This window comes from Cetorhinus maximus, chromosome 2 (genome assembly GCF_964194155.1).
Source record: "Cetorhinus maximus chromosome 2, sCetMax3.hap1.1, whole genome shotgun sequence".
NCBI lineage: Eukaryota > Metazoa > Chordata > Chondrichthyes > Lamniformes > Cetorhinidae > Cetorhinus > Cetorhinus maximus.
The window spans coordinates 193,634,531-193,695,478 of NC_135880.1; the positions used below are offsets into that span (position 1 = coordinate 193,634,531).

General features: G+C 45.5%; 1 long non-coding RNA gene across 2 annotated transcripts; it reads left to right on the forward strand.

The window, feature by feature from the left end:
- The first annotated feature begins 6,808 nt into the window (after positions 1-6,808).
- Positions 6,809-60,391, forward strand: LOC144690901 (uncharacterized). 2 transcript variants are annotated; one of them, XR_013578990.1, is made up of 3 exons: positions 6,809-6,915; positions 8,787-8,930; positions 60,244-60,391. It is a non-coding gene; the product is annotated as an uncharacterized LOC144690901 (long non-coding RNA). The 2 variants fall into 2 exon arrangements; XR_013578989.1 differs by lacking the exons at positions 8,787-8,930; positions 60,244-60,391 and adding exons at positions 25,193-25,265; positions 27,562-27,649 and having other exon boundaries at positions 6,818-6,915.
- Positions 60,392-60,948: the final 557 nt, after the last annotated feature.

Genomic DNA, 60,948 nt, shown 5'->3' on the forward strand with positions numbered 1-60,948 from the left:
GGCCATTTGGTCTGTATTGAGAGCATCAGGAAATGAAGCCTTTGGAACAATACAGCGGCCTTCAGGAGAGGAGAGGCGAGAGAAAAATAACCAGCACAGCTGGAGCTGATAGAGACAACGTAACCAGCTTTGCTACTCTGGTGCTTCAACAACAAGAACCTGCATTCACATAGCAGCTTGCACAACCTCAGGATATCCCAATGCACTTTACAGTCAATGAAGTACCTTTGAAGTGTAGTCACTTGCAAAATGTGATACACACCCAATGTACACACAGCAAGCTCCCATAAACAGCAACGTGATAATTGTTGTAATATGCCTTTAAGGGATAGCAGCATGCCATCACTAGAAGGGAAGTGTGTCATGTGATCCAGCCTCAGTTTCACTTTTGCCCGTGAGCAGAACACAGCCAAGCTCAGATGTCTTCCAGCTTTCTATCCACGTAAATATGTTCTTATGTGCCTGTTCTAAATAAACGAACCCACAATATGTTTACCTAATCCCTTATGAGTAGCTGGTGCTTTTATATCATTATAAAAGCATAACAATCGTGGTCAGATAATCTGTTTCGCTGATGTTAATTAAGGATATTTTACAGCCTCCTGAGAGGTTTAATTTAACATCTCACCTTGAACGGCTGCTTACCCCACCCCACCCCGACACTGCAGCATGCCACTGATTTTTGTGCTTATGTGCTGGAATGGGATTTGAACCCACACCTTTGACTCTGAGGCAGGATGGCTACTCACTGAGCCACAGCTGATACTGTACAAAAGTCAGTCATTTTTTTCTGCTTGTTCTCATTTCATTTAGTACTTGATTGAAAAATCCAGATGTCTCATTGTGCAGTAGGATCTCACGTTAAAGTAACACAGCTTGCTGCTGTCTGTCTGCGCTGTTGCAGCTGTTAAACTCCATGCTTGCTTTAGATGCGAAAGCTGTCGACTTGGCTGCCTTTTCCCACTACAGGCACTTCAGGCGAGTTCTATACTGAATTATCAGTGTTTGTAATGAAGTGTTACTATCAAGTGTATTTTAGTCACAAAATGAGACGAGCGGCTCCAATACTGTTGGATTGTTCTGAAGGCTCCAAGTGTTGAAAGTGGACACTGCTGTGAGCAAACCGAGAGAAAAACAACTAAGGCATTTTTTAAAAATTGCGTTCTTTAATTTTCTTTGAACATTTTTGTTTATTATTCCTAGGAGTATTGACAATGGGAGAGAAAGGGTGTTTCAATGACAGTCAAGAATCATTGACTCCAATAGCAAAGGGTTGGTTGACTTCCCAATCGGTGTGGGAAGACAGACCATTATGGAGATGAGTGGGTAAAACGGCCAATTGCAGAAATGCAGGGGTGGAAGTTGGAGGTGGAAGGTCATGTGATCACTGGGGTCATGTGATGAAGCCTCATTGAGCCAGAGATGGTGACTCCAGGTGAGGCTGATCTCTGTTTCCCTCCCCTCCCCCAGTACAGAATGTCCAGCTGCAGAGTGAGTGCACTGACCAGGCACAAGCATTCCTCTGGTTCCTGGAACACTTTGCGATCAGGAGGCACCTGGAGCACACCAGCTCCTGCCCAGGTCTCCAGGATACCACAGGGGTCTGGCAAGAGTAGGAAATACCCCCTGAAAGGGATACCCTATAGCTGCCCCATCCTCAACCACCATTTTCATTAAGGAGTATGAGCACTTCTACTAAAGGCTTTGTGTTCTGGTCTTGTTCAATATATAACTGAGAGCAGTAACTAGCTGTAAATTCATGACTTAGGAAAAACATTACAACTTTTATATTGAAATGATACCTGTGAGAATGCTCAAAACTACACACAAACAATCTGGTTAATGAGGAAGCCCAGAGCACCAGAACTGTCAAACTGTCAGTTCATGTCATTCTCCCCATGTCACTTCTCAGATGTGTTAGACAGACTAGGATTCACTGAATGAAAGAACCCATAGCACCTTGCACATCCTCAGGACCATCCAAAATGGCTTCACATTCAACGCATTATGTTTGAAGTATAGTCACTGTCATTATTTAGCAAATGTGGCTGCCAGTTTGCGCAAACTAAGATCCCATTAGCAGCAAACGAGTCAAGAAGCAATTCATCCATTTCTGGCAATGATGTTTGAGGGAGTAAGAATGTCGGCTGGAGACCACAAGGATGTTCTGCTGTACTCGAGTAACGCTGCAGAATCTTTAACTCCGCCTGAGAGGATAGGCAGGGCTTCAGTCAGTCATTACATCTGAAAGTCCAACAGTGCAGCAGTCTTCAGTACTACATCAAAATGCCAGCTGTGATTGCATTTGTGTTGGAGTCTGCACCCATAGTCTTCTGACTCAGAAGTCACTTAGTGCCAAGTTAACTGACCTAACCCAGGGACGTATTCAGGGGTAGTGAGGGGCAGGGGGTGGCTACAGTTGACTCCAGAGATCCTGGTCCAGGTAGATAATGGCTGCAGCTTCTCAGTCCACTGACCACCGACTCCAGAGGGAAAAAACAGTTGGACCAGTACTACTTCTTTCCCAACTTTTACTGGTGTTCCATTTTAAGGTATACAAGACCAGTTCAGACCAGTACTCTTATTTCCCAGTTTTTACTGTTTTTCCCTTCTGGGACTCCTGTTCCTATCTTCCCATGTTCATTTAAAACAGGAAAATACACCCCAGGACTTTACAGAAAAGGAGGAATTTTACCCCGAATTGAAATGAGAGTGAGAGAGAAAGACATTGAACAACAACATGCTGATTGAGGATCATGAACTGTCAAACACCGGGCCCAATGGGAGAGCTGTGAGGAGGTCAAAAATTAAACTCTGCCGTTACCTTCCATGAACCTGCTGCTAATAAGCGTTTTGGATGAATTGGGCTAAGGGGAGTCGTGTTGGAGCACAGCAGATCCTAATGACCAAATGGGACCATATACACTAGGGTTGCCAATCTGATTGGATGTGTTCCAGGGGATTTTGTCATATGACCTTCCACCTCCAATTTTCCCTGTGCCCAAACTCCTGTCATTGGTCAATTGACAAGTCCATTCTTCTGGTGCTCCACCTTCCCAGGTCAGTTGGACAGACTCTTTGTTATCTGATTGGATAATTCTTGACTGTGCAGCCTTTGCCCTTATCGCCCTCATTTTTGTAATTAAAGCATCCAAAATCAACTGGGACAAAAAAAAGTTCTCCTTCCCCAAGGATTTTTTTTCTGGGATTGTTGGCAGCAGTGTCCTGGAGATTACGCTTTGATTCTCAGAGACTCCAGGGCAATACTGGATGGTTGGCAACTCCAATGTAGACTCAAGGCTACACTTCCACGTCTGTACTTGCCTGGACTGAGGACGACCCCCCACTGAGCTGCTCCTTCGTAGGTCGGTGGTTCTGCAGCTCAGCTCAGCTCAGTTCTTGGACCTTCCCTTCAGTCATCAGCAAAACAGCTCACATATGAAGCTGGTTCATGTGTGAATCACGGTTGGTGGAAATAAGAACTTGCATTTATACAGCACCTTCCACATCCTTGGGATGCCCCAAAGCGTTCTACAGCCAATGAATTTCTCTTCAAATGTGGCCAATGTAACTTTGTAGACAAAATATGGCAACTAATCTGTGCACAAACAGCAATAGTAATGAGTTATAGAGTCATTTATGGCACAGGAGGAGGCCATTCAGCCCATCGAGTCTGTGCTGGCTCTCCGTGGAGCAATCCAGTCAGTACAATTCCCCCACTCTATCCCTGTACCCCTGCAAGTTTGTTTCTTTCAAATGCCTGTCCAATTTCCTTTTGAAATCATTGATCATCTCTGCTTCCACCTCATGGGCAGAGAGTTCCAGGTCATTGCCACTCGCTGGGTAAAAAATTCACTCTGGATCTCTTGCCCAAAATCTGAAATCCGTGTAATCTAGTCTTTATACCATAAGCTAATGGGAACAGCTTTTGCTTGTCCATTTTATCTAAACCTGTCATAACCCTGTACACCTCTATAAAATCTCCCCTCAATCTCCTTTGCCTCAAGGAGAACAACTCCACCTTCTTCATCCTAACCTTGTAACTAAAATCTCCCATCCCTGGAACCGTTCTGGTAACTCTTCTCTGCACGGTATTAAGGACCCTCACATCCTTCCTAAAGTGTGGTGGCCAGAACTGGATGCAATGCTCTAGTTGTGGCCTAACTTGAACTTTATAAAGGTTCAGCATAACTTCCCTGCTTTTGTACTCAATGCCTCTATTTATGAAGCCCAGGATCCCATATGCTTTGCTAACTACTCTCACAATAAGTTCTGCCACCTTCAAAGGTCTATACACATGAACCCCAGGTCCCTCTGTTCCTGCACACTCTTTGGAATTGTGCCATTGTGTCTATACTGCCTCTCCCTATGTCTTCTGTCAGAATGTATCACCTGACACTTCTCTGTATTCAACTTCATCTGCCACTTCACTACCCATTTTGCTAGTCTATCTATGTCCTGTTGCAGCCAATAGGTATCAGTCAATTAGAACGTATTATTTTAAACATTAGTCAAGGGATATTGACTTGGACACTGGAACTCTCAGCTGTCCTTTGAATAGTGGATTTTCTACTCCGGCTTAGGGGCTGGATATCACATCCAAAATGATGGCACCTCCAATACTGCAGCACTGAAGTGTCACCTTAAGCTTTATATTAGTCTCTATGTTTGGAGTGGGACTCGAATCCATAACCATCTGACTCAAGAGTGGTTTGAAGATGGGAACTCTTGTTCTCTGCCCCCTGCTCTAACTCTCTATTAGGACCTTAATTCTGTAGACCTCCTCACCTCCCTCATAATTTCCTACATCCCTTAATCTAACCTTTTTAAAAGCTTGTTTAAAAGGCAGTGGGTATGGTGGAGTACTGACTTGACTCGTAACCCAGGGATTGGGGTTAATAATCCTAAAATTCAATTCCCGCCAAGGCAGTTTGAGCATTTGGATTCAGTTTAAAACATTTGGAACATAAAGGCGATATCAGCAAAAGTGGCCATGAGCCTTTTGGGCTGTTGTTAAAAATCCGATGGTGTTAATTACTGTCCTTTAGGGAAAGAAACCTGATGTCCTTATTTGGGCTGGCGTATACATGACTCCAGCCCCACAGCAATGTGGCTGACCTTTAACTGCCCTTTAGAGTCCTAGCAAACCACTCAGTTGTTCACCATCTTCTCAGGGCAAATAGGGATGGGCAATAAATGTCACTGACGCCCACATCCTGAGAATGAATAAATGAAAACCCACACTTGGTGTCAGCTCTTGCCTCACTTTTTCTCACTTCTCTTCACAGATTTGACGATGCCCCACTCTATGTCCTAAAAACTTGCATCTCTGCTTCCAGCACAGAGTCTAACTAGGTTGATCACAAAGAAAGTTAGTGCTGGTGTCCACACTCCATTCCTTGTTCATGCTCCACTCAAGCACGACCCAAGCTGGGAGTAGTTTCCAACAAGTTCAGGGTTCGTGGGCGTTGACCCCACTGCTCAGTCGCTTGGCAACAAAATAAAAATTGGCTTTCCAATGTCCACTAATCAAAAATCAGCTTTGACTGCTTCAAATCCTGGTGTAAAGAAATGGTGTCTCCACAAACGGGACCGCTACCATTTAAAGCTGTTATTACTTGAACATCAATTCTGACTCAGTGGCAGTTGTCTTTTCCTCTGGGTCAGAACATTGTGGATTTAAGTCCCACCCCAGAGACTTGAGCACAAAATCTAGTGCACTACTGATGGAGTGCTACACTATCGGCAGTGCTGGCTTTTCAGATGAGACATCAAGCTGCCTCTCAGGTGGATGTAAAAGATCCCATGACTATTTTGAAGAAGAACAAGGGTGTTCCCCCCGGTGCCCTGGTTTAATATTTTTTTTGCGAGTTTTTTGCTGCATGTGGGAGCTTGCTATGCACAAATTGACCGTCACATTTCCTGCATTACAACAATGACTACACTTCAAAAACAATTCCTTGGCTGTAATGTGATTTGCCAAATGTAATATATTGTTATATTATCTGTAAATATCTATAAATAGCTAGGAACTACTTAGCTAGGAACTAATGTGTAAGTGTTCCAGGGGCCACTCAGCTGCACTAGAGGCTGAAGTGATATGGACAGGAGCAGTTCAGTCCGGTTTCTCTTGTGATCCAGACAGCATGGAAAATTAAACATTAAGAGTTTCTGATCTTTACAAACATCTGGGAACCAAAAAGCAGCAAGGACATATAGCACTACATTGTGAAAGGTGCAATATATATATAAAATAGTGATCACCAAAGCCATATGTGACACATACAATCCACTCACTAAATGACCAAAGAATTGCAATCATTGGCTGTAAAGCGCACTGGCACATCATAAAGAATTACAGCCCCAGAGAAAGAAAACTTGCAGATCTAAACGTTTGAAAGGTCTTTAAAACCCCTGTGTTTGGACAGGTATATCAGCTGTTTGCTCACTTTGCGGAGAAATTGTCAACTAATAACCTTGAGCTCTCGATGCATTATCTCCCATTTAAATATGTCAATAGCCTCCGGCTCCACTGTAATTGGATAACTCTGTTTTGAACCACAGATTGCTGGTTAAAGCTGCTGTGAGCTAATGGCTGGGTCGACAGGCTGTTCATCATTGAACTTTGATCTTTACCCCTCTTGACAGCCTTGGACAAAATTCGCAAACTGATGCAACCATATTCCCCGACTGTTTGTCAGTCGTTGCTGTTTCGTGATTACTGATTCCAAATCAATCAATTACAATGCTATTACATCAGCTGGGATCAATACTGAATTTGAAACACAGCACCTGTAACCTAGACAAAACGCTTCCCAAAGCACTTCATAGACACTGAGCCAATGAATGGGAGATTGGGGAGAGGTGACCACAAGCTTCAAGATTCTTAGGACTGCCTTCAAGGAGGAGATGGAGGTAAAGAAAATGAAGGATTGACACAGGGAATTCCAGGGATCTGGTAGGTTGGTTCGGCTGTCAGTGGTGGAGCAAAGTATACAAGAGCTGAAGACAAAAGGAAAGCTTGGTCAGAGCTGTGGGGTCTGGAGGAGACTACAGAGATAGGCAAGAGGGAACTGGTGCAGGATATGGTGCAGGCAGCAGATACAATTTGGGAGGGTGAAGAGAGGCGATATAAACTAAATGGTGCAGTTTTAAAAGTGCTGCAAAACAGAGCGACCTGAAAGTTCACATACATATGTTTTTGAAGATGGCAGACAAGTTGAGAAGGCTGCTGAAAACAGCAGACAGGATTCTTAGCTTTGTAAACAGGCACATAAAAACAAGGTAGTTATGCTAAACCTTTATAAAGGGTTAAGGCTCAGCTGGCGTATAGTGTCCAATCCTGTTAGGAAGGATGTAAATGCCTTGGAGAGATGACAAAGCACAGAGAGGAGATTAACCAGCATAATACCAGGAAAGAGGGAATTCAGTTATGTGGAGAGACTGGAGAAGCTGGGGTGGCTCAGAGAAGGTGAAAGGGAGATTTGACCGAGGGGTTCAAAATTATGTTGGGTTTTGATAGAGACAGGGAGAACTGGCAATAGTCTCTGTTGTGAAAGGACACAGATTTAAGATAGGTGGCAAAAATAAAAGCAGGGGAACATGAGATTTATTTTCACACAAACTGTGCTGACCTGGAATGCGCTGCCTGAAAGAGCGGTGAGAGCAGATTCAATAGTAACTTTCAAAAGGTGACTGGATATATAATTACAAAGGGAAAAAAATTGTAGGTTGTGGGGAAATGCGGAGGAGTGGGACTAATTGGTCATTCACAGAGCCGGCACAGACACAATGAGTGAACAGGATCAGGTTGTGATTTCGGTGGAAGTGAGTGAGTGTGGGTGTTGGGTTAGGTCAGGGTGGGGCTCAGCTGTGCTGTCTTCCATCCGTGTATAATCTCCAACATGCAAACATGAATAAGGAATGGCTTCTGAGGTAAAGCACCAGATACTGATTGCATGTTTGCCGAACTCTACCAGGATTCAGAGCCAAAGCTGGCACTAAAAAAAAGTTTAAAAGCACAATTTCATTCAGGTTTCTTACATGGGTTCTTCTCCCATCAGGGAGTGGAACCCATCAGTATGGACCATTTTCTCCATGGCAGTGGTCAGAAGGAGCCTGGCCAAGTGGGATAGTTTACCTCATGGTCCTGAAAGAAAGATCAAAATGGATCAGTCCTGGTTCCCAGGGCTTCTGATCACTAGCTAGTAATCCACTGCTGGGAAGCCAGTAGACAAGACTGGACTCAACTGCGGACATATAGCCCCTCACACTTAGGGTCACAGGAGGAGATTAACAACTTTACCCAGGTACTTGGGGTGGGGTGCTGGCTCCTATGCAACTGCACCCAGCAGAGTCAGCGGCCTAGGTGTTTGCCCAGAAATTGTGCTTTTTGATGTCGGCCATGGCTCTGTGGTCCTCTGAGTACTGACAGGGTGCTGCGATGTCTTTAAAGCGAGACCCTGTCTCCCCTCTCAGGCAGACGTGAAAGATCCCGTGGCACTGCTCAAAGAAGAGCAGGTCCCCAGTGTCCTGGCTAATGTTTACCCCTCAGCCAAAACCTATAAAACAGGTTAAACAAAAACAGAAAATGCTGGAAAAGCTCAGCAGGTCTGGCAGCATCTGTGGATAGATAAACAGAGTTAACGTCTCAAGTCCTATATGACTCTTCTTCGGAACTGAAGGAGAATTGCTGCCAGACCTGCTGAGTTTTTCCAGCATTTTCTCTTTTTATTTCCGATTTCCAGCATTCACAGCATTTTGCTTTTATTTTCTCCTAAAAACAGGTTACCTGGTCATTATGCCATTGTCGCCTGTGGGATCTTATTGTGTGCATATTGGCTGCTGTGGTCCTACTACAGTGACTACATTTCAAAAGTACTTCATTGGCTGTAAACACATTGCGACATCCTATCATCGTGCAACATGCTGTAAGAATACAAGTGCTTTCTTTAGATTGTGTTAAACAAACCAATTACTAAACTGACACCAACTGGAATGTCAAATCTTCGGGAGAAAATTAAACATCCCAGCGTGTGTAAGATGTAGACATGGCACCTTTGACATAGAAGAACAGTCCAGCAAATATAAAGACAGTGAGGTTCAGCTGATCTGTTCTTTAGGAGTTAAAATAATGTGGCAATATTTTTCCTGACGAGATAGCTTTGGAAAAGTCAGTGCATACTTACTGAGATAACATGCATCTGGAAGCCATAGTCCAGGGATCCAAGGTCAGAGCGAGATGTTTAATTGCAGACAGGTGCAGCTTTGATCGAAGGTTTTGCTTAAAATGCAAATAATGAATTTGAACGTAATGAGCTGTCATTTCACTGCAAGGTCATCTCCCGTTCTAATTAACTTTCAAAGGTCATTCACAATGTCTGGAGATTCAATGCTGAAATTTTAGACGTGATTTAACCCTCCACTGCCAGGGACTTTTCCTTACTCCCCAACATGACTCCCGACCCCTCAACCCGCCCACACGCCACGCCCCAATCTGCCCCCCAACACTCCAATCTGACCACCCCCCCCCACCTGCCCACACACCACACCCCACACCGCGCCCCCCAACACCCAGCACCCCCCCACACCCCAATCTGCAACCCTCCCACACTCCACCCCTCAGCCCCCCCCCCACACCCCAATCTGCAACCCTCCCACACTCCACCCCTCAGCCCCCCCCCACAAACCCCTCAGTTTTGGAGCTAGTTGCTTCAGCTCCAGCCTTATTTCCTCTTTCAGCTTCTCCCATTTTACTTGGGATCACTACAATGTTGGATGATCGCCCTTCTCCATCTGCTCCTGTCACTCACCCATCCCCCTTCCAATCCTGAAGTGTTTTAGTCTCTCACCACCACATCTTTCCATCTGGTCTTAGGCCTTCCACTTCTCCTTCCTGCTGTCCCATCTCCATCACTCGTCTCACCACATTTCCTCTCTCTCTCCGCAACAGATGACCATATCATTTCACTCTCTTCTCAGCTACGTTCTTCGATGCTTCCACAGTCTTCACTGACGCCCCCCCATGATGTGCTGGGTTCCTGATTTTTGTCCTTTCTCATTACTCCACACATCCATCTCAGCATCTGCATCTCTACTATTCACTCATTGTTTCTCCTTTCATGGTGTTGCCCAGGCTTCAGCAGTATAGAACAATGTCTATGTCAGTCCCACAACTGCCTTGTAGATTCTTCCTTTCATTTTCATCAATAATTTTCTATCATGCAACACTCCATGACATGTCTTCCAATTACTCCAGCCAGAGCTAATCTATTGCACCTCAATCACTTCCTAATTTTTAGGATTATTCTTTCATGGATGGGGGTGTCACTGGCAAAGCCAGCATTTGCTGTCCATCCCTAATTGCTAGGCCATTTCCAATGCCAATTAAGTCATATTGCTATGGATCTAGAGTCACATGTAGGCAAGTATAGCAGATTCTATTCCCTAAAGGGCAATAGTGAACCAGATGGGTTTTTACAACAATCAATTATAGTTTATGGCCACTATTAATGAGACTAGTTTTCAATTCCAAATGTATTAATTGGATTTAAATCCCACTTGTACTGTGGTGGATTTGAACCCATGCCCCTAGGGCTTATAAGGATTACTAGATAAGTGACATTACCACTACACCACCATGCCCCCATTTGTTGCTTAGGGTCACAATCCCAACTTGCTCGTCTGCCCTTTCAGGTGGATGTAAGAGATCCCATGGCACTATTTCAAAGAGCAGGAGGATTCTCACTGGTGACCTGGCCAATATTTACCCCTCAGTCAACATCACAAAAACAGATTATCTGCTCACTTACCTCATTGCAGTTTATGAGAGCTTGCTGTGTACACAATGGCTGCTACATTCTTTTACATTACATTGGCTTTGCAAAACATTTTGCATTGTTCTGAAGTCACAAAAGGTGCTATGTCGATGCAAGTTTGTTTTTCCATTTATTCACAGTTACATTTCAGTCACTCCTGTATAAAATGCTTTTCCTACACTTTGCCTCCTATTGCAACACTTGTGTCTCCTCCTATAGCCCAACTACAGAGTAGGTCCATATTCAGAGATCTCTGATCATATCCAGGCAAAATGGTAAACATTGCACTGAATTGGTTTCCATTCATTTGCAGTGATTAAGAAAGGCATCGTCTTTGTCCAGTTATACTTTTTGTTTTTGCATGTTGTTCAGATTTCTACAAGACACTTGTATAACTAGCCAAAGCCCACATGAAGAGTATCTTTGAAAGGAGAATTGGATAAGCACTCAAAGATGAAACATTTTCAGGGCTATCGGGAAAGAGCAGAACAGTGGGACTAATTAGATACTGTAGCTCTTTCAAAGAGCCAGCACAGATGTGTTGGACTAAATGGTCTCCTTCTGTGTTGCATCAGTCGTGATTTGGTAAGTAGCAGGAGTTGAGAGGAGGCACTGACAATAATACTGAGAGATGAGAAAGGCTGTGACTTTCCAGTTGTGTTTGCTGACTGGCTGACACTCTACAGTCCTTGACTCAGCCGCCCCTGAGGGCTTGTCCTCCAAGGTTCAGAGCTCTGAAAGTTACTGGAACATGAGCAATGAGTAAAATGGAAAAGATGTGTTGAACCCACATTAGGCAAAATAATGAGCTGAAAGGAAGCTGGTTTTGTTGCTTAAACTGATATCTCTCTCTCTCTATAGTCATTTTCAAAAAAAAACTCCTTTGTCAGCTGTGGCTCAGTGAATAACTTTTACCTCTACGACAGACAATTGTGGGTTGAAGTCCCAGTCCAGAGGCCTGAGCACACAATTTAGTCTGGTACTCCAGTGCTGTACTAATGCAGTGTTTTCTTTCAGGACTAACATTAAACTGAGACCCTGGCTGCCCTCTCAGGTGGATGTAAAAGATCCCACGCAACTATTTTGAAGGAGCACAAGTGAGTTAATCCTGGTGTCCTGAACAACGTTTATTCTTCAATCAATATCACTAAAAGAGATGATCTGCTCAATATCGCATTGCTGTTTGTGGGATCTTGCTGTGTGCAAACTGGCTGCCATGTTTTCAACTTTACAACAGTGACAACATTTCAAGAGTACTTCATTGGCTGTAAAACATTTTGGGATGTCCTAAATCTGCAAAAGGCACCATATAAATGCACGTCTTTCTTTCTTTACATAATGAAGCAGAGGTGATACAGATTTAATCAGGTTATTTTACTTAGACAGTGAGAACACAGCCAGGGGAAAGAAGGATAATGTTAACTGGAAGCTAACCATATAGAACGCTTTGCAGTCAAATGAGGCTGGAGAAATATTTGGTACTTTCTTTTGACTACAGTTGGGAGGTAAGAAAACAAGGTATAGTGATTTCCCTCAGCTGAGTACTGAGGCAGCGTACAGCCCACGAATAGCTGATGTTGCAGGGATGAAGTCCCTCAGATGGGTCATACATCACCACTGATGAAGCAAAAAATCAAAAGGGAAAAGCTCAACCTGGAGATTCAAGTCCCATTCTGGGAAATTCCCAGACAACCCAGCACAGTGAGTGGTGTAAGGTGTCGGGTATAGTTCAGTAGATCTTATAAAGGTATTCATAGTGTTAGGTAGCTCAACAGTAAGTGTTTATTAACTACTAGAAACTATATACATTGGTACAGTAAAGGTCCAAGCTAGGAGCTGTTTCCGTGCTTGCTTCTACACACAGCTCTGTCCAACACTACACTAACCTCCAGGTGTGGGTCATGTGTTCTCTTACACCACTGTGTGAGCGATACTGTACTCAGTCCCACATTAACCTTTTATGTGCCAGACCCTTGTACTACAGTGAGCAACCCTAATTATACTGAGGGTATGATATAGCAGAAAAAATGTTATAACTGAGAGCTTGATACTGCGTATGGGGTAAAAAGAAAGATATGCATCTATTTAGTACCTTGCATGACCACTGGACATCCTAAAGCACTTTATAGCCAATGAAATACATTTTGAAGTGCAGTCACCTTTGTAATGTAGGAAACATGGTGGCCAGTTTGCACTCAGCATACTGACAAAAACAGCAATGTGATAATGATAGTCTATGTTTTTTGTGTGATATTGATTGAGGGATAATTATTGGCCAGGGTACCAGGGATAACAGCCCTGCTCTCTTCAAAATAGTACCAAGGGATCTTTTGCATCCACCTGAGTAGGTAGATGTGGTTTCAGTTTAACATCTTATATACAAGACAGCACCACCCCCTTCATTCTGCATTGTAGTGTCAACCTTGATTTTTCATGCTCAAGCCCGGGAGTGGGAATTGAACCTGAAACTCTGTGATTCAGAGATAAGCATATGCCCACAGAACCCCAGCAAGCATTATAACTGAGAGCTTGTTGTGGCAGAGAGTGTGGTATAACTGACAGCCTAATACTGAGGGTGTGATGTAACCAAGAGAGTGTTATAACTCAGAGCCTAATACTGAGGGTGTGATGTAACCAAGAGAGTGTTATAACTCAGAGCCTAATACTGAGGGTGTGATGTAACCGAGAATGTGTTATAACTGAGAGCCTAATACTGAGGTGGTAGGTGTTCTCTTTAACCAACCAATCACTGTTGTCCTTCTACGTATACAGTCCACTGTATGGTGATATATCCAGACTTTGGACTACGTTCCAAATTCTTTCGTGGGTATGCAGAATTTGTAATCTCTCTGGGACTGATGGTTATAATAAGGTGATGGAGGAATTCCCCTCTGATATATGTGATTGAATCATCAACTATAATGATTAGGTAGGAGGAGCAGGTACTGCTGCCTACTGGCAGACTTACAATCAGGGGTGATTTATGTGATGGGATTTAACTTTATTGCTTATAATTATGCAACTGAAGATCCTGCTTGAGCACAAAAATAAGGGATGGTGAGAAAGGAAGACTGTGGAAGAGAGAGTAAGAATAAAGAAAAAAAGTAGCTACTCAGAAAAAGAGTAAGGGAGGGAGAGAGGGAAAGCGATATAAAGAGGGTGAAGAGTCCAAAAGCAAAGATAGAGGTAGAAATGGAAATGAGAGAGAGAGAGAGAGGGATGGAAAGGGAGATAAGATGTCAGATACATGGATAGAGGGAGAAGGGAGATAGAAATAAGAAGAGCAGAAGAGGTGGAAGGAAAGAGACAGAAGGAAAGCAGATACAGAGACAGAAAGGGAGAGAGGTTGGGAGATAGGTTGGGAGAGAGAAAGGGTGACGAGGGAGAGAGATTGAGTGCTTAAATGCCAATGGGTTAATTTGGAATACCTCTGCCTGAAATCTCAATGATTTAAATACTTGTCCATATTCCACAGTGTAACTCCAGGACCAGAGAGGAGAAAAATGAGAGGGGGGAAGAGGTGGGAAGGGAAAAGATAGAGAGGAACCACATAGAGAGGGGACAATAGATGTCATGAAGAAGGAAGAGAAAGAGAATTGGAAATGGGCAGGCAAGTCTCTGAGCTCAGTTAGAAAAGCAGGGTAAAGTTAATCCTATAAATCACTCGTTATAATCCACCTTTTTGGCCAAATCTTTGGTCACTCCTCCCAATATCTCCTTCTCTAACTTTGTGTCTGCTCTTTTTGATTCTGCTTCTGTGAAGCCACTTTTCTGTGTTAAAGGCACTATATAAGTGCAAGTTCTCACCTTCCTGGGAAAGAAAGATTTCAGCTTAAATTCTGTGTGTTGTGTCTTGAGTGAGGAGAGTGCTATGCTGCTGAATAAACCTGAATTGATTCGATTTCTAGTCTAACTCTTGTTACTACATGGTAAGGAGCGACAAACTGGCTCCCCTTTATTCAGCCTCCCTCAGCTGGTCACAACAAAGGGTTTTAAATTTCTTTTCCCTGTAGATGCTTTTTCCAATTCAAATGTATTCACTTTTTAATAAGGAGCCAATAAACCATGTTTTATTGAGTCAAAGAAAGAGCAAGTTTATTAGTTACTAAATCCAAGGAAAGATAATAAAAGGTGAGATCACAGACACACACAAAACCACAAACATAAACACACATACACAAACACACACACATAACCACAACCACACACTCATCAGAAGTAAGAAAAGTTAGAGTCCAATAAAGAGTTAAAGGAATATACGATTAAGTCCTTTGCTTGTCCTTGAGGTGTAGATTGTTGAACATTGTGGCCGTTTGAAGTTAGCTGGTTCCCTTTAAAACCCCGGAGTTGAATTGAAGTCCAGATAACTGCATTTTGCTGGAGACAGTTTCCTTCCCTTTAATTCTATGATTCGTTTCCCAGAGTTTGATGGGTTTCTCCTCAGGTTCTTTCCGATGGACAGTCGCCAACTCTTGGGTTGGATTTTTTTTACTGTAGAGATAGGACATTTCTTAACTTAAGAGACACTCAGAGAGAGATTCCTCACTGCTCCCTTCAGCAGCTTTTCCAGATGACTTTGATGAGAGGGCACAAATTTGAAGTGAATTGCAAAAGAAGAAAATGTGATGTAAGAAAAGCCTTTTCACACAGCGAGTGGTTCGGGTCTGGAATGCGCTGCCTGGAAGTGTGGTGGAGGTAGCTTCAATTTAGGCATTCAAGAGGTCATTAGATGATTATTTGACTAGAAGCAATGTGAAAGGGTACGGAGGAAAGGCAGGAAAATGGCACTAAGTCGGAATGCTCACTCGGAAAGCTGGTGCAGACACGATGGGCCGAATGGCCTCCTTCTGCACTGTAACATTCTTTGGTTCTGTAATTCTCTCAGTGACTGGCTTGGCAAACCCAGTTCTTTAAAAAATCTCCTGTCTGTATATTCCCAAAAAGGAATTAAATTAACATGTCTTGCAGTCATTGTCGTAGAACAAATAATCACATTTCTGACCTTTCATCTCAGAAACGTTTGACTCATTTCAAGATAGTAGAAACCAAGAGGAAATGGGGTTATTTCATCCTCCATGGGGCAGAGGATTTGAGTATCTGTCGAGTGTATCTGGCTGGTGAGCCGAATCCGTTGTTTTTACTGTTGATTAAAATTCAGCACTTGCACTTTTAATCTCTTCCTTAGTTAGAGTGTTGAGCTTTGGTGTCTGTAGGTTTCCTTTGAAATGTCTCTCTCTTCACACTTCCTTTCAGAGGGGGTTCTTATTTGTTTTTCTCACGTTCACCTTGGAAAGTGGCCTCGCATTTTAAAGCAGTTTACTGTCTCTTTTTGTAAAGTATCGAATTTTCAGTCAGTTGAAAGCCTTTAAAAATCATCTTCCAAAAATAAAGAGGCGCTTTCATGACACTACTAGAAGTTAAAGGAAATTGTGGGATTATATACAGCAGTATGTCATTGAGAAATGTTATTTGGAGATCACACTATTTTGAGTACCTTCACTGATAGTCACTTCAAAGCCTTATCATCCAGCAGGGTGCAGAGCTCAGGGGTAATATATTATGTGTTATCAGTTCCCCTTAGGCATCTTAGACCTCAGCTCACCTGGACTTCAAGGTTCAGGCCATGTAATTTCTCCAGACGCTCCATCTGGGTGTAAGTAGGAAAGAAGAATTTGCATTTATCGAACGCCTTTCACAACTCCAGGACATCCACTTTACACCAATGAAAGACTTTTGAAGTGTAGTCACTGTCGTAATTTAGGAAATGCGACAGGCAGGAGACGGTGGTCAGGTAATCTGAGTGATATTGGTGACTGATCTCTGAATGGAGCAGATCTTTGGGGCCGCCCAGTTGGTGTCAGAGACCATTCCTGATCACTACCCGGTGAATCCCACAGATGTCGGAAAAGGGCAGGATTATGCCTTCCGCAGTCGATCAGCCTGCCACCACTCATTCCCAAACTTCCTAGACTCGCATGTGACCGGGCTGCCAACCTGACCAGATGGTCCTGGAATTTCCAGGAATTAATGATTAAGACCATGAGACGTAGGAGCAGGAGTAGGCCATTTGGCCCATCAAGTCTGCTCCACCATTCAATGAGATCATGGCTGATCTGATAATCCCTAACTCCACTTTGCTGCCTTTTCCCCATAACCCTTGATTCCCTTAATGATTAAAAATCTGTCTATCTCAGCTTTGAATATAATTAATGACCCAGGCTCTACAGCCCTCTGTGGCAAAGAATTCCACAGATTAAATAGCGTCTGAGCAAAGAAATTCCTCATCTCTATCTTTAATGGGCGACCCATTACTTTGAGATTATGCCCCCTGGTCCTAGACTCTCCCACAAGGGGAAACAGCCTCTCAGCATCTACCCTGTCAAGCCCCCTAAGAATCTTATATGTTTCAATAAGGTCGCCCCTCATTCTTCTAAACTCCAATGAGTACAGGCTTAACCTACTCAACCTCTCCTCATAAGAAAATCCCTCCATAGTCTCTTGGTCACTCTGTTGTGAGAATAAGCATAGGGGCTATTAAAAACATACTGTGTGTTTTTCTTCCTTTTCTTTGAACAGCTTTCTTTGGGAAAATAACAGTGGAGTTGAGGAAAAGAGGCTGCTAGAGGCAGGATGTCATGTGATGAAGCCTCCAGGAATACATCCAACAAGAGTTGGCAACTCTTGAGGGTGCTGAAAGCCTCTCTGAATCGAGGTGGCATGGAGCAATGTCTCTCTTACACCCCGCCCTGGCGTGAATTAACACCTTTAGGTATAGGGTGGGAAGGAATTAAAAGGCTCAAAGAAGGGGCCAAGACCCCAGCAAAGGGGGTTGTTTGAATTTTACACATTTATTAAAAAGGTGAAGCCACAGATCACTAAAGAGGTCATGTGTTTCTGCTCGCGCTTGTAGTTTTTCATTCAGACTGGCACGGGAGCTGAGAGCTGGAATAATGCACTTGTAACAGGGTCCATTCAGACTGCACTGTATAAATATTTGCTTAACTCACTTGTCCTTACATTCAGTTAGTCGGCAACAGAACACATGCGGGATTGTTCCCTGAAGCAAGGGGCCTATCCATATTTTAATTGAATAATCACTTTCGTCGATCGATTAGGCCAGCTGTCATCCTCTGCATTCCTGTGTTAAGGGCTGGAGTTGGTGGCAGTGGAGGGGGCGGTGGCGCTTGTTGGTGGGAGGGGAAAGCGGAGAGGGGTTTGGGAAGAGCATCCTGCTCAGACAGGATCCCTGGGGCTGTGTGAGGAACAGACACTTCATATAGACAGAAAGCTCCCTGAAAGCTTTCATTGTGGGCACTCTCAGCCCGGCTTGACAGATACCAAAGCCCTTGTTGTGGAAACCAGCCTGAATACAGCACCACTGTGAGCCAATCAACCATGTAAAGTGTCTTAAACTAACCTTATTGACATCGCACCCAATGGTACTTGAAGGGAACTTTTTCTATTGGTCCAGAATGAATCCACAGAAAGAGGCCTGGGATGTCTGTGTGTGTGTTTGTGTCTGTGCTTGTGTGTGTGTGTGTGTGTGTGTGTCTGTGTGTGTTTATGTCTGTTTGTGTTTGTGTGCCTGTGTGTGTGTCTGTTTGTGTGTGTGTGTCTGTTTGTTTGTGTGTGTGTTTGTGTGCGTGTGCCTGTGTGTGTATTTAATGTAATCACGCTGCCTTTTCAAAGGAAAATAAATGATGCTTCATGTTTGTTATCAAGTGGCTAAAACATCTCCCAGGGCCAATTAAACAGAGGGCAGACTTCCTAAAGGGTTTGAAGTGATTACAGTCAGACCTCATTAACGTCCGTGATGAACCAGAACTGGATAGAGGGGGGAAACTGGAGAGAATAGAATTGGTGCAATTTAGTCTACCTGTACCCCGTTCCCCTCCCCCAACAGCCACTGAACTACAATCCCCAACCCTAACTCCCACCTGATATCTCCCAAGAAGCTGACCTGTATCTCCACAATGATGATAGCCCAGAGAATATTTGACAGCTGGTCCATGGCCTATTGTCTGTGTGACACACACTAGGAGGAAAATGTGTGGGGATGTTTACATCCCACAGTCACCTCGGTCCTATTTTGATATTGTGTCTATGAGCACTGCTTGGCCTTCACGAGCACGAGGAGTTGCTCGAAGAGTACCTTGCGTCTAATTGTGTGTGGCAAAAGGATATTCCTGCTTCAGTGAGACTGCTCCAGGTCCTGAGATGAAGAGTTTCCCTGTTTGTGGCTTATTTGCAGCGTAGCCTTTAACCCTGTGAGCACTGATGAAGCTTCTCTCCGCTGACAGGTAGGACCATTCCCAGGTACAATACACTGCACGATTGCAGGTGTGGACAGTGCCAACAGGTTATTCAAAGAAGGAAAGGGAGGACTTTTGAATTATAGTCCCATCAGAAGTGTAACAGTCAATTTGCACCCAGCAAAGTCCCCCAGACACCAATCTAACAATGACCAGAGAACGTGTTTCAGCAAAGGTGGTTATGGGCTTCCGCGTAGACTTTGTGTACAAGTCTCACGTGTGGCACTGAGAGCTACCACTGAGCTGTAGTTAACACGGTAAGATGTTGAACAAGAGCAAGTCGAGGCGGAGGGACAGATGAGGTGGTGAGATCGGGGCAGGGCTTTGTGATTCAGAATGAGTCCCAGTAATGGACACAAAAACTGACCAAACTTGTTTTGTGCTTTGCACATCTAGGTATTGTATAAGCAACACATCCCTTGAACTTCCATCATCCAACTCACAACCCAGACTCTCCAATGAACGATGCCCTAGCCAATGGGCCAATTCCTGGAGCTTCATCACATGACACCCGTTTCCAGCAGCCTCACTCCGTCAAACAGCCTATTTTCCTCAACTCCAAAACAAATCAATATTTAATTGTTTCTATAAACATAAATCACAAGCTCTGATCCCTACACTGTACTTTCAACACTTTTGAACCCTGTACTTTCTCTTGCTGACATTTCAGGGTGAGCTTGACCTACCAATAGGCTATGTCTATCTACTTCTTGAGTGGAAAGAATAATTGTAGCCACTAGCTGATTTTGGATATTGTCCACATTATGATGGTAGTAGCCTTGGGCTACCAGACAACCCATACCTGAGAAAGCAGTGGTTTCCAGCACTTTCCTGCTCTCTGGTACTTTGAGTGGAAGGATGTCCAAGAAGAAGCAGCTTCATTTCTTCCTTCTCCTGCCACCTGATGGGTAATCCAGCTGGATGTCCAGCAACCTGAATGGAAGCAATCCGGATGACATCTCCCAGTTGGTTAGCTCAGCCTCGCTCCCAATGATTGATCGATTCGGCAGTGATCCTATAACTAGGTACCAAAGACTGGAACGGCACCATCCACAGAGGTTATGAGAGAAAATTCCTTCTATGCTTTGGACCTGTCCTGCAGTGGACCACAGAGAAGCCATAGCTCAAATGTGTACCCTACAATCCCTCATATACAACTGCAATGATGTCCAGGATGCAGCTACTCCGCTAACCATGATAGACTCCTCGTGGTGGAGTGTGCAGTAATCTATTAGCTATGGTTCTCAACCAGGAACCCAGGGATCATGGGCTGAATTTTCCTGATCCCAAGGAGGCAGTTTAGGGGACACGGCAGGGAGTAAAGTTGGCATATTGCTAATTGGGTTGGCTGCCTAACGCGTTCCCCCCTTCAAGCAATGTTGCTTGAGGCAGGGTAGCCATGGCAGCAGCAGGGTAGCCAATTAGACCTATTAATAGGCCAACTGAGGGAAAGGTGATGGCACCACTGGGATCTTCCTGATGGCCCGTCCCCTCCTTCCCAACCCCTCCCCCACTGAGACCAGAGACCAGGATTGATCTAGATGGGGCCTCCTGTCGGGAGGCCAGGGAGAGGGGGATGGGGGGAGGTGGGGGATGCCATCATTGCCTCCTCACTCCCCAGCATAGACCTACAGGGATTTGATGGCTCAGCCATGGCTGCAAGCCATCCTGTGGGGAAGTTCCCCCTGTCATCACCTAACAGCAGTGGCCATGAGGGATTTTTAACGTTTTACAGTGCTGCTGTGGGTGCCTCAATTGAGGCACCTTCGCCATCTCTTAGCGGTCTCAGCAGCACCCACCTCTCCCAGCTGGCTAGACAACACTGTGAGCTCCCCCATTGGGCCTCCTGTTTCCCTGTTCTGCCCATGATCCTTCATTGAATTTTGCTTCTTAATTGGCCACTTCTGGAGAGATTGTGAACAATGTGCTGTCAAGGCTGACCCAACAGGTCATGACCCAAGCAGGAAACTTCAGCCCCATCAGTTTAAATTATATCCAAAAACTGGGAATTTGTGGGCTTCCATTAGAAAAATGACCAAGGAAGTTGCCCACTGTTGTGAAAAACCCAAATGGTTCAACAGTATCCCTCAGGGAAGGGAACCTGTCATCCTTACCTAGTCCAGTCTATATGTGACTCCAGCCCCACCCAGTATGGCTGATTCTCAAAGATTGATGATAAATATTGCTAATGTCCTGAGAACAACTAGGGGAAACAGATTTTGTTCTCCTATCTGGAGGCAGGTAATTCCCAATAGGATGTCAATCCCTTGCCTGCAACATATGAGCTTTCAGCACGTTCTCTGATTGGTTTTTCCTGACCTGGCATTACACTTGTGAGTTATGAACTTTGGCATGGGTGTCATGATTGAAGCAAGCAGCTGTAATATGCTAGAGCCCTTGGTGTCTTTTGCTCTGCTTTCATTGTCCTAGGGAGATCAGGAACAGAACAGTATTTCCAGTAACATCCTAGGACATGGCATGTGTATCATGCACCTGATGAGTGAAGGTTTGGCAGCAACACTTAAGAAAGTGAGTCAGCATTGTAAGAATAATGATAAATGGAAGATACTTCCAGGTGATACACCCACAGCCAAAGTGAGCTGGGCTAGTTCATCTTCTTGGGACATTGGTATAAGTTGGCTGCTCCACCACAGGCCTAGGCTTCTCCCTATAGTTTTGTGTGGCATTAGCTAGTGACTACAGGAGCACCCCAAACAACACTCCAATACTCAGTCCACCTCATGCCTTATGCCAGGTCGTTTCATAGCGGCTTGCATGCTGCTGCTTTTGGTAGAGTTCATCAAGCTGAACTTTGTGCTGCTATATGCAAAATATCATTGTATCCCACTAGAATTGCATCCTACTTTAAATAAGAGTTTTTGGAGGGCAGAGACAAGGTTCCTTGCATGCTGCTGTCTTCCTGAAGGGTCAGGGGTTCTCTGTTTCAATTTTGTCCCCACCTTCTGATGATACTGCTGAACATACTGTTGTGTATTTTTTATATCTCAGAGCAATGCAGAAAAGTGTGCAACAGGTTTAGTACAAGAGTTTCAAAACATCTCTACAATCACAAAACGTCTGCCCTGTGCTTATTCCAGCTCTAGCTTCCAGTAGCTTCTGTGGTGTCCATTTACTTTGCTCTGAGTCCACAACCAGGCTTTACCAATCAAAGACAGTGAGCATAGATCAATTACCAGGCTCACCTAATCAAACACAGAACAATTGAACAACTGAATACTACACATTCCATTTGGACACTGCATCCGTTCATTCTGTAACATCTGCCCGTAGAGCTTGGAGCCTCATCATCAACAGCTGGTGTCCATCAGTTCCAAGGTAGACAATCCTTCTTTTTGTCTCTGCTCAGAGATTATCTGCCCTGGCCTTTGGATAATTCAGGAGAGTCTTCTTTACCCAGAGTGTGGTGAGAATGTGGAAAGCGTTACCACACGGAGTGGTTGAAGCAAATGGTTGGAAGCAGTTATGGAGCAGCTAGATAAACACATGACGGGCAAAGGAATAGAAGGATCTGTGGATAGGGTTTATATAAAAAGGAGCTGGGGGAGGCTAGGATGGAGCATAAATGCAGAAATAATATTCTAACACCAGTTGATCAGAATGACCTGTTTCTGTGCTGTCTGTTCCATGTAATTCTATATCTCTTCATAGCCAATTCCCTCTCAACCTGTATGGTTTCCAGTATATGGGAGGGATAAAATAAAGTTGTTACAGGGAAATTCCATCGCTCTTAGGGGTAAGTATTACTGTCTTGGTGAAGCTGGTGAAATTGTTAGAAAACTTAATCCTTGCAAGGCTCCTGAGCTGCAAATCATTTCCTGAGATGCGTTAGTTCTGTGTGACAGCCCATCGACAGCATGAGGCATCACAGAATTGATCAACAGATTTAAATTCCGACTTCAAAGGGCAAAGCACAGGTCAGAAGAGTTGAGCCTGCAGCAGGTGTTGTAAATCCGCCCCAAATCATCCTCTGTAAGTTTACACATTGACTGGTTTTGTGGACCAGGTTGCTGTGCTCAAATATTCAGTGGAACTGAACCAAAACATTTCAATGTCATGTGACTCAAGTTTCATCGTAACAGTTTTGATAAAAGTTTAAATGGCAGCTGGACATTGGACATATGATCCATTAGAAATCAGTGCCAGCTGCTGATCTGTCAGGGTCCTCTTGTCTGGACTCTGCCTGGGGTCCATTCAGCTGCACAGCTGGCCCTGTGTCTTGTGCTCAGCACTCTCCACTTCTTCCCAGGAGGATTTTTTTTTGTACCTAGTAAACTCACAGTTCCCACTATTTGAAATCACTTTCCCAGTCTAAACAGTGCTCACACACCGCAACTCAACACTGAGCTTTATTCATCCTGACTGACTGTCAGCTGCCACCAGCGGAGAAGCATTAGGACTGAGCTCTAGACCCAACTCCAAATCCCAGTTGACCTAATGCCAGACCATTTAGAAGGGTTCAGGCAGATCTGAGTTGCTGCAATGGGGAGGACCATCAATTGCCTCTGTCACAGTTCCCAAAAAACACAAAGAAAAACCTGTCAACTGATACACAATCCTTCTCTCTCCTCTTTCTTCCAACCTAGAAACATAACAGGTCATTCAGCCCCATTGACTTGTTCTGCCATTTAATTAGATCATGACTAACTGCACCTCAGCTCAGTGTTTGTCTCCTAGCCCAACTCAGTCTTTCTCTGGACCCCAACACTGGAACTCTTCACTTACTTCAGTCTCCTCTTCCTCCAAGCCCTCTAAAAACCAAACTCAGCATTATTTAATCACAACCTATAGATTTAACGCACTGAATGTATAGCTGTCAGCCAAGACACGGTGGGTAGCACTCTTATCTTTGGGACAGAGGTTGTGAGTTCATGTCCCACTCCAGAGGTTGGAACACAATAATCCAAGCTGACACTATAGTGCAGTACTGAGGGAGTGCTGCACTGTTGAAGGTGCCACTTTCAGATGAGGTGTTAAATAAAGGCCAATTGTGGCCCCTAGCTCTCTGGTGGATGTGAAAGATCTAAAGAAGAGCAGGTTAGTTCTTGCTCTGCCCTACAGCCAATATATATCCCCCAAGCCAACAAGACCTATTTGTGGGACATTGCAGTGTGCAGATTGGCTGCTGGGATTCCTACGTTGCAGTTGAAAAGTATTTCATTGGCTGTAAAACACTTTGGGATGTCCTGTGCTTGTGAAAGGTGCAATGCAAATATAGGTCTGGGTACAAAAATGCAAGGCTCCTGTGCCATGAGCAGCCCTTATTATCTGGGGTTTCCATCAATAATGGAAAAAAGATCCTGATTAAATTTCAGAGTGCCTTCATTACTTAATGTGAGAGTGATGAAATCAGAGAGAGAGAGTTACCTGATTTCTTGCCCCCTATACTGGTGATGGAACAACACCGTGAGTCCAAGAATAGGTTGACCATTTCAGTGGTCACAGAAACCCAAGAAAGAACAAGGCAAGGAAATATCCAAATAAATCCTGTAGCTTGCTCAGTGATGCAGGGGGTGAATGCACCACGAGTGATAGCTGGGTTTGATACCTATTTCAATTGGAGGATCAGCTGTGGATCTCACCATGTCGGACTCACAGCCAACCCCCTCCCCAGTATTTCAGTCAGATTTATCCCAGTGATTTTCAACTGGAGAGAACCAGGAGAAAAAGAATAATGACTGAGTCCTGTACCTGATGTTTTAAGATAGGAATCTTTTTAATGTAATGATAGGTCATGAAGGTGCCTGGTTAATAGGGCCCATCAACATCAACTGAGCCGTCCTGACTTCATTGGAAAAGGAGAAAGTCTGGTAGAAAGTGTTCATCTGAATTATCTGTGAACATTTGGTTAAACTAGGGCTCTCTAGCGTTTTCTTTCTCAACCTTGATGCTGTCGTTGCCGGGGCCCAGCTCAGAGAATGCAGTTTAGTGTAAACAATTTAAGAAGGTCATTGGAGAAGATCTCAGGCTCCGAGACAGCCCAGGATTGTCCTGTACCAGATAACATTGACGAACATTTAGAATGTGCCATTTCCATTCTCAAAGCATCACAGAACACTTCGCACAGGCGGGGTCTGACACTGAACAACAGGAGGAGCTGTCTGAAGTGAGATTACAGGTAAGCTTTGAGGAAGCTATCAAGGAGGGGAGGTGACAGTTTGGGTGTGAGACATATCCCTCACCCTGGGTACCACCCCTTCACACTGGGCGCACTCTCCTCACTCTGGGTACTACCCCCTCACCCTGGGTACTACCCCTTCACCCTGGGTACCGCCCCCTCACCTTGAATATCACCCTCTCACCCTGGGTTACACCCCTGCACCCTGGCTCAGGTTGCGAGTGCAGTTTCCACAAACCCCAGCTAAACTAGACAGTGATATGATGAATAGGGTTGCCAAATGTATTCCTGGAGATTTCATCACATGACTTGCCCCCACACTCCAGCCATTAGTCGGCCAACACATCCATCCTTGTGACGCACTGCCTTCCTACGCCAATCGGAAAGCAAAAACACTCATTACCCAATTGGATGATGCTTGACTGTCAGCCAAACAACCTTTTTTTTCCCATTTTCAACATTTTTATATTGGTAAAGAGAAATGTTCAAAGAAAATGGCAAATAAAACAACCTTTTTTTAAATGTCCCAATGATTTTTCTCCAGAGTTGCACACAGCAGCATCCTGGAGATTGATCTTCAATTCCTGGAGAGTCCAGGCCAATCCTGGAGGGTGGGGGGACCCTAAATGAAGCCCCTCCACTAATCCCAGGAAAGTAAGAAATGTTGATTATGGTGTAGGGAGCGGACGAGCAGCAGTAGCGCAGACCAGAAGGCCAACAGACCATCGGGGGAACAGTTCGCTGTGGATCATTTTTCCCATGTGAAAGGAGTCAATCTTTACTGACTAACTTCTGATTTCCATCTCAGAACAACACCCAAACATGGTGAAATACATTGATGGCAGTTTTGTTCACATTCAGTGGAGTCCTGCCTGCTCTCAAAGGGTTGAACACTCTGCCTCCCCGTGAAATTGCAGCCTGGCGGTTGCTAATGATGAAGTGAAATGACTGAACTGCCTGTGCAATAGCAGCGGCTCCTAGCAACAGGGAAAGTAAATATTAGTTGGACACCTCAAAATCTGGAATGTAAATCTTCTGGCAGGTCATACTGTGCTGGTGAACAGGGTATGGTTGATCAATCTGCTGTCTGAAACCTTGTTCAGACTCTCTCCAAGTGAACAGCCATTCCTGAATTCAAATGCACCACTTAAACCCTGCAAGGCTCAGTATTGAATAATTATACAGTACAGCAGTTACACATGGAAAGAGGCCACTCAGCCCATCTGATACATGTGACCCTCCACATGAGCAGATGATATGAATCACATTCCCCCACCCCCCCCCTCCCATTCCCAGATTCCTTTATCCCAAATCCCTTAATCCCATTTTCTTTAATCCATCTAGCCAATCAAATTGTGAACGTTGGCATAGTTTCTGCCCTGACCACTAGGCCTAGAAATGAATTCTACTGCCTCACAACTCCCTGTGAAGAATTCTCTCCCACCCCAGTTCTAAAGCTCTTACCTGTAATTTGCTCTTCACACTCCAACTATAGGAAAAAGTCTGTTTCTCTCTCCCCTGTCCCATCCTATCAGAATGATAATTACTCCTATCAAATCGCTCTATAATTTACTTTATTCTAATGAACAAAACCTGGACTTTTCTATTCCCTCTTTTCAGACATGATCCCAGTATAACTGCATTGTACCCTGTCTCACCAAAGCCACAATACCCTTCGCATAGTTTGGAGCCCATTGAGATTTTATATAGACTCATCATTGCCTCTTGGCTTTCATATACAGTAGCCCTTGTGAAAATCTTCAGATTCCATTAGCTTTTACAGTCTGGTCAACCTGAGACTCTGACTTTAATTGCTTGTCCGATATGCCACCACATCATCCATTCAAAGTATATTGTTACTTGTTTTACTAAAATGGACCACCTCACACTCAATATCATTAAATTCAAACTTTTTAGACATTATTCCATTATTTTATCAACATCTCTTTTTAGTTTCCTTTCATCTTCTCCTAACCTAATCTTGACATAGTTTTTTGCCACGGTGTCTAACCCTGGAAGTGAATTCTACCTGTGTGAGCTGATACAGCATTCCCCTCAGGCATTTATCCTCATGGACACAGCATTCCCTCCAGGCCTATATCCTCATGGACACAGCATTCCCTCCAGGCCTATATCCTCATGGATATAATTTCTACCAATCAGAGTCTGCTTGCCAACCAATCAGCACTTTCTTCTCATGCAGTATAAATTGTTGTTCCCTTTACTGTTGGTAATCCTCCAATCTGCCCTGTTGAGTGTAAGATGAAAAGCTTAGACTACATGTCTCTTTTTTCAGCAAAATGGTTGGTGTCGAACCAAAAAATTGGGAGTGAAGTCAAGAATACCAGTAATATCACCCTACATGGAATGCACAGTTTCTTGCTTACATAAGTGGATAGCTGGACAAACAAGGAATCACATTTTAATATAAAACGAAAATGGAAAATGTTGGAAATATTCAGCAGGTCTGACAGCGTCTATGGAGAGAGGAGCAGAGTTAATGTTGCAAATCAAGGACATTTCTTCAGGAATCCCACTTATTTTGTGCCACTCCCACATGGTGTTGTGTTTGTTGTTGGTGCACATGTGGGCCTTCATGATCAATGTGTCATTACACATTGGTAAGAGATGCTCCAAAACCTGGAAAAAATCATGGTAGACATATATGTTTTAATTCACTCTTAGAATGTGGCTATTTCTATCAAATTTATTGCCCATCCTAATTTCCCTTGAGAAAATAGTGGTGAGTCTTCCTCTTCAACCATTGCAGTTCTGGTGATGAAGTTACTCCTACATTTCTGTTAGGTAGGGAGTTCCAGGATTTTGACTCAGCACCAATGATATTGTGAGTTCTTGGTCAAATGACACAGTGGTGATGGCCATATTATGCTGGCAAAGAGACAATGATGGAATATGAACATAACTTAATTTAAAGGGGCAGTGCCCCAAGAATTGGGAGAATCAAAAGAAAAGGCCTTTGATAAGGTGCCTCATAATAGACTAACAAATAAGGCCCAAGAATGTGGAGTCAGGGGACAAGTGGCAGAATGGATTTCTAGCTGGCTTCAAGACAGAAGGCAGAGAGTGGAAGTAAAGCCTAATTATTCAGAGTGGCAGAAGGTGGGAAGAAGGTGGGTATTCCACAAGGATCAGTGCTGGGATCTCTGCTGGCCACCACTTACATTAATGACTTGAACTTTGGAATTAAAAACACAATTTCTAAATTTGCAAATGACACCAAATTGAGAGATAATCAAGATTGAGGACTGCAATAAAATACAAAGGAACACTTATAAATCTGCAGAAATGGCAAATAACTTACAAATCAAGACAAATAAACGCGAGGTAGTACATTTTGGGAGGAAGAATAGGGAGGTCATTTAATACTTGAAAGGTGAGATGAGGTAGAGGAACAAAGGGATCTAGGAGTACAATACACCAGGGTGACCAACTGTACTGTATTTGAGCCCTGGGTCCCGTGTCCCTGGTTGTCTCCTGCTGAGACATTGTTTGACCCATGAATTTTATGTGTATGCAGTACATCTTTGCGCCTGCACAGTGTTCCGGGCAGCCCACTCTACAGGTTTGGTAGCAACTCCAAGATGCCAAAATGGTCCTTAATTCATTACCCAAGAGTTGGTCACCCTGAATAAACCATTCAGAGTTGTACCACAGGTTAGCAAGGCGATAAAAAAAAAGCAAAGCAGGCATTACACTTTATTTCTAGAGGGATGGGATTGAAAAATAGGGAAGTTATGCTAGACCTGTATCAAACCTTGGTTAGACCACACATAGAGTGCTGCATGCAGTTCTGGTCCCCGCACTATAAAAAGGATTTGGAGGCACTGGAGAGGGTACAGAGAAGATTTACAAGGATGATATCAGAAATGTGTGAGTGTAAATATCAGGAAAGAATGAACAGGCTGGAAAAAAGAAGGCTAATAGAGGTTTTTAAAATTCTGAAAGGTTTTTATAGATACAGAGTGAATGTTTTTTCTTGTGGGGAAGAGCATAACTAGAGGCCATCGATATAAGATAGGGCAGGATTTTACGTTCGTTGGGCGGGCAAGGCGGGTGGGCCCAGGAGCGGCCATGAAATGGACCACCGCCCGCGATCAGGCCCCGGTGTGAATTCACGCTGGCTGGTCAATTGACGGCAAGCCAGTGTGAAAGGTGCGCTGAAACGCTCAGCACTGCCAGGGTGGGGGGCAGGAGGAGGGTGAGCACGGAGGCCTGCACTTGCATTGGGGAGCGCGCACTGACAGCTCCCTGAGGGCACGGAGCTGCCTCATGGGGCTGAACGTTTGGACAAAGGAAAATAAAGATTTAATAAACGATATAAATATGTCCCCACACGTGACTCAGTCACATGAAGAGGGACATGTTTATAATGAAGTGGAAAACTTTTTTTTTGCATTTTTTACTTACCGTTGGAAAACTCAACCTGCCTGTGGGTGAAGTTTCATAAAAAAATGCAAAGGCCACCTGTCTATTTGCCGGCCCGCCAACCCAACAGTTGAGCGGGCAACAAAAAATGCAACTTAACTAATCACTTAAGGTCCTTAATAGGCCTCTCAATTGTTGGCAGGTTGTTGGGACGCTCACCTGATGTCATTGCGTGTGATTTTATGCCCGATCGGATCAGGCATGCACCCACCCAATGAACATAAAATCCTGCCCACAGTCACCAAGAAATCCAATAGGTAACTCAGAAGAAATTTCTTCATCCAAAGAGTGGTGAGAATGTGAAACTCACTACCACAGGGAGTAGTTGAAGCGAATAGTGTAGATGCATTTAAGGGGAATTAAATAAGCATTTGAGAGAGAAAAGAACAGAGGGTTATTGCATTGTTCAATTGTTCTGTGTTTGATGATTTGAGTCTGGTAACTGATCTATGCTCACTGTGCTGGATTTGTTAAGCCTGGCTGTTGACTCAGAGATAAGTAAACAGACGCACATAAACTACTAGAAATTAAGAGCTGAAGCATGGTGAAGACATTTTAAAACTTTGTATAAAACTCTGTAAATAAAGTTCCTACAAACTTAGAAACTAGTTTTATCCCTGCAATGTTTTGAGGCTGGTCAAATGTATAAAATATACAACTTTTACGATGGCAGGAGTGTTGGGAAGAGGTTCAAGTAGAGCATTAGTAGTAGCATGGACTGCTACTTCAATCCAACAATCGAAGAGAGTGTGGAACAAATCTGAATCACCCCCAATTCTGATTCAATTCATACTGAGAAATCTGCTGCTATTGGCCAGAGCCATTCAACACAATTCCTTAGCAACCTATTATTACCCTGCTGGCAGAAGCATACAGGAAGTGAGAAACAGCCAAGTTGAAAATTTTGATTAATGAGCTAGCCCAAAAAAATAAAAGTCTTGTTAGCAGCTAATCTGAGCAGTGTTAATTTATATGTGTTTCTCATGACATAAGCCAGGGCTACATAACCAGCTGGTACTCAAAGGCTACTAACAAGCTGGCTATCAAGATATTACCAGCGATAAAAAGATTTTTTTAATAAACTTCGTTCCCAATCTAAATGCTGAGCAAGGCTTTTTATATTTTGACAAGCAACAGTGCAATTCAGGGATAATTATTTCCAGTTTGCTAATGCATCATCCCCTTTACTCACAATCGACTATTCTCTTGATGATGTCATAAGTTGTTCTTGGCATTTTCTGCTTATCCGATGACATCACCCAGTGGAACACACTAATGCAAAAAGAGGGGAGCAACATTAGTTTAGCTGCAAAACATGAGGTAAAGTTTCAGGAAGCTGAACTTTACCACAAATCCTGTTTTCTTAAAGAAGTTTGTATTTAACCCTGGGATTTATATGAACTTTATGAGGTAAAATAAACGAATAAAGTACAAAACAAAGTGTTGGATCAGGTGACCAAGCTGTTCCTGTATGGCAGGAGAAATGTTTCTCTTGGATGGTGCCTACCAGCATGTGCCTCTGATCCAGGCTTTTGAATTTGTGTGTCAAGAGACGCTAGCCTTCCTCACAGCCTTACTTTCAGCTGCCTATCTAATGATTAAGAAACTGGTTTCAATGCCAGAGTTTTCTGACTCATTTTATCAAAGACAGGGTTTAAGCATTTGTTCGGTAAATCCGACAACTTGTAACATAAGATTCAGAATCCTTCAACCACATCCCTTCACAGGATGGGAGTGATGTCTTGGAGGATGAGATCCAGTGAAGCGGAATATTTTAAGAGCAGGCCCACATGTCATTGCTCAGATATCTCTTCAGATTTAATTGCTGGGGGCTGTTTTCTTCTGCTGCAAAAACAATGAAGAGATGCTTCATTTATCATTGTAATTTGTAACCCATTAACAAAACCAGGAGAGTGTATGGTTTGAAGCAGACGACCCTTAATGCAGCCTGGTTCAACCAAGCCTGGTTCAGCCTGGTTCTGTTCAGTACCCACCCTGGCCCCCGCCCCAAACAAAATCTAAAATTAGAATCTACAGCACAGAATAGGCCATCTGGCTCAAATGGGCTAAGCCGCTACTTATATTCCACACAAGCTTCCTCCCAATCTAATTTCTTCTTTCCTCCCTGTCTCCCATATTCCTCTATTCCCTCCGTCCTCCTGCATGATTCAACCATCAGTCTTAAATATGTCAATAATGTCACTTCAACAATTCCAGCAAGTTCCACATTCTCACCACTTTCCATGTAAAGAAATTCTCCATAAACTCTTTGGGCAGAATTGTTCCAGATTTGCACTAAGTGCGGGTAGCGGACCAAACCCACCACATTACTTCTGCATTTCCATGGTGGGCGGGCTCTCATTCGCCCGCCATGCCATTACCTCACCACTTCATCATACCAGGTACCACATTTAAAGTACAGCCACGCTCAGTGCTTCCAGCCCAGGACTGCAGCAAAGAAGACATGGCCCCGAAAGTCAAGAAGACTGCAGCCCTTGAGCACCTTTTGGCAATATTGTTTGTTTCTTATGTTTCTTCCATACCTCCCTTGGGTCCTCAAAGTGCACCAAAATTCAAGAATCTGCTCAAACTTCTGCTTTTCCTGTAATTCCTTTTACCTTGGCTTTCAACTCCCTATTCTACCAGCTCCATCCTCTTCTGTGCTCTGCTCAGCAAACTGGGATTCCTAGAATGGATGGTGAATCTTCACTCCGAACCGAATCCCCACACCACAGCTGAACATTTCACCATTTATACCTGTTCGAAGTACTGTACTTACTTCAGAGTTAGGTTTAAAGGATATTTAAATGATATCCTGTTGCAGTCATTAACAAATAATGTTTTGACTAATTGACTCCAGGAAAATTACACCTGACAATACCTTTAATTAAAATCAACAAAAAATAGCTATTATCTTTTTCTTTGTAAAAGAGGAAATCTTAATACATTGATTTAATTGCTTCAGTGAGCTTGTGTTCACTTGGATCAGATAGTCGCATTCATGCCTCTGAATCAGGAGGTTGTAGGTTCAAGTCTCAGTTGATGACGTAAACTAATTATCACAAGGCTATTTCCCTTTATTTTTGAAAATACAATTTTTCAACTTTCAACTGACTGGAAATTTTGCAGTTTGAACTGAGGCAGAACAAACTGATTAAAAATGCAAGGCCACATTCCAAGGTGAAGGCGAGAAACAAGCAAACTGCCCTCAGGGGAGCGTGAAGAGAGAGACAATTCCTAAAACCCCAACACCCATCAAAACTCGTAACTGTCTATGGAAGAGACATTAAAACTGCAAAGTACTGGACATTGAAACAATGGCTGCCACAGGCAGACACACTCAAAACCTCTAGGAAATACACAATGGGTGAAATATTTCAAGGCATGGCTGCCCAGCCACTTGAGAGAGATTGCAAGTGACACAGGCAGTGTCAAGAAAGTCTTCAGCAGAGGAAACAGGCTGGGGACTGCTCTCTCTCTCTCTCTCTCTCCCTTTTGGAATAAGCCTGCTGCCCAATTGGAGAAGCCAACTCTACCAGAAACCTACCAGCGAATCAAGATCTCATAATAATTACAACATCTTCTACATCTGACTGCATCCATGAAACTAGCTAACCTAAGTCGGCCACAATGTTAAAAATCTATGCTTCAAGGTCAAACAAAGGACACTTAACCATATATCCCTTTACCTTTTCTTTATTGGACTCTAAGTCCCATTTTTTCTGATACCTGTGTGTGTGTGGCCCTGAATGATTTGCATGAAGGTCAAATGTTTGACGTCGCATGTTAATTATTTTTCTTGGGTTTAGTGGTTAATACATTTTCTCTCTCTTTGACTCAAGAAAACCTTGTTTGATTGGTTCCTCATTGCTCACTGCTTAAATAGGTAAATATGTTTGGATTTGGAAAAGGCTTATCTTCGTGAAAAAGAAACTTAAACCTTTGCTGTGACCAACCGAGGATGCTGAATAGAGAGGAACCAGTTCACCCCTTCTCACGTGGACATGACATGATGCTATCCTGAGGGACTGCTGCACTGTCAGAGATATCATCTTTCGGATACACTTGAAGACCTGACTTCAGGTGGATGCAAAAGAACCTTTGGCATTATTGGAAGAGAGCAGGGGGTTTCCCAGTGCTCTGAGTGACATTTTGCCCTTGTTTAAAATGCCAAAACAAACACAGTTTATCTTATTGCTGTGCGTGGAACCTTGCTGTGCACAAAGCAATTGCTATGTTCCCTACAGTACGACAGTGACTGCACTTCAAATAAAATACATCATTGGGTGTGAAGCTCTTCAAGATGCCCTGAAGACATAATAAGATTTTTTCTTCATTTAAGATTGCTAAGACAGTTTGACTGAATTTGGAATTCATCTGTACTCTTCATTCATGAAGACGTATATGAAGAATTCATTTATCAATGGAATTATTTACTGCCTATCATAATTTTCTATCCAGTTTCCTCAATAATAACCTGGTCACAAACACTCCACATGTCCTCCACAGAAATATTTCTTTTAATCTCTTTGATGATGGAATGAACATCCCTTAGGCAATGTCTCTGGTTGATACAGCAAATTTAGAAATGATGCATATCTCTTTGATAACCTCTGGTTTCTCCTGGAAAATATTATACAGATTGCTGGTTTATCGATAATTTTTTAAAAATTTATTTACGGGATGTAGGTGTTGCTGACTAGGCCAGTATTTATTGCCCAACCCTAACTGCCCTTGAGAGAAGGTGGTGGTGAGCTACTTTCTTGAACCGCTGCAGTCCATGTGGTGTAGGTACACCCACAGTGCTGTTAGGAGGGGAGTTCCAGGATTTTGATCCAGCGACAGATTCAGCGATGGTAGTGCCATTGAATGTCAAGGAGCAATGGTTACGTTCTCTCTTGTTGGAGATTGTCATTGCCTGGCATTTGTGTGGCGCAAATGTTACTTGCCACTTGTCAGCCCAAGACTGGATATTGTCCAGGTCTTGCTGCATTTGCACATGGACTGTTTCAGTATCTGAGGGGTCTCAAATTGTGCTGAACATTGTGCAATCATCAGCGAACATCCCCACTTCTGACCTTATGTTGGAAGGAAAGTCCTTGATGAAGCAGCTGAAGATGGTTGGGCCGAGGACACTACCCTGAGGAACTACTGCAGTGATGTCCTGGAACTGAGATGATTGACCTCCAACAACCACAACCAGCAGAGAGTTTTCTCCCTGATTCCCATTGATTCCGGTTTTGCTAGGGCTCTTTGATGCCACACTCAGTCAAATGCAGCCTTGATGCGAAGGGCAGTCACTCTCACCTCTCCAGAATCACTTTTCATCTGCTTTTTCGTTAGAGGTGCAGGGTTAAACTGTATGGTGAGGTATGGTGACTGTTGTTATATTTATCCCCCAGCCAACAGATTACGGTGAATGTCAGATTATCTGGTCATTAGCAGATTGCTGTTTGTGGGAGCTTGCTGCGTGTAAATTGGCTCCTGTGCTTCCTACACTAGAACACTGACCACATTTCAAAACTACCTCAGTGGTTGTGAAGCACTTTGGGACCTCCTAAAGTGATGAAAGGTGCTATACAAATGCTAGTCTTAACATATTGTGCATACAGCAAAATGTAACAATGAGACCAATGGCCAGTTGAGCTGTTTTTAGTGGTGTTGGAGGAGGGAGGATGTTGATCAGGGCATCAGGGTTGGGGTAGGGGGCAGAGGCACAGGGAGGCGGTGGTTCTAACACACTCTTCCAAACACCCCCCTGGGATCCCCTGTACAAATAGATAGGGCCTCAGTTTAACATCCAGTGTGAAAGTGTAGCCTTGATTATGTCCTCAAGTCCTGGGGTGGGGAAGGAATATTACAAACAAAGGCAAGTAGACATGAAGAGAAATGAAGCAACAGAAAATGCTGGAAATACTCAACAGGTCAGACAGCATCTTTGGAGAGAGAAACAGAGTTATCGTTTCAGGTCTGTGACCTTTGATCAGAAATTTTCCCAGTTCTGATGAAAGGTTATTCACTCTGTTTTTCTCTCTCCACAGATGCTGCCTGACCTGCTGAGTATTTCCTGTTTTATTTCAGATCTCCAACAGCCACAATATTTTGCTTTTGTAGCAAGGAAGGGGTAACAAAGCATAATCGACCCTTAAACAGGGACACCTTCCTCACCTTGAATTCAGTATGGTACGTAGAGAGTTAAGGCACTTTGGCAGGTGATCAAAAGCCGAACAAAAACAGGTTTTATTTGCAAGCTTGTGGAATCTCTGTGTATTTTGCTTTGTAACTGACACTCTCCTGGATGTTCCCTCTGAATAGTTAGCGTCTGCTGTTTCTGCAGGTATTTATCAGGAAATAACAGCCCATCAGGCCCTATTCTACCTGCCTGTTTGACACTTCACCTTCTCCTACACCCTCCCCCATTATAGAGCTGTTCGGAAACAGTGATTGTAAACAGTGCACAAACATAGTGAATACATTGCCCCTGTGAATGAATGGCCTGTGTGCATTCACCCATGTCCAGAGTGCATTGGAGGCAGCTCACCTTCCTGAAGCAAGCCCTTCTGATCTCTGCAATGTGGATCTTCAACGGAATGCCAACAACCAGAGGTCTCATTTCACCAGGAATTCCTGCCATTCACAGTAAAATGAATCAAGATTTGTGGATACATGAAATGAGCAGCCCCACACCCCCTCCCACCCCTACCCCCTGGTAGAATTGATTCCTGAGGCAGGGTCACCAGGGGAGAGGAGCACAACTTCAGGGGAGTGGAAACCAGTTTGTGCTCCTGTTAATTTGCCTTGATAATGAAGGAAAAGAGCACCAAATTCCGTCCGGAAATATTGGACTTTAAAAATAAGACCTGAGTCTTTAAAAAATATACACGAGCCGCTGGCTGGAATGCTGCAGGGCGACTCCCTAAGGCATAATGGAAACCCACCCTGTTGCCAGCCAAGGTACTTCTAAAGACATCTAGAAACTAATTGCTCCCTCTGGTAGAGACAATGGGACATAATGAGAGGTAAGTATCATCTCATCAAGAAATCCTGTGAGCAATGCCCAGACAGATTTGTGAATTTGCTTCCCACTTGGAACATACAAAGGAGGGGGTTAAAGTCAGCTGAAAATCTGCCCCAGTATCTGTCTGTTGGTGGGTGCTCTGAGAGAACAAGTGCAGGAAGTTTGACTCAGACGCAGCAGTCACACACAGCACCCCTGCAAATCGCCATTTTGCAGGTATCCCGATCTCTCTTCCTCTCTACTGAAGTCAACACCACTGGAGCCTCAAAACTGACTGTTCATCTACCAAAGTCAACACTACTGGAACCTCGAAACGGACTATTCACTTACCAAAATCAATTCTACTGAAACCTCGAATCACAATGGCCACAATACTCAATCAACTACTCTCCACAAGTCAAGGACTGTCCCGTATACCTCTTTTTATAATACATATATATATATTCTCTTACTTCAAGCTAAATTCCTGCTTTTAACCTGTATGACCGTATATGCATATATGCATAGTGTTTTATCCTTTCTTGCCTTTAGTAGTTAATAAACTCACTCTTACTTTTAACTGAAGAAAGTCTGATCAAATTGGCTCCTTCAAAACCAGAACGATTGAGTTTAGGGAAAAGGTATCTGCGAAAGGGATCCTTTTTAGATTAAATCTTGTTGTGACCAACAAAGTGGGGGGGCTGAATTCAGACAGGGAGCCAGTTCATTCCCTCCTCACCCAGGGCATAACAATTTGGATGTGTCCCAGCCGGACGGTGATAAATCTCACCTGGATCAAGAACTTTGGGGAACCTCACCTGGGGGTGGGTCGTAACATAATATAACACAGGAGAAAGCATACTGAATGCATGAGGATTCCAGTTCGGTAACACTTTGTTTCACTGGCACCAAACATATTAAGTTAAGAAAAGTTATTTTAAGGATACGAAAGATTCGAACGTATTGAGACCACCCTTTCTCTTTGAGTGTCAGGCATGAACCAGCTGGTGAAAGTGGTTTGAAGGAGTGCTGCATTGTTGGAGGTGCCATCCTTTGGATGAGAGGCCCCATCATCCTCCTCAGGTGTGTGTAAAAGACCCCATGGCAATATTTCAAAGAAGAGCAGGGGAGTTATCCTTGGTGTCCCAACCAACATTTATCCTCCAATCAACATCACAAAAGCCAGATTACCTGGTCACTATCACATTGTTATTTGTGGGAGTTTTGTTGTGAGCAATTTGGCTGTCGTTTTTCCTACATTACAATAGTGACACTTCAAAAAGTGCTTGTAAGGCTGTAAAGTGCTTTGAGAGGCCCAAAAGGTTGTAAAAGGTGCTATATAAATGGAAGTCCTTCATTTCTTTTTCTACAACCTCACTGGTCAAGCAGCTGTATCAGAGGTTGGCTTTTTTTCTATTACTATCACCCGCCTTCCTCTGTGACGCCATGAGAGTGACATTTATCACATAGGTATCCATGCCATCGCCAGATGAAGTTGTGAAAGCACAGGGCAGTCAGAACCCTACCTTGTCTCCCCTCAGGACAAGTTGCCAATTCGACCCACTGTCCAAAGCCCAGCTAAATCCCGATCCTGTTGCCTCAGAATCTCCAAGGTCTTCATGCTGAACTCTCTCTCTCTCTCTCTCTCTGTCTCCTCCCCTCCCCACCACACAAATACAGACAGAGGGGAAGAAAAAGATTTTTTAAAATTCAGAAATTATGGGAGAAAAACAGAAAGTGGAAAGAAGTGAGAAACCACAAGTCTGGCTTATGTTGTGTGCCTTTACTTTGGGATATGATTATGCAGAGTCAACATAGTTTTATGAAAACAAAATCGTCTTGAACAAATTTATTAGAGTTTTTTTGAGAATGTAACTAGCAAGGTTAGGAGGCCTTGTAGCACAGTGACAGTGTTCCTACCTCTGGGCCGGATGCTCTGGGTTCAAATCCCACTTCAGGGCATGATGGCCATGGATGGCATTTATAGCCAAACAGGTTGATTATCAGCCTGTAAATCCTTTCAATGCACCTGGTAAGTGGTAACAGTAGAAGAGTTTTCCGATCTGCCATACTGAAGGAGTCAATAGCAAACCACTGCAGTACTTTGCCAAGCATAATCATGGACCAATCCAATGGAAGTCCATGGTTGTCAATGCCCTCTTAGGGTGTGGTACCTGAAGGAGGAGCTAGCAGGGTAGATAAAGGGGAACCAGAAGATGTAGTATATTTGGATTTGCAAAATGCATTCAACATGATGACACACAGGAAGGATGTAAGGGCCCTTGAGAAGTTGCAGAGGTGATTTACTTGAATGGTTGTGGGGATGAGGGTTTCTAGCTATGAGGTTAGGTTGGAGAAGCTGGAATTGTTTTCCTTGGAGCAAAGGAGATGGGGGGGGAGACTTGATAGAGGTGTACAAGATTATGACAGGTTGAGGTAATTTGTACAAGAAAAAGCTGTGATCTTGCACTGGCCAGCTCATTAATTCTACATCCGGGCAGAGCACAGTGAATCTCGTGGCAGGAGCAGGAAGGAAGTCACCATTCCCACTGGTACCTCATGATGTTGAATATTTAAAGGGCACCTGGACAGCCATTCACTCACTGCAGGCCAGGAACTTCAGTCTGGCTGTCATTCAACACTAAACGAGAATGTCCCAGAGAAGAAAACAATGTGTGGACCCACGGTTCAGAGAAGCCTCCCTGGAGACTCTCCTCCAGGCCGACCAGGAAAGGCAAGAAGTGCTGTATGCCCCGGGGTGACAGCAGGAGGTCCTCCCACCTGACCACAGTGGCCTGGATGGAGGCCGCAGCGGAGATTAGTGTCCATGGGGCTCAGCACAGAAACGCCCAGCAGTGTTGGAAGAGGATGAATGATCTGCTGCGTTCCGGCAGGGTAAGTGCACTGTTTATTCTCACTGCAAACTGGCACTCAGAAGGACATCAGGCAGTGTAAGTGTGTGAGTGCTCAGGGATGTCAGACATGAATTTGTGTTGCAGCACTCACTAGTAGTTGGGACATACACACTGAATGTGTGCCAGCCACTTCATGCTCTCAATGTTCTGTCAGTAGCAGGACATCCTGCTTCCTAATCTCTTACTGGGGAGGGCTCAGGAGCTTCCATCGGCAAACATGCTCCTGAGCTGCTCATGTAACCATTGGGATGACAATCAATCCTTCTGTCCTTCTTCAGGAAAAGAACAGCAACAACAAGTGGGAGCGGTCCCAAGCTGGAGGCAGAATTCCGGACATTGGAATCCTCAAACCTTATGAGGAACAGGCTGTCAAGATAGCCGGGAAGGAGCAGGACCATGCCTGTGCTGAATGCGAGATAGGACTCCCCCAGGAAGCCAGTGAGGATGCCTCCAGTGTGCAGTTGTCAGCTGTGCCCACAGAGTGAGACATCATTTTAATTAAGGAGCCTGTTTAGTCAATCACTAATTCTTTCTTTTCTCTCTTCCAGGTACCAGCAAGAAAATGGGGAGGCCAACAGGGAAATCACCCACTGCCCCATCTCCAGTCCTACCTCTGAGGAGCATGCTTTAGAAGCCTCAGAGGATGCCCCATCACAGTGTTCTCCTGCTCCCTCCACCAGCGTAGATACACTCACCTCAATGGGTCCACATTCTAGAATATGCTCAGGGTCACAATCTGATGAGTACATCACAGACAAGGGTCCACAGCTGGCAGAGACAGTGACAGCCAAGGTCCCTGACACTCGGAGGACTGCTGGAGACCAGGCCCCTGCTGAGCCACATGCAAAAGTTGAGCCTCTGGGCTCAGCCTGAGGAGACATGTTTGAAGATGCAGAGACAGGCAGGGTAAGATCACATAGAGTTGCCAGAGGCCATGTGCAGACTAGACTGAAGGCTGGAGGAGTCCATCCTCATTCTGTCTGCTGTAGTGGCACCAGGATACAAGCGCTTGGCTACCTCCATGGAAAAAGGTGGAAGCCGCCTTGGAGGCCCAGGTCAAGCAGAACGCACAGTGGCTGCCGGATATATGGTTGGACCTGCATTCCATCTCTCTAGCCATGGGTGCAGTGAAGCAGCGGCTAGGCAAGAGGAGAACGGGGCACCTCGACCTCCCTCCACTGCCACTTCTCTTCAAGGGTTCAGGGAGGCAACTTCAGGCACCCACAGGGAGGAGGAGCATCAGCCAGACACCCCCCGGGGCTTCAGCTCAGGACACTCCAAGAGCACCCTGCCGCTCCACCTCCCCTCTGCCATTGACCCCATCAGGCCTCCAGCAGGTCAGGCTGAGGAGGGTGCACCCTGCACCTAAGCAGGAGACCCTTAACAAGCCGGACACCCCTGGAACTCGGCTGCCAGAGCAGCCCCGCCAGAGTCATCACAGTCAACAGGGCATAGCGGTCAGCAGGCTACCTCCTCCTCAACTGTGGATGTCGGGGCTATACCTAGACGTAGCGGTAGGCAATGAAAGATTAAGAAGAATTGAAGGCACACAGGTGGCACGGGTGTACAACCATTGTATCTAGTATTGGCACTTTTAAATATATGTTCACTTGCTCTGTTTGTTAGTTTCCTGGATTCCATCTTGCTGCTAGTTGCTTCAATAGTTGGGTATTTAAGGGTCTGGAATGTGAGCCCCCATCAGAGTCCAATAATGAGCTCCTATAGGTTCAAACTTCTCTCTTCTCTCACATTACCAACATAATGACTACTCAATAATCCCACGTGTGCATGATGAAGCACAGGCCATCAGCTGTCACTATGCTGCCTGGCCACTCCTCATGCAAGCCATTACTTGCAGCTCACCATGTTCTGCTCTCTGAAAGTGTGTTCAGCGAGATCATTGCAGATCCTGCTGCTATTACCCTGATGTAAGATGATGGCGGATGGCACGAGAACTCGAGGGGAGTTAAATCTGCTATATGAGTGACAAGGAACACTGTAGATGCAGTTTCAGGGCTGAGAGAGTGAAGGTCTACATTGTCTTCTTAATATTAGAAAACTGGAGGCTCCTTACATATCTGGAGAAAGCTGTGGTGGGCACATCTGATCATTAATGGCCTTCCTTGGTGATTTGTCATTTTGAGCTAACATGCAGGCGAAGGCTGAGAGTAAGGAAGCAACAGACGAGTTAGCCTTGACTGCAAGAAGCATTTGAGTGTAGGATTTAAGAGGTGTGTGTGTGCAGTTGATGGAAGCCTTTATCAGACCTCACATGGGAACTTGTTTGGCCTCCTTGTCTCCTTATCAAGGGTGGCAGTAGGCCTCACATAAAGGTTTAGCAACCAAAGTGCATTGGACATTATTGAAGAACCAGGGTTTTAGCCCATGAGGTGAGAGAGAGTAGAACGGGTCTGTGCGCTGGAACGTGCTGAGGACTGTGAGACTATCCACGTGAATCATAAGCAGCTCTAACAGGCTTCTACAGGATCCATGGAGGAAAGCTGTTTGCGAATAGTCGTTTGATAGTACAGAACTTGAGTATTGCTGAAAGAAGAGACAAATCTGAGCTTTTCATCTTGTACTCATCAGGACACTCGCAAGAATATCAATATAAAGGGGAAAACAACAATTTATTCTGTATGTGAAGAGAGTGCTGATTGGTTGGCAAGTGACATTGCCATGGAGAATGCACCACCCATGGTGACTGACAGTTAACTGCCAAGCATTGTTTGAAATTTAAACCACGCAGCTTGACCCTGATTGGCCAAGGCATTGCTCTGAGGAATCAGTCGCGAATGGCTGTCACTTATTTAGTTTAGCTGAAACAAGTGCAATGCGTGTATATGTTATTTCTGTCTACAAAGAACAGGGCCCTGTGTCCTAATATATGTAGCTTCCAGTACACACAAATGTGCCACACTGCGAGCCAGACTGACAGTCTTAAATTGGTTGTCAGTGTAATTTTTAGCACATTGAGGATTATTTAGCAAATGTTGTCCAATCGCTGAATCACATCTAACGTTGAATACTGTGTTTCGAGTTTTGCAAACATAAGCTAGTTGGGTACAGTCTGTACCCTGCCCATTGTGAACAGCGACTGGGACATGCTGTTTGATACAATCCGCCAGTCTTTGGGACGGACAACCTGCATACCTAGCATCACATTGACACTGAAATCTATTTACCACATTATTCATTTGTGTGATAGGCAGAATGTCTTTTTGGCTTGACAGCAGCATCCTGTTACTGGCAAATATCACTGGTGTTGTTACTGCACATTAGCAGCGTGAAACAGCTAGCTTCGCCTGTTGCACAAATTTTTGAGATACCTTGCCCTTCCACGGTAATCTGAGGTAGACTGGGCTCTTTTCAAAGCCGAAAGAGATGTCCTTAGGCCCGTTGATGAGTTTGCGTGATACACAGTGTGAAATGATCTGATCAGGGTAGCCATTATCCTGCAGGATGCCTTTGATGTGCCCTATTTCAGCACCAAGCTTGCATGGTGAGCAAATGGCTTGGACCCTATTTACAAGGTTGCCGCTAAGACCAATCTTATAGTGTGTGGAACTGTAAGGATCCCAATGTGTATATTGACCAGTGAAGGTAGGCTTGTGGTAGACCGCGGTAGAGAACCTCTTGCAGATTTCTCAACTAGTGCGTCAAGGAAGGGGAGTTCATTTGGCTGCTCCATTTCAAAGGTGAATTTGAGCGCAGGATGGAGCCCATTAAGACATGTAAGGAAATCATTACATGCAGCTGCAGATTTAAATATAGCAAACGTATCATCCACATAACAGAAATATGCAAGGGGTAGGAGGCTAGATGAGAGCTCATGAGAAACGTGTCTTCAGTGGAATGGCACCTAACCTCCTACCCCTCGCATATTTCCGATATATGGATGATACGTTTGCTATATTTAAATCCGCAGCTGCATGTAATGATTTCCTTACATGTCTTAATGGGCTCCATCCTGCGCTCAAATTCACCTTTGAAATGGAGCAGCCAAATGAACTCCCTTTCCTCGACGCACTAGTTGAGAAATCTGCAAGAGGTTCTCTACCGTGGTCTACCACAAGCCTACCGCTACTGGTCAATATACAATTTGGGATTCTTACAGTTTCACATGCTATAAGATTGGCCTTATCAGCAACCTTGTAAATAGGGCCTGAACCATTTGCTCACCGTGCAAGCTTGGTGCTGAAATCGGGCGCATCAAAGGCATCCTGCAGGATAATGGCTACCCTGATCAGATCATTTCACGCTGTGTATCACGCAAACTCATAAATGGACCTAAGGCCTTGAATGGGCCTTAAAAAGTGCCTATTCCATCTCAGATTACTCTGGAAGGAAAAGGCATCTCGACAATTTGAGCAACAGATGAAGCTAGCTGTTTCACGCCGCTACTATGCAGTAGCAACACGAGTGGCATTTACCACTAACAGGATGCTGCTATCAAGCCAAAAAGACGTTCTGCCTATCACATAAATGAGTAATGTGTTGTATGAATTTCAGTGCCAGTGCGATGCTAGGTATGTAGGACGTGCATCCCAAAGACTGGCGGATCGTATCAAACAGCATGCCCCTTCCACTGTTTGCACTGGGTAGGGTACAGGCTGTACCCAACCAGTCTGTGCTTGTAAAACTCAAAACACAGTGTCCAACGTTAGATGTGATTCAGCGATTGGACAACATTTGCTAAATAATCCTCAGTGAGCTAAGAATTACGCTGACAACCAATTTAAGATTGTCAGTTGTGCTCGCAATGTGGCGCATTGGGCGTACTGGAAGCTACATATGTTAATACACGGGGTCCTGTTCTTTGCAGACAGAAAGAACACGTTCACACATTGCACCTGTTTCAGCTAAACAAAATAAGTGACAGTCATTTGCTGAACTGATTCCTCATGGCAATGCCTTGACCAATCACGGTCAAGCTGCCTAGTTTAAATTTCAAACAATGCCTGGCAGTTAACTGTCAGTCACCATCAGTGGTGCATTCTCCATGACAACACCACTTGCCAACCAATCAGCACTCTCTTGACATACAGTATAAATTGTTGTTTTCCCCCTTATATTGGTATTCTTGTGAATGTCCGGATGAGTGCAAGACAAAAAGCTTAGACTTGTCTCTTTTTTCAGCAAAGCTGTTCACCTTGGTCAGAGTGTCCACAATGACAGATCACAGTCTCACACTAATGCTCAGGCCCATTTAGGACAGAGACTTGTGGAGGTCCCTGCAATCGGAGGGTCCGGAGTGGTTGCAACTCAGCAACCCGCAGCACAGCTGAGGCACTCTCAGTGAGCTCGAAACTTCTTGACATGATAAAGGTGTGAAGGGATATGGGTTTACTCTGAACAAGCGGCGATTGAGGGGCAGGAACATGACCCCCACTGATCAATCTGCATGGACAGAGATCTCGAGGGGTCAAATCGCATTCTCGTGCTGGCCCTCCATATGGACCCATCTATCTGGTCCTGCCTGAAAGAGGTCTCTGCCAGGTCAGTCCCCTTTGGGAGCAGGTGTGAGTGTGACAGGAGTGCATCCCTGCCGAAGCTCGATTTGATATTGCTTCCCCATTACCGTGCGCATGGATTTTGTGAGGGCATGGGAAAAATCTGTTTTCTGGTTACAGCTGCCTGAGGTCACGGGAGATCCGAGATTTGTGCAGGTTCTTATTGTGTGCGTTTAGTGCCAGGGCTCTGTATATCAGCTTACGCATGCAAAGGCTCAAACCACCAGCAGGACAGATGTTTAGTAGTGGAATTCAATTCAACTATCAGAAACCAAGGGACATTAGAGCAAATTATAATGTCAGTTACCAAAAAGGAGCTGGGCCTGCCAGGCAGGAGAGGTTAGAAAAGCAAGACTTAAAGAAACGTGGTGACAGCTAACCCTGCCTGAAATCTGGTAGCTATCAGATTGGCACGGGCCTCTCTGTAGTAGCCCTGCTATGGCTTCTGCTTGTCGGAGGAGGAGGAGACACCTTGGTCCTCCATGTCTCCCTCAGCCAAGAGTTTGCCCCTTTGTAGTGCAAGGTTGTGCGGGGTGCAGCAGATAATGATGATCCATGACACACTCTGTGGTGAGAATTAGAGAGCCCTGCCTGAGTGGTCCAAATATCTTAACCTTATCTTTAGGAGACCTATGGTCTGCTCAATCACAGACCCAATGGAGGCATGTGCAGCATTGTAGCTCTCCCCAGCGGCAATCTGCAGACGGCAAATTGGTGTTATCAGTCAGGTTTTCTGAGGGTATCCCTTATCCCCAAGGAGCCAGCCCTCCTAGGTCCTTCAAAAACCTGTGGCATCTGAGAGCGGGTGAGACTGTAGCACACCTAAAGTAAACATGCCAGTTCCAATTCATACGCTAGGCGAGTAGACAACAAAATCAACAGCCCGCCTGATATTTTGAAAGAAAATTTTTTTAAATTAATGGGCAATTGCACTTGTTAGCAAGCAACTGACCGACCATTACACGGTCCATGTGATAATGCGGTTGACAGGGGCAGGTGGGCGAGAGTGGAGAGTCTGCCTTTTCACCATCTGAGGTGCCTCCTCGACTGACCTCCAAAACCTGCACAACCACCTCCGTCGCCCTCCTCTCCACTCGCCCTCCTCCATTGTATAGTAAGGCCTCCAGCAGCAGGTAGTGATGGTGGGGAGAACACTGAGCAAGGGAACCAGTCAGCCCCGGTGGGACGCTGAGCAGTGTCTTTGGTTAGCTCAACCGTGGAGCCAGGTGCCATATGGTGAGGGAGAAAGCTGCCAGGACAAAGCGAGGACTTGTGAGTGGCAGTGTGGCTGGAGCCGAGGGCAGCTTGCAACCCTGAGTGTGGCTAAGGAGCCAGGAAGGGGATTGGAAACCTGGTCCAACTGACTGGCAGCACCGCTGAGTCTGAGAAGCCTCACGGAGAGAGCGGGGAGCAGGACTGCAGCCAGGAGCTGGGCAGCAGGACAAGCCTGAAGATGCCTGGTGAGTGCGGAGCCGAGGTCCTGACTAGGAGAGAAATCTGGAGCATCGGCAGTGAGTACCCTGTAAATAGCTGCTTCTTGGAGTTACGGTTTTCTTTGACTGTTTATAGTTTTGATGCCAGTGGAATAAAGGAACTTTGTTTTTTTAACCTTCTGCAGTTCATGTGCTTAAACTGCTCAGTGCACAAAGGTGCCCTATCCCACCCTGCTCAAAAATCCTGCTCTTACCTGAGTCCAGGTCCTCCACCATCCATTTGCTCTCTGCTTCCTGGGCTCGCTTGCCATCCCAGCAGCGCCCACTACTCAGCTCTGGTGCCAGTCAGGTTGGCCGGTAGTTCTCGAGGGTGGGATATTCTCCCAGTCTCAGCCTGTTTAGCCGGCTGGCACCATTATCACTGCAGGGCAGCCTTCTTTTAAGTTGGCTGGTTCGTGACCAACTTTTGCAACAGGGGAGCCAGCAGTGCATCCCACTGTAGAATTCAGCCAATGATCTAGGTGAAGTCCTGGCATTTGAAACCTGGAATGAGAGAAAATTTACAGCCAGGTCTTTTTAAGATATTAAGCAGGTAGTTTGGTGGGGTTTGAACCATCAGACATGAGGCTGTTTAAACTGACAGTTAACTTTTTAGTTTTGGTGAAAATGCACTGTTAGATTCAGGGGAACTTAATCAGCAGATGTGAGGATTTGGAGGGGAGAGAGAGCAATGGATGGCCCCAGGCAAGTGGTCATAGTGAGGAGCTCCCCAGGGAGCTCCCTGCACAGGAACCAGTGCAAGGGGTCTGGATTACTCGTCCAGTAACATAACTCTTACTGCTCCCCCACTGATGGCTGTGAGTTCAAATCCCACATGTAACCTGAGCACACAAAATCTAGGCTGACAGTTCAGTGCAATACTGAGGGAGTGCTGCACTGTCAGTGGTGCTGCCTTGTGGGTGAAACATCAAGCTGAGGCAGAATCTGACCTCTCAGGTGCGATCCCCACCCTGGCACTGTTCAAAAAAGAGCAGGAGAGTTCGCCCTGATTAACATTCATCCCTCAACTAACATCTCTAAAGGAGACTACCTGGTCATTTATCGATTTGCTGACTGTGGGGTCTTGCTGTGTGCAAATTGGCTGCTGCATTTACTGCATTATAACAGTGACTGCACTTTGTCAGCTGTAACGTACTTCGAGATGTCCTGAGGTTGTCAGATTAAAGTCCTTTCTTTCGATTGAGAGGCATGTGTTAGAGACAGAGACAGACAGCTGTGAGGGGTTCAGGACCCTCCCCCTATTCCCCACCTGCTCATTTCCCTCTCCCTCCATTGCCTCCCCACTCCTCCGCCTGGCCTGTTCCACTCAGTTGCCTTGTTGGCGTCACTCCATTAAAGCTCCAGATGTTTCATTGGGGGCCGGCCCATTAGCGAGGCTCTGGGACCCTTTCATGTTTATTTGACTGCTTCTCACAGTCAGGTGTTGAAAGTCAAGCGGCCAGTCTATTGCTCCTGGGCCTCTTTCATTTTTATACATATAACAAAGGAGGCAGGATCAAAGGGCAAACAGGAGGGGGCTCTGAGTGAATAAAAACCACAGCAAGCAACCGGTCTGCAAGAGGAATTCAATTTACACACTTTGGAAAGCCAATTAGCCTCATTCCTGTGGAAAATTCTTCTCTCTGAGAATTCCCAGGTAGGCCCACACCAACTGAAGAGGCATCTGGGAAGCAGATGTGTGACCAGACTTTGAGCCCTGTCTTCTGGAGAAACTATACCCTGACAAGAGCTGCCAATCTCTGGCAGGTACATCTCATCTGATTCTACTTTGCTGGACAGACACAGGCTGCTTCAGGGGACTCGCAAGATGTGTGACCTTTGCCCCCCTCCAGTGATTTGCCTCTCGTCTCTTGTACAATGTCATTTAAACACAATCACCAGCCAATCCTGTTGTGGGGATCATGGAGACAATAGCCCAGAAACTACCCTCCTTGCCATCCGAAGCATATTTGCTTAAAATTATTAATCTGGAAACAAAAATACTTCTCCTTACTTAAAGAAAACCATAGCCTGAGCAAACATCATTTCTTGAGTTGAGTGATGGGAGAGGCTCAAAGGGCTGAATGGCCTCCTCCTGTGCCTATGCTTTCCCAGGCTGCACTGGGGAAGTCCCAGCCTGGCATGTTGTTTTCCTTGCTGGGAATTGAGGAAGTAGGCATGGCCCCGGTCCAAGTGCCTTTGTTCCCATTGACAACTCTCCTCCAGGATTTTGTAATGGCAAGGTTTGATTTTAAAATGTGAGTTTCACAAGGTAATGACAATACAGTCGTTCAGTCACCAAGTTACTTTGATTTGGATACAGCTCGCTTTATCAGGCTTCCTACTACAAGAAGGCAGGAAACAAATGTAAATATTCAAATGCCCCATTAAATGGCCATGTAACCAGTTAGTTGGCATTTGCCAACAGCAGATTAACCCTCTCCCCACCCCCCAGCCTCCCCCACTTCGCCATTAGGTGGAGAGGCCACCAGCTGAAAGCCATTCGGCCCATCGAGCTTGCTTTGCCATTCAGTACGATCATGGCTGACATTGAGCTTCAACTCCATTTTCCTGCCGCTCCCCAAATCCCTCGGTTCCTTGAGAGACCAAACATCTGTCTATCCCAGACTTAAATATATTCAACAATGGAGCATCTACAACCCTCTGGGGTAGAGAATTCCAAAATTTACAACCCTTTGAGTGAAGTAATTTCTCCTCATCTCAGTCCTAAATAACCGGTCCCTCATCCTGAGACTGTGCGCCCGTGTTTTAGACTCCCCGACCAGCAGGAACAATCTCTCAGCATCCACCCTATCAAGCTCCTCTCATTCTTCTAGACTCCAGAGAATAGCGGCCAAATTTACTCAGCCTCTCAGCATAGGACAACCTCAGAGACCAATCTAGTGAACCTACTCTGTACCGCCTCCAGTACAAGTGTATCCTTCCGTAAACATGGGGACCAAAACTGCACACATTATTCTGGATGTGGTCTCATCAAAACCCTGTACAATTGTAGTAAGACGTCTTTATTCGTGTACTCCAGTCCCCATGCAATAAAGGGTAACATGCAATTTGCCTTCCTAATTGCTTGCTGCACCTGCATGCTAACTTTCTGCCTTCCTGTGTTCGAGCACACCCAAGGGGAGGATTTTCCCTTCGTCAGGCGAGCATGGTGGTGGGCCCAGAAACGGCCATGCAACCAACCACTGCCCGCAATCGGGCTCCCACCATGATTTCGCACTGGCCGGCCAACTAACAACCAGCCAGTGTGAAAGATGCACTAAGAGCCTCAGCGCTGCCGGGGTGGGGGCGGGAGAAGCGCGAGCGCTGAAGTGTGCGCGTGCGCGGAGGGAGCGCGCACTGACAGCTCCCTGAAGGCACACAGCTGCTTCAGGGAGTTAAAGGATTTCAAAATGACAAATAAACCTTTTACACATGATATAAACATGACCCACATGTGACTCAGTCACATGAAGAGGGACACGTAAGAAAAGATGTTAAAAAAATTTTTTCTTTTTTTAGTGACCGTTGAAAACCTCATCCTGCCCGCGGATGAGGTTTCATTAAAAATGCCACGGCCTATTTGCCCATCTACCAATCAAACAGTTGAGCGGGCAGCGAAAAATACAACTTAATTAATTGCTTAAGGGCCTTAATAGCCCTCTTAATTGTCAATGGGCGCACTGCCACCTCTCTCACGCACCCGCCAGCCAAAAACTCGCGAGTGCGCGATGGCATCGGGACACTCGCCCAGCATCATTGTGCACTATTTCACTCCCATCTGGGTCAGACCCGCGCCCACCCATGAGACGAAAAATTCTGCCCAAGTCTTTTTGAACATCAACATTTACAAGTTTCGCACTGCTTAATGTCTGCTTTTTACTCTTACAACAAAGTGAATAACTTCACACTTCCCTACATTATACTCCATCTGCCATCTTGTTGCCCACTCACTTAACAAGTCTACATCCCTTTGGAACCTCTGTGTCCTCCCCACAGCTTACCTTCCCACCTAGCTCGATATCGTCAGCAAACCTAGATATATTACTCTCTGTCTTTTCATCTAAGTCATTAATATAGGCTGTAAATAGCTGAGGCCCCAGCACTGACCCTTGTGTTACTCCATTATTCACTACCTGCCAACTTGAAAAAACCTCATTTATGCCCACTCTCAGCTTTCTGTTAATTAATTGTCTATCCATGCTAATATATTACCCCAACTCTATGAGACCTCATTTTGCGATTACCCTTTTGTGCGGCACCCTATCGAATGCCTTTTGGAAATCCAGGTATACTACATCTACAGGTTCCCCTTTATCTACCCCACTAGTTACATCCTCATAAACCCTAACCAATTTGTCCAACAAGATTTCCCTTTCACGAAACCATTTGACTTGATATAATTGCACTGTGCTTTTCTAAGGGCGTAAGACACCACTCCCTCTGTGCTAGAATGTCAGCCTTGACTTTTGTGCTCAGATCCTGGAGTGGGATTTGAACCCATTACCCACTGAGTCACAGGTGGATCATTTCCAGTATTGGCTATAGAATTTCTACAGGGTTTCCGGATTGCTCGGCGGACGTTTGGTGGCAAACGGGGAGAATGACTAGAGAAGTAGCGTAACTGGCCACCTGCGTCATGTCTCCAGGATTTTTGCCGATTTTGTACCAAGACACCAGGAGGTTGGAAAGAATCTGCTCGATTGAGTTTGTATGTGAAGATGAGATAATCACGTCAAAGTTACAAGTGTTCAATCTGTGCTGGATCACTGGGTAAGGGACCTGCTCCGGATATAATAACAGGCAATCAAACTGGGGTCCACAGCTAAAGAAAAGAAAAGGTGGACAGAGATTTCATTTATATAGAGCCTTTCATGACTGCAGTTCTTTAATGAAGTGCTTTTTGATTGCACTCGCTCTTGTAATGTAGGAAGCCTGGCAGCGACTTTGTGCATAGCAAGATTCCACAAGCAACAATGAGATAATTGGCCAGATAATCTGTTTTACTGAGGGATAACTATAGACCAGAACACCAAGGAGGACTCTCCCGCTCAAAACTGTATCGAGCGAGCTTTTGAGTCAGTGCTAGGGTTTCCTCAATGAAAGAGGGTAGGTTGGATTCTGGGGAGCAGTTGGGGTGGGGTGAATATAACCTAGATTCACAGCTTGAATGTAATATGTTTATAGAATTTGATGCTGTTCCAGGTGGTTACATTCCTCAGTCCATAGGATCAGGCACAAAGGGTTTTCATTGTATTTTGCTGTAATTAAGATTTTGCCTCGGTTTCTAGAACCACATTAATCACTGAAAGGAAATGATGAGGGGCTGGCAATATGTGAAACAATAGCCAATGTAAAACCTCAGACACATTCCTCGCCAAGCACCATCATTATCCAATTCTTGGATTACAACGGGGCATAGGGAGAGAGGATGTGGATGAAATATAATCTGGATATTCAGCCAGATAACTGGAGAAATCATTAGCAATCTTAAGTTGTGATGTGTGTGGATCCTGGGAGATGATAAAACCTCTGGGATAAGACCTCATGCTTATTTTACCAAAGGAGCAGGAGCAGGAGCTTGTGAACATCAGCAGGCTATTTGGCCTCCAGAGAGTTGCAGGTAATACTTTAGTGCTGTACTGAGGAAGTGCTGCACTGTCCGAGGCGCCATCTTCAAGTTGAGATGTTAAACCAAGTCCCATCTTCCTTCTCAAACCTAATATATATACCCAACATATAGCAACGCACGACCTCTCCAATAATACAGGTCTTACTGTGCATTCAAAGTGTTAAAGGGGTTAGAAATTGCTGCATAATAACCTTACAAAATCTTCAGAAATGTAATAAATGTGATACAAGTCCTATAAAGAAAGTTTCCAAAGCAGCTTGCTGGCTGAACATCAGGCCTGTTATCTCTGCCAAGGGCATTTGTCTAGCACAAGCGTCCTTGTAAAGGTGGGATCTCATGACCCATTTGTAAACAAGCATCTAAGAAAAGGCTCTCAAGAGGGAAGAGAAATCACTTTGGGCAGGAAAGAGTTTTTCAAAGTGATCCATGCTGGCTTCAGCCCTCTACGGATGCAGGAAGGCCAAGGAAGAGCTTCCTAACACTAGGGAGCAGAAAGGCTGACACCAGTAGCCACAGAGCCACAAACCATCTGCTTGTCTCTCAGGAAGAGTGAACCATTCTCACCTGTCACAGGTGGATGTTTTCCTTTCTACTTTAAAGTCACTTATTAGTTTGACCCCACCCCCCTCCCCACCCCCACCTTTTGGGTAATTTGTGACTCCCAGGCCAGAATCCTGCGAAGGTTAGTCTCTCCACTTAAATATTTAGCTTAGTGAGGCAATTTTTTTGCTTTTTTGTAGATTCAAGACCAACCTAAGGACCTTGGATTATAAACCAATGCTGACACATCTGTGCAATGCTGAGGGAGCGCCGCAATGTCAGAGGTGCTATCTTTCAGGTGCCATTCTAAAGCAAGGCCCCGCTTGTCTGTGTAGGACAATGTTAAAACAGAAGAATCTAGGGGGACTAAAGAGTTTGCCCAGTGTCCAAAATTCATCCCTCAATCCCAGCAGATCATTAACACAGTCTCAGAATAAGGGGCAGACCATTTAGGTCTGAGATGAGGAGGAATTTCTTCACTCAGAGGGTGGCGAATCTTTGGAATTCTCTACCCCATAGGACTGTGGAGGCTCAGTCATTGATTATGTTCAAAGCAGACGTCGATAGATTTCTAGATACCAATGACTTCAAGGAATGTGGGGATAGTGCGGGAAGATGATGGCATTGAGGTAGAAGGTCTGCCATTACCTAATTAAATGGCGAAGGAGGCCTGAGGGGCAGAATGGCCGACTCCTGCTCCTACGTTCCTATCTTATTTCTGTTAGTGGGAGCTTCCTCTGTGTAATTTGGCTGCCGTGCTTCCTATATTATAAACAGTGACTCCACTTCATTGGCTGTGAAACACTCTGTGGCATTCTAAGAATGTGAAAAGTACGATATCAAACTAAGTTGTTTCTGAAAATGATAGGATGAGGTGTCAGACTCTTGATGCTGAGCGCTGTTTTCCTTTGCTCCCATGGATAATTTTTTCATTTCCTACCTTGTCAGCTTAACATCTGCTGTAACGTTGATGTGAAATCCAAGGTCAGGTTGGCAGTGAACGCGGTGTAATTTCCACTTTCAGAACGGGAATGAAGAACTTGGAAACCAAGGCTGGCTTTGGGATTGGTTTTCATTGTAAAACATTAGCCATGTAGGACAAGGAAGGTCTCAGCTTCAGTGTCCAGTCTGTGGCCAATTAATGGGTCCCAGTTGGGCTGGTGGTGGAGGATTACAATAACACCAAGGTACCTGGAGTAACTAGGAAGGAAACTACCTAGAATTTCACTCCCAACCGCCGTACACTCAGTGTGAGTCTTGGTGTGAGGACAGGAATGGTATTGGCTGGGTTATACACTTCCCTCTAATGCAGTTGAATTAACTCAGAATTGTTACAGTACAAAAGAAGGCCATTTGGCCCATCATATTTGTGCCAGGCCTCCATAGGAGTAACTTATCTAGTGCTACTCCCACGCTGACACTTTCTATCTGGCTCTCAATGGTCACTTGGGTGAGCTACTGGAATGGGGGCAGCGACCATACCAGCAGTAAGGATTCAATCACTCACTCTAGGCTATTCCTCACTCTCACTCCTTCATTCCATCTTGAGTTTCTGAATCTTTCTCTCTTTGTCACTCTTTCACACTCTCTCTCTGTCTTTCTCACCTCACTTGCTCGATATCACCCCCTCAGTGTCTTTGTTATTTCCTTTCTCTCATTCCTTCTTTGTGTTTTTTTCTCTCTCTGGTAAGAGGGAAGGAAAGAAGATTAGGAAAAGAGACTATTTGAAAATGGTTTTGGCTGTGTTTACTTCAATATTTTCACTCTGTGGAGGGATCACAATCTGAGAAAACTGCGAAAGCCTTTGAACATTAGGGTGTAGCACTTAACTGACAGTAGTCATACAAACTCGAAACGTTAATGTATTCCTCTCCGCAGATGCTGTCAGACCTGCTGAGTTTTTCCAGGTATTTTTGTTTTTGAGTTGGAGTAGATAATACAATCTTGTTTTACTTTTAAAAGCAGTTTAAAAACGTATTTCATTTGAAGCTGAGGCCAGGGCCAATGTTAATGGGGAGGGTTTTGTCCCAGGCCTCACTGAGGGAGGGTTGGGATCCAGTCACACACAAGCCTCACTGAGGGAGAGTTTTAGTTCTGGTCACCAATAGGCCTCAGGCAGGGTTTGGGGCCTTGTCACCGCCAATCACAGGTCCCTACTACTCATGAGCTAAGCAAACAGCAGACCCTTTCTATCCAATTTTGTTTTTCACTGAAAATATTATCCAGCACACACCAGGGTCTGAAGTGACTGGGCACAGCTGTGCTGCCCTCACACAGGATACTATAATGGAAACTATAATATAGGGGGCATTAAACAGAGGGCCAGGCCTGATTGAAGATTCTGTTGAAGAAATTCAAATCTTTATCAGCTTCAAAATCAGGAGTACTGTGACCATCTTAAGCCTAGTTAATAATGTCTGTGATTACTTGCGCCGAGCATTCATCAGAACAAAGTGTGAGATTCTGGCTCAGGTCTATCAGGCTTCCTGAGACAGGGTGCGGGGCCTCCATCTGTTGCAGGCCTCCATTCCTTTATACAGGCAGTTTGGTCTGTAAGTGGTTAGGAGAACTCTATTAAAGTGAGATCACAGTCTGCAGAGAGAATTAGCATGCTGAGTGCTGTGACAACCTCTCCACATTCCAGTCTCCAGGGGCAGGGTTTGGCAGAGGAAGTCCCAGCACCAAACATACTTGGCAGCCGGTTACAGTCAGTGATGGAAACTTAACAGTAATTGGTTTAATGAGGACCATCTGAGCATTCCTACACCTCAGCCCTCTCTCTCACATTTATTTGTATCTTTGACTTTTTTCTCCCTGTGTCTCCATGATCCAGAATGGGTTCTATGAATGGGAGTTTATTTTCACTACCAAATGAGTAGGAGTGAGAGCCGCATTAGATTGTTAGAAGTGTATTGTTTTCATCCCCACATGGCTCCGGAGGTCTGCCCATGGTGGATACTGGGTGAGTGGCTATGGAGGTGGCGTGGAGGGTTGAGGGGCCATGGGGGTGGGGAGGGGACATGAATTAGCATTGAGTTGGCATGGAGGTTATGAGGGGCCGAGGGGGGGTGGGTGGGGGGAGTGAGAGGGGTGAGGTTAGAGAACCTAACAGCTTGTAAAGCAACTGGGTCCCAGAGAACTGAGATGGGCCTTCTAACCAGCCAGCCTTGGCTCTGTTTCCAGGGACAGCAGGCCCAACAGCTTCCCACACCTGTGCCTCCAGTGTGAAAATCATACATTTCAGATACTTTTTACCAAGACAGATCCGGTGAGTTGGGGAATTTCCCAACTTGAGCTACCCACCTCAATAGCCAAAATCAGTCTTCTGTCTCCCTCTTCCTCTCTTTGTCTCTTCTCTCACACTCCCTCTCTCTTTTCTACTTTCAATGTATGCCCCTATCTTTTAGCTTTCTGTTTCCTTTTCAATCTGTCCCTGTCTCCCACAGAAACCTGCTCTCTGTCTCTCTCTCTCTCTCACTCAATCTGTGCCTCTATCACTGCTTCTCTAACAATTTATTTCTCTCTCTTTCTTTCTCATCCTCTATCTCTCACACTGTCTCTTTTTGGCATTGTCAGCCTTTCCTATCTGTCTTTTTTCTCTTGTCTGTCAATCTGTCCCCTTCTATCCTAGCATTCTACTCTCTCTTCCATTTTACTCTGATGCTATTTTCTCATTGTTTCTATTCCTCTCTCCATTTCTCTCTACCGCTCTCGCCCTCTCTCTCTCTCTCCCTTTCTCCCTCTCTCCTCCTCTGTCCCTCTCCTTCTCTCCCTCTTTATCTCTCTCTCTCTCCCCCTTCCCCTCTCTCTCCCTCCTACCATCTCTCTCTCCCTCTCCCTCTCCCTCCTTCCCCCTCCCTCTCTCTCTCCTTCCCTCTCTCTCCCTCCCTCTCTCTCCCTCCCTCCTCTCCCTTCCGCTCTCCCTCTCCCTCCCCCCTCCCTTCTGCTCTCCCTCTCCCTCACCCCTCTCTCCCTTCCCCTCTCCCTCTCCCTCCCCTTCCCCCTCTCCCTCCCCCTCTCTCTCCCTAGCCCTCTCTTTCCCCCCCTCTCTCTCCCTCCCCGCCTCTCTCTCCCTAGCCCTCTCTCTCCCCCCTCTCTCTCTCACTCCCCCTCTCTCTCTCTCCCCCTTTCTCTCTCCCTCTCCCTCTCCCTACCTCCCTCACTCTCTCTCCCCCCTCACACTCTCTCTCCCTCTGTCGCTATCCCTCCCTTCCTCCCGCTCCTTCTCCCTCTCTCCCTCCCCCTCTCCCTCCCCCTCTCTTCCTCACCTCTCTCTTCCTCCCTCCCACTTTCCCTCCCTCTCTCTCCCCCCTCTCTCCCTCTCTCCTAACCTCTGTCCACCTCCCTCTCTCTCCCTCTCTTTCTTCCCCTCCCTCAGTCTCTCCCTCCCTCACTCTCTCCCTCTCTCTCCCTCGCTCTCTCTCTCCTGCTCCCCCTCTTTCTCTCCCTCCCTCCCTCTCTCCCGCTCTCTCCCTCCCTCCCTCTCTCTCCCTCCCCTCTCTCTCTCCTCTCTCTCACACTCTCCCTCCTTATCTCTCTCTCCTTCCCTCTCCCTTTCCCTCTCTCTCCCTATCCCTCCTTTCCTCCGTCTCCCTCTCTCCCTCTTCCTTTCTCTCCCTTCTTCTCTCTCCTCTCTTCCTCTCCCTCTCTCTCCTTCTCCCTCTCTCTCCCTCCCCTCTCTCTCCCACCCCCTCTCTCTCCCCCTCCCCCTCCCTCCCTCTCACTCTCCCCCTCCCTCTCTCTTCCTCCCTCTCACTCTCTCCCTCCTTCCCTCTCTCTCTCTCCCTCCCTCTCACTCTCTCCCTCTCCTCCATCTCTGTCTCTCTCTCTCCCTCTCTGCCTCCCCATCTCTCCTTCTGTGTCTCTCCCCCCTATCTCTCCCTCCCCCCTCTCTCCCTCCCCCCCTCTCTCTCCCTCTCCATCTCTCTCTCCCTCTCCATCTCTCTCTCCATCTCTCTCCCTCCCCCTCTCTCTCCCTCCCCTCTCTCTCCCTCCCCTCTCTCTCTCCCTCCCTCTCTCTCTCCCTCCCCCTCCCTATCCCTCCCTCTCTCTCCTTCCTTCTCCCACTCTTCCTTTCTCTCCCTCTCTCCCTCCCTCCCTCTGTCCCTCCCTCTCTGCCTCTCTCTCTCCCTCTCTGCCTTCCTCTCTCTCTCTCCCCTCTCTCTCTCCCCTCTCTCTCTCCCCTCTCTCTCCCCTCTCTCTCTCCCCTCTCTCTCTCCCTCCCCTCTCTCTCTCCCCTCTCTCTCCCTCCCCCTCTCTCTCTCCCTCTCCATCTCTCTCTCCCTCCCCTCTCTCTCTCCCTCTCTCTACCTCCCTCAATCTCTCTCCCTCTCTCTCCCTATCCATCCCTCTCTCTCTCTCTCTCCCTCTCTTCCTTTCTCTCCCGGTCTCCCTCCCTCCCTCTGTCCCTCCCTCTCTTCCTCTCTCTCACACACATTCCTCACACTTACTTTCTCGACACATTCCCTCTCTCGTTCTCTCATGCCTGGTCTCTTTCTCATGCTTTCTCCCTTTCTCTCTCTCTTCTCTCCCACTCTCTCTCTTTCTCTCATGCTCCCTCTGTCCCACTCTCTCTCACCCTCTTCTCTTCCTTTCCCTCACAATCTTTCACTCTGCCTCACTCTCACTCACTTTCTCCCTCTATCTCTCCCTTACTCTCTCACCCGCTCTCACACACTTTAGCCTCAATAGTCCACAGGTAGCAATAACAGCGGTTGCTGATATTATTGTGCCCATTGCTGGGCCAGCACTGCTCCTGAGTTCATGGGTCATGTGGAAAACTGGTATGACGATGCCGCCTGCCTCACAAGAGTAGAAATACCCAAAGAGGGGGCAAGTTCAACTCCTAAACCTGACCCTCTGTCTCCAACCCCTATCCAAAAATAGTGAAATTTTTAATCTTTCCCTCTTTGGGACTCTAGACCCAAGCACCGGGGGGACCAGACCAACCTTGGCAAGGCCAGTACCCGGAGTTCCCATCTATGGCCAAAGCCACCAAGGTCCCCAGGCCCAAAACACTCACACCCCCTGCTTCCCCTCACCCCTCAACCCTTGCCACTCACCACACCACTCACCTTCATACCCCCACCCCTCACCCAATCCCCCAATGCCCCTAACCCAATTCTCAAATCCCAACCATGCCCTTCACCCTAATCCCCTGCCCCACCCATCATCTCTATTCCTGGTCTCTTGATCTTACTTTTTTCTCTTTGCCTGTCTCTCTATCTCTCTCTCTGTCTCTCTCAGCTGACTATCGGTGCTTTATTCTGGGTCTCTTTCTATTAATATACCTGACTCTCTCCTCTGTACATTTTTTCTATCTCTCTCTTGCACATCTTTCTCCTTCCCTCTGCCCCTCTTTCTCTTTCTCTCTCCCTCCCTCTGTTTTGATTTCTCTCTCTACCTCTGTCCCTCTCTCTCTGTCTCCTCTCCTCTGTTTTTATCTCTCTCTACCTCCATCTCAACCTACTTGTCTTTCAGTCTGTTTCTCTCTTGATCTCTCTCTCTGTCTCCCTCTCTCTGTTTTTATCTCTTTCTACCTCTGTCTCTCTATCTATCTGAGCATGTGTGTGTGTGTGTCTCTCTCTCTCTCTCCCTGCCTAACTCTTTCTCTATAACCCCCAACCACCCATCCACCCTCTGTTTTTGGTACAGCCTAGTTTCTGTAAGAGATTCTGCTTCATGTTTCTGAAGAACTGAACACAGAATGAAAACAAAAGCTGCAGGAGATGTATGATTGGAGGTAATTAGTGTCTGTGCCACAGAGCCTGTCTTCAACATACTGCAGTGTTTACACAGTCAAACCTTGCCAGTGCTTTGATGTTGAGTGAGTTCCGTGCCCAATGAGCTGGTACGGTAATTGGCTTGTTTTGGTTTGACAAATACCAAATGCTCCCAGATCATAACACGACACTCACACAACACCCAGCATCGTTCCAGCGATTATCCCGGGGCTGTGCGGCGCCTACCTTGGGGAGTTTAGAAGGGTGAAGGGAGGTTTGCTGAGAAAGAGAAACAGAAGACGCTTCTTTTGTGAGTTGATGTCAGTGTATTTTAAAGGCACGTTATCCAAGAGAGGGGGGGTTTGACAAACCGTGGGCGGGGTTTTCCGGCCCAGCCTGCCACCAGGATCGTCCAGCCCTGCCCAGAGTCAATTGGCTATTGGCTGGGCTGCCACATTCCCTGTGGCAGGTACCACCACAGCAGGGCCGGAATGTCCTCACCCTCGTCTCACCTCCATTTTCATCTTCGAGATTCCTCAGTCGAGTGGCTATCCTTCAAGAGTGGCCTCGGCTGTGAGTGTCAGCAAATGACCCTAACCGCAACCAAACACTCCACATTCCTGCTGACCGCCACGCTTTCCAACGGGCCAGGAGCTGGAACCCTGCCTCAGTTTGTTTCCCCTTCCTTGGTATATGCTGTGGGTCAGTTGGTAAGTCTCTCACTTCTTCGTTCAACTTCAGAAACTTGAGCACAAGAGCAAGGCAGGCACTCCAGTGGAGTACTGAGGGAGTCCTGTACTGTCAGAAGTGCTACCTTTCCAATGAGATGTTAAACTGAGGCCCCACTTGTCCTCCCAGCTGGCGTAAAAGATCCCATGACACTATTTCGAAGAAGATCAGGCAAGTTCTTCCTGATGTCTTGGCCAATATTTACTCCTCAACCAACATAGCTAAATGTTTTGTTTCTCACATTACAACATCCTGAGGATTAAAGGCACTGTATAAATGCAATCTGCCTTTCATTCTGAGGCTAGTTGTGGTGTTCCTGGTGGACAGCTGGCTGAGATCAACACAGGCTGGGTATCAAATCTGGAACCTGGGAGCTAAAGCCCATGAGAGATGGCATCAGTGCCAGTGTGAGATGGTAACAGTGCCAGTGTGAGATGGTGACAGTGCCAGCGTGGATGGATATAGTGCCAGTGGGACATGGTGTCAGTGCCAGTGTGAGATGGTAACAGTGCCAGTGTGGATGGATATAGTGCCAGTGGAACATGGTGTCAGTGCCAGTGGGAGATGGTATCAGTGCCAGTGTGAGATGGTGACAGTGCCAGCATAGATGGTTATAGTGCCAGTGGGAGATGGTGACAGTGCCAGTGTGGATGGTTATAGTGCCAGTGGGAGATGGTATCAGTGCCAGTGTGAGATGGTGACAGTGCCAGCATGGAT